The 72,089-nt window shown below is 46.3% G+C and overlaps 1 protein-coding gene and 1 pseudogene across 2 annotated transcripts; both read left to right on the top strand.

Annotated features, from left to right (window-relative positions):
* The first annotated feature begins 514 nt into the window (after positions 1 to 514).
* LOC123160002 (putative aldehyde oxidase-like protein) lies at positions 515 to 15,820 on the top strand. Of its 2 annotated transcripts, none has more exons than XM_044577807.1 (10): positions 515 to 785; positions 9,882 to 11,549; positions 11,674 to 11,933; positions 12,547 to 12,756; positions 13,028 to 13,246; positions 13,510 to 14,478; positions 14,579 to 14,674; positions 14,784 to 14,882; positions 15,075 to 15,264; positions 15,381 to 15,820. In XM_044577807.1, exons 1-10 carry the CDS (start codon positions 635 to 637, stop codon positions 15,596 to 15,598), a joined length of 4,080 nt encoding a protein of 1,359 aa, XP_044433742.1. In that variant the 5' UTR covers positions 515 to 634; the 3' UTR covers positions 15,599 to 15,820. The 2 variants fall into 2 exon arrangements, with proteins under 2 accessions (XP_044433742.1, XP_044433741.1); XM_044577806.1 differs by lacking the exon at positions 515 to 785 and adding an exon at positions 5,029 to 5,268.
* Positions 15,821 to 37,638: 21,818 nt separating this feature from the next.
* Positions 37,639 to 51,778, top strand: LOC123158495 (uncharacterized; annotated as a pseudogene).
* The last annotated feature ends 20,311 nt before the right edge of the window (positions 51,779 to 72,089 follow it).

Genomic DNA, 72,089 nt, shown 5'->3' on the forward strand with positions numbered 1-72,089 from the left:
CGATTACGAGGTGTCTATGGTGACTTCATCAATATTAAGATGTTGTCATGGCTCAAGTGCGGGGACACGTATATCCCTCGTGCCCGCTTTTTATTTCCGATTTTCAAAATTTTATATCTTTTAGACGAACTGAGGTGCCCCTGCGCATTTCCGATATGGTCATGGGAGGGATGTCGTCGTTTGCTTATTTCTTCAGTTTGAGAGGGATAACGGACAAAGGAAGAAACGGCTTGGAGGATAGCAGGTTGATCGGGAAGGGAGTTGGGATCATATCTCTTTCGCCTCAATTTATTACACGAACATGAAGGCAACAGAATATGTTGGAACATTTTCGTGTCTAGTTGACAGCATAGCTTGAGTAGTTACTTCGCAGTGCACGTGCGTGCACGTCCACGGACCTACCAGATCGCCGCCCATATCGTGGCTGTCCCCGTTTGGTGACGCTGGCCCGATCTCCTCCTCCGAGTCGCCGGGGCAGCTAGCACTCGCCGTCACGCAAGTAAAGACGCAACACAAAAGATGCCGACCAACACGTTCTCCATCACATATCCCAGTGCGCGTCGTCGTCCTTGCCAGCCAGGCTGAGTAGCTACTCAACAAACCATTTCTGGCGAGCTCGCCCGGCGAAGCGGCGATGGGGTCGACGAGGCTGGAGAAGGTGGTGTTCGCGCTCAACGGGCGGCGGTACGAGGTGGCCGGCGCCGACGTGCACCCCGGCACCACGCTGCTCGAGTTCATCCGCACCCGGACACCATTCACCGGAACCAAGCTCGGCTGCGGCGAAGGTACGTATGGTTGTGCTAGTACGCATGCAGTGCATTCCAAGCTCATGATCCACCATTCCCTTGCTGACTAGCTCTAGGAACCTACGTGAAGTGAAGCAGGTTCTTTCTTTTCTCTCTTTAGGGCAACATCGATTGAGTGGAGTATATTTTCTTCAGATAAAAAAGATTGACTGTAGTATATATACGTGCTGCCGATCATGATCGAGTGCACAATTCAGAGCTTCCGCCTGAGCTCAAACCCTTTGTCCTGCTGTCACCGTGCTATGGAAGTTTTGGGACGCGCGAAATGATCAAGTTTTCCGACAGCAAACACTGTACATCGATGGTGTTATAATAACTAATTTTCTCTTGGATTTCGCCCTACGGACAATTCGGGTAAAAACTGTTTTTCTTTCCTCGCGTTTGCACGACCTCTGATTCAAAGTTCAGGTGGGGAATCTCTCCCCATGGTGAAAGTTTCAAAAAAAAAAGGAAAGCGAGTACACACTAGAAGTATGCCTTGTGTAACGTTGACATGCGTTGTGGTCCGAGTGTACCTCATCATTTTCATGATCCTAAGATGTATGTTTATTTAATGTTTATATTTACGAGCACTGTCACCGTTGGCCTGAACTCCCAGTACAAGGAAATTAGTGTTTATAATCTGTTGGCGACCTGCCGATGGTCTCACACCGAGATCATTATGTCGGTGATTACTACTTCATGTCTGTTTCAGGATGATTAATTGTACAACATAATTTAGTTTGTACACTTTGAAATATGTTGGGCTCGCGATCCCATATTTAATTTGTTTTTTTAGGTAACCATCTTTAATTTGTCGGTCGTACTACCGAGAGAACATCCTTTCCAGATTCAACAAATGGTTGATTGAGCTGGCGCGTAGGTCGTGGCCCAAACTTTCATGACATCTAATGATCAGACGTTCTATTATTCTGCGTCATAATCTGGTATCCTCAATCTGGTCCACATAGCGCACTAAGCTAATATCACATACATATTCCAGATATTAGATAATTCAACAAGAGAAACAAATAGTCGGATCGCTATCCAAAATTAGTGGCAGCCTGTAAACTTAGAGACGGGTGTTTCCCTGTACGCCGGGCGTTTGGCTCTTCACCGAGAGCCAAACAACACTATTTTTTTTTTTTTTTTTGGCTTAGGCAGCTCTGCACGGTATATGGAGGCAACCTCTAAGCTCTTAGAGACAGGAAAATCATACACTGGATGCTCTAAGATTCTAGGAAATAATTACCATATCGCAAACTCTTACTAGTTTGTTTTCATGGTTTCATCTACTTATGTACCTGACATCTGATCAATATGTTTTTGGTAAAGCGGTCCCCTGACAGTTGGTTGCAAGTACTGTCACCGCAAATGGACATACATGGGGTAGGTGTCAAAAATCACTGCTTTGGCTATTTTCCGAACGGAGACAGACATGGCATGCGGTAGCTTTGCTGAGTATCGTGATTAGATTAGAAACATAGGTTAGACTAGAAAGAATTCTAACTTATCTTATACTCTAAGAATATCATGTACTCATATATATATGCCCATGAGGATTAAGTAATAATCAACAATTCCGCCATTCCCTCTCTATACCTTCGAACAATCCCTGTCTATCCTTTCTATTCTCTCTGTTCCTAAATATAAGTCATTTTACAGATTTCATTACAAACTACATGCGGATGTATACAGACATATTTCAGAGTATAGAATCACTCATTTTGCTTTGTATGTAGTTCATAGTGGAATCTCTAAAAAGACATACATTTAGAAACGGAGGGAGTAATAAGCTAGATACATCCCTTTTATCCATTTTAATGACAAGTATTTCCAAACGGAGGGAGTAGTTATTGATAGCTAAACGGAGAGATTAGTTCTTGCCAGACGTTTCCATTTTGAGTTGAACTGCACCATGTGGAAGGTTCTCTCATCTGTCCTTGTCACAGAGTCATAACCAACACTGTTTCATTTTCTCTTGAGCTAGGGGGCATTCGTTGTCCTCGTCCATGCATAGTGGGATAGCTATTAGAAGCAGTGGTTGATGGTTGGCAAGATAGCACCTCCCTATCTTAGTTGGGGACAATATTATATAATGGTACAGACAAATATTATATAGTTCAATCAAATAGTCTATTCTTGGTGTAGCTAATCCTGAATATAGGTTATAGATTACATCTATACAACGTAAAATTCACTACTACATGTACTAAGTTGTGTAGAAAGAATAGGGAGGTAGATTCGGCGATTTATTGTTTGAATCTTTTGGGCATAATAGGACTATACGATCTTCTTGGAGTACAAGACAAGATAGAATACTTTCTATTCTATTTACTGTTTTCAATCTAATCACGATACTCAACATCCCCCCACAGTCACAACGATAGCGACGCGGACGGTGAGACTAGAGGAGAATCCAAAGATAAGCTGATAGACATCCCCCCACAATCATAACAATCGATGCAACGCGAAAGTCGTCGCTGGAGTGAAAACCAATGAGGTTGCTCAAGTAAGGTTGTAGCCCTTTGTGCCGATACGCAGGTAGCTGAGAGCATAGGGTGGTGTAGCCGTGGTTGAGGTAGCCATGCGAGGGACGCCGTGGTCGGTTGAATCGGGTGACCGGTGTCGAGGTAGTCATCGTGGACCGGGAAGAAGAGCAGCGGCCCCGACATCCTGAGGAGGCGGCGGCGGCTAGGTCAAGAGCGCAGTGGCGGTGCTCGAAGTAGGCGAGAAAGAACCCGACAGCGTGATGAAGACTGGCACGGATAGTACCGTTCCCGTGTCTAGAAAGGCGGCGTGGTGCATACCACGCAGAAGTCGACATGCGTGGACGATGAAGTAGACCGCGTGTCACGCTATGACCTGAAGCGGCAGCGCGTGGGCAGGGGCTACGATAGGGAAGACCTAAGGGTGGTGGAAGAGACCGTATGACAGGCTTGCTATGTCCCGATGGGGCGACGCAACGGCATGGCAAGGGTCGGTGCAGCCACAGAGACGGCCTGAAGCTAGACAGCCTCAGGGCGGCGGTGAACCGCGTGCCGCGGAACTACAACCCGAAGGGGTGACATTGCGGCAATGCGCGGGTTGATGCAACCACGAAAACGATCTCGGGACGACGACATCAATACCGTGCCGCGGAGCTACGACCGAAAGAACGACACAACAACATCGCGGGTCGATGCAGCCATATAGAAAACTACAGAGCAGCGGCTTTGTGGCCCGACGAGATGACGCAACGACAACCCGTTGATCGATTGATGAATGAACGCGTTGTACTCGAAAACCGTCTTCACGATATCCTACGAAGCTCTGCGTAGATGGTTAATCTGACCGTAGACGCGATGAGCGAGACCCAAAAGATGTGAGCCCACGACAAGACACCCGCGATATGCGCCTACACGGCTAGACGTGGCATGAGGACCGCATCTGATGTCCGAGTAGTCGGACTTGCCAACAGCACTCAGCCGGCCGGAAACACATGCCATGCATTGCACGGGATGCATGCTTCAACAGCGGTGTGGACGCAAACCAACCTGTGGTTGGATGGTTTGAGGGACAATCATATTCTCAGCTCATCAGAGTTTAAGTCCTGGTGCTTGTATTATTACTGAATTTATTTCACGTAACAATGCAGTATTTATTGTACACTAACTCAATAAAACTAAAAAAAGACATTAAAAATGCCAGCATGAATTTTTGCGTAAAATTGATGATATATGATTTTGATGTGCAATACGTAGGGCATATTAAATTGTGCTTAAGCAAAACTGAATTTTTCTTCACGGACAGACAGACAAAGAAACTATGCAGACCCCACGCCGCGAGCCTTGCTTTGCTCCACGTCGACGAGGAATCTCCTTATTCAAATGGAGAGAGGATGAGAGGAAGAGACGAAGGCGGAATATGAGATGACGTTTTTCTTTTCTATTCTATGGAAAGCAGATAATGTATTCTAGTGGGAGTCAAGAAGATCGTATCTGTTGCCGCTTCCATTTGGACAACCGAGGAAGGACCGCTTGGAGGCATGAGCGGTTCCTTCACTCCAAGAAAAGAAAACAGCACTGCTTCGGCACCGCTCGCACCACCTACCGGATTGGGTCACCGCCATGCATGCCGCGCTGTCCGTCCCCGTCGGAGGCCACGCGGAGGCCTGCAGCTACCACTCGCCGTCACGTACGCAACTAGGCAGCCAGCATTCAAACTCACTCGCTATAGCTTAGCAGCTCGCCCGCCACCTTCTCCATCACACACACACACGCATCGCCGTGGACGCCCTTAGCTACTCATACATCTATCAACCATTTCGAGCCAGTCGACCGAGCGGCGGCGATGGGGTCGACGAGGCTGGAGAAGGTGGTGTTCGCGCTCAACGGGCGGCGGTACGAGGTGGCCGCCGGCGACGTGCACCCCGGCACCACGCTGCTCGAGTTCATCCGCACCCGGACGCCATTCACCGGCACCAAGCTCAGCTGCGGCGAAGGTGCGTACACACGCACGCTGCATTTCTCTTGCTAGCTCGCTCTCGATCCATACCATTCTCTTGCCAGCTTAGGAGCGTACGAACGCTGCTAGTTGCACCTGGCAAAGCAGAACAGCATCGCTCAAGCGTTGTACTGTCGGTCGTGTGTACTATGCTGGAAGAGTACGCACTTGAATTATGTCTTGTTTGATTTTGCGTCGACATGCATGCGTTGTGGTTAGAGCGTACATCATTAATTTTAGAGTACGGTCTATGCTTTATACTTCCTCCGTCCCAAAATAAATATCGCAGATTAAGTATAAAGTTGGGACAAATGGATTATTTAATTGTAAGCACGATCACATTTGTCATGAACTCAAATTACAAGGGAATTGGTGTTTCAGTCTGTTGGTGATCGGCCGATAGTCTGACACCGAGATCATTATGTCGGCGAGTATGTTTCCATGTCTATGTCGGCATGATCGTTAAACATAAATCAATTTTGTAAACTTCAAAATGTGTTGGACTAATGTGATCATAACTTTTAGTAGGTCGTGCTGCCTGTAACACATACCGCGTACAGATTTGAGGTACGCAATATGGTTGGTTGAGCTATAGTAGCTCGTAGCCCAAACTTTAGTTACTACATGTCTAATGATCTTTTATTCCGTGGTCCGCAAAATGGCACACTAAGCTTCAGAAGCAAATAGTTGAATCACTATTCAAAATTTAACTCCATGCATCTACTCTCATAATGTCACATACAAACAATTTTATGTCGGTGCTTTGGCACATCCAGCTGTGGTGTGCTCGGGTGTCGATCAAAGGTGCAAGGAAATATTAGTTACTCCCTCCGTCTCATAATGTAAGAGCGTTTTTTACATTAGTGTAATGTAAAAAAACCTTTTTTATATTATGGGAGGGAGGGAGTAATAAATTGCAAAATTTTAATTGTTCATGGTTTCACCATAGATGCAAATGATTCATCTAATAATGTGCCTTTTTTTTGAAACGGATGTAAGTGCTTCGCTGGGTCTCACCAAATAGGAAGAGTTTAAAAAATTACAAACTAGCCATCATATCGGCCATGAATCTCTGGTATACTCTGGCAGCATTATTAGAGCACTCATACCGGAGAAATGATGTACCTTAGGTACGTTGATTGCAAAAATGAAAAGGATTACCAACGGAAACCATAGACTTCGCATCAAGTGTCGGACTACCGGTCACTGTTAGCTAAGCCGGTTGATCGGTAGTTATGATCATATTTTGCAGTGACAGACTGACAATGATCCTCCTTGGCGTTTCCATTTTGGCTATCAGCTCACGTGTCTACTTTCCCATGTGGAACGTGCTTTCTCATCCGTCCTTGTCATAGAGTCATAACCAACACTGTTTCGTTTTATGCGAATACGCATTTGCTGTCAATCCTCCACAGTTGGATAGTTATTAGGTGGTTGGTGAATGGAAAGGGCGCGTCCCTTTCTCGTGGCATGCACGGATGATAATATACATTATAGACAACATGTACAACAATAACATCACCATCTATAAGTTTTTGTGTAGAAATCCTACGGATGCTTTGTAGATTTATAGTCCTCTTCCTCTCATTCTATCATTTCCCGACTTTCTTTCACATCACTAAAATTCCTATGCGGCAGTGCTTGCGTATGGCTGACTGAGCACTTCTGTACATGGCGTTAAACTGTAACTACTTGGTACCCTGCAAGGTTCGAAGGAACAACGCGAGGAGCTTTGCTACACCTATGTAGTGACTTAAGAAGGGAAGGCTTACGTAATTAGTTGGCAATTTTTTATTGGTTTTCATTGGGGCATGTGGCCGCCCTAAAATTCCGTGCAAATTTTTCTTTTCATTTCCATTCGTTTCTTTTCTTTATTTGTTTGCTTCTTTAGTAAAAAAATTGGGGTTTCAAACACTGTTCACATATTTGAAAAAAAGTATTAAATTTCAAAAATCCCTCCTAATTTTAAAAAAGTCAATAATTTAAGAAACATTTTGAAATTCAAAAGATGTTCCTTCTTCTTTGAAACCCACAAATTTGATTTTTTTGTGAATTTGAGAAAATGTTAAATTTTTTGATAAAATATTTTCAATTCATAAAAATGCTCATGGATTAAAAAAATGTTCACCGATTCAAAAAATTATTGCGAATTCACAAAAAAAATTCTAATTAAATTTCACTTGTTCAAAAGTTTCAAAACAATCTCATCAATTTGGCAAATGTAAAGAAATTCAATACAACCATCAATTTAAAATTTTTCTTTAATATTTTGAAAATGTTCACTAATTCAAAAAACCTTCTCAATTCAAAACAATATTCATGAATTTTTAAAATGTTCATGTATTTAAAAAATCATGAATTTGAAAATATTCATGAATTTTTAAAAAAATGTGCGTGATTTTCAAAGAAGTTCATGAAATAATATTGGACGCATATGTAGTGCATTCCTCACCTGTGGTCCACCATTCTCTTGCTGGCTAGCTCTAGGAACCTACGTGAAGCGCATGTTCTCTCTTCATGAAGCGCATGTTCTTTCTTTTCTTTCTCTTGAGGGCAACATCGCTCGAGTGTAGTACGCTATGTACTACCGATCATGAGTACAAGAGCTTCCACTTGAGCTCAAACCCTTTGTCCTGCTTCCGATGATGTAATAACTAATTTTCTCTCTGATTTCACCCTACGTCTAAAAACTGCCAAACTGAAGAACATGCCAGATTTTCCTTCCTCGATCGTCTTTGCGCGACCTTTGAAACGGAATTCAGGTGGGGACTTAAAAGGAAAGCGAGTACACACTAGAATTATGCCTTGTGTGACTTCGACATGCGTTGTGGTCCAAGTGTACATAATCATTTTCATGATCCAAAGGCATACTACGTTTATTTAATGTTTATGTTTACGAGCACGATCGCCATCGTCATGAACTCCCATACAAGGAAATTGGTGTCTGTAGGACTCGTTTGTTTAAACTTTTGCTTCTACTTTTGTAACCTTTTCACTTTGGCAGAAAGGCCACAAAAAGCTCTTAAATATGGGATTTTTGTTTTGTCTTTTGGCTTATGAATCTATATTGTTACATGATGGCATAAGCCAAAAGCCGAAGCAAAAAAAAAAAAACATGATCATTTTTTTTGGCAGGGCATTCCAGATACTGAGTAATTCAACCTGAGAAACAAATAGTCGGATCTTTATCCAAAATTTAACTATCGCATCGACTTAACATGATCATTTTGCTTGCAAAGAAAAAAAAGGCATGCGATAGCTTGCGGAACTGGTAGTTATTCATAGCTAAACGGATTTCTTGCTGGTGATCATTTTACGCATGGGCACGCGGTGGTGTTCCTTGGCGTTTCCATTTTGAGTCGAACTGCAACATGTGGAAGTGGAACGTGCTTTCTCATCTGTCCTTGTCACATAGTCATAACCAACGATGTTCCGTTTCCTGACGAGCAGATGAAACAGGAATGAATTCGTTGTCATCGTCCATGCATATATAGTGGGAGCATCCATTTTGTTTTTTCTCCTAGAGCATTAGGAATGTTTTCTACATGAAAATTTACAAATATGTACAATATTCAACAATGTTTGGTGCAAAAAAAGAATCAGATTTCTTTTACCATCTTTATCTGAATTCACCGTCGACGAGGGTTCATTTGAGCTGGGGACGGAAAATCCGTTTCACAAACTCTCTCTCTCACTCTCTCCTCTTTTCTTCATCCCATCCAGATTTTGTATACATGGATATTAATTTGGAAACTTGCTGGTGATGTTAATTTAGAAACCGACCAACTATAGGGATGTTTGGTAAAATCGCACGAATTTTGCAGAAAGCCCCTCATCGCCTGTGAGAGTACATACGGTAGCCAAATTCCCCAAATCGGCCCTCAAATCCCTATTTTTGCTTTGCCGCCACACGCCTTCCCCAATTCCGGCGGCATCTCCGGCGAGCCACCGTGTCGCCCCTTCCGTCTGCATCCCGTATCCTCTCTCCTCGCTCTCCAATCTCTTACCATTTCTCTGCCTCAAGACATGGCCGGAGGCGATCCAGAGGGTGAAGCGAGAGGAGGTGGCCTCACATGCCGCTGGCGCACCACATGTCCTGCGCGACAAGGGCGGTGAGGGTCTCTGAATCTCTGATACAGGGGGGAAACAATTTCTAGAGGATTTCTAGATATGCTTTGCTATGCATCCAATTTCTGTAGGTTTCACTTGTGAAAAAATAATTGATCGGTTTCTGATGTACTGAACTGAACATCCCTGGCAAGTGGATGTACTAACAGTGTATTTTACCCTTATGAAAATCTTGTTGAGAATCTCCTAGTATTTCACACTGCCAGTGGTTTGCGCACCGGCATTCATCGTCTACTTTTGCATCCCTATGATTCACTCCTGTCATTGTTTTGCTTACTTGGGAGTTCAGACTTTGAAATAAGAATCCAAACCAAATTGGGATTGATAAGTATCAGTAAATTTGGTTATATTTGTTCAATTTTCACATAAGGCCTGGTTCTTTCGGTTCGGCCAGTTCTCCAGATCAATGCTATGTTTATTTTGTCCAGAGAAGAGGCGGATATAGCATCCCATGAATAACTGTATCATTGTGCTCTATTGCAGGTGGATGTGGAGCTTGTGTAGTCCTTATAGCAACTTACAATCCAACAAAAGATGAGGTGACTGAATTCTCTGCAAGTTCATGCCTGACTCTGCTCTACAACATAAATCTCTGCTCAGTCATCACCACCGAAGGCCTGGGAAATACCAAAGATGGTTTCCATTCTATCCAGAAGAGGATGTCTGGGTTCCATGCTTCCCAGTGTGGCTTCTGCACTCCTGGCATGTGCATGTCTATTTTCACCTCTCTTGCCAATGCCGACAAATCCAACAAGCCTGAGCCACAAAAAGGGTTCTCAAAGCTGACGGTGTCTGAAGCAGAAAGGGCGTTCTCAGGCAACATGTGTAGATGTACCGGTTACCGGCCAATTGTCGACGCCTGCAAAAGTTTTGCTTCAGACGTCGACCTGGAGGATTTGGGCCTGAATATATTCTGGAAGAAAGGCGATAAGCACGCTGACGTTAGCAAGTTGCCAGCTTACACGCTTGGCGGCGGAGTCTGCACTTTCCCGGACTTCCTGAAATCCGAGATAAAATCTTCGCTTCATCATCTAAATGATGATTCGGATGTTATGGTCTCCAGGGAGGGTTGGTATCATCCTAAAAGCATTGAGCAATATTATGATTTGCTGAACTCTGGCTTGTTCAGTGACTGCACAGTTAAAGTGGTTGTCGCAAACACAAGTTCTGGTGTAAAGGGATACAAGGACCAGGATCTATATAACAAGTATATTGACATCGGTGACATTCCAGAGCTTTCAGCTATTTGGATGGAAGACAGTGGCATTGAAATTGGAGCAGCTACACCAATTTCTAAGACCATCGAGATACTTGAGCAAGAAGCCAGGTCTAAATCATGTCCAAATGGAAGTGTGGTTTTCAGAAAACTCGCCGACCACATGAGCAAGGTGGCCACACCTTTTGTCCGTAACACAGCAAGCATTGGTGGGAACATAATTCTAGCACAGAAATACCCTTTTCCCTCGGACATTGCGACCATACTTCTCGGTGCTGCTTCAACTGTTCGTCTTCAAGTTTATTCAGAAACACTAGAGGTTACTTTGGAAGAGTTTCTGGAGCAGCCTCCTAGTGATCCCAGTACATTGCTCCTGAGCATATTTATTCCACATTGGGCTTCAGATTCTCAGAAAGAAAGTAAGGTGATCTTCGAAACTTACCGAGCAGCGCCGCGCCCTCTTGGCAATGCTGTTTCATATATTAACTCTGCTATGCTGGGCCATGTCTCCCTGAATGAATCATCTGGTGATCTTGTGTTGAGTAACCTACACATGGCCTTTGGTGCCTATGGGACAAAACATGCTATTAGAGCAACAAAAGTTGAACAACACCTGAACGGAAAAGTTCTCACTCCATTTGTTGTGCTTGAAGCAGTTCGGTTACTTAGAGAAACAATTGTACCAATAGAAGGAACATCACATGCTGAATACAGAGTCAGTGTGGCTGTTGCATTCCTCTTCAGTTTCCTGTCTCCATTTGCTAAAGGAATCAAAGGGCCTGGAAAAACTCCGAGCATTGGTTCTGCTAGTTCTTTAGATACAGATGATCCCTGTAATCTTCCATTGTCTTCACGTCGAGAAACAATTTCCAGCGATGATCAGAAACCAGTTGGCGAGCCAATTAAAAAGTATGCAGTTGAGCTTCAAGCTTCTGGTATGTGTTTAATAAGCTTACATCATCAAAGTTATTAATGGGATCTAGAAGTTATATTCCTCTCCAAATTATCCTTCCTTTATGATTGTGTTTAGGCTTATAGAATTTCTTTTCTGTACTGCAGGGGAGGCAGTATATGTAGATGATATCCCTGCTCCAAAAAATTGCCTCTATGGAGAGTTTATTTACAGCACACAACCTCTTGCATATGTCAAGAATATCAAATTCAAGCCGTCTTTAGCAACAGAGAAGGTCCTCACGGTTGTTTCCGCGAAGGATATTCCAAGTGGAGGGCAAAATATTGGATCAAGCTTCATGTTTGGGGACGAACCACTTTTTGGTTCTCCTGTAGCTGAGTATGCTGGGCAAGCCCTTGGTGTCGTGGTACTTATCTTTTCATATTATCAATGTTTACTCAACAGTAAATTCTTGTGTAACAAAGTTAATTAATAAATGTGATTTTCTTCATTATTTCTCTCTGTAAACTAAGTTTGTTAATGTTAAGGAAGAAGTAACTTTCAATTAGGAGGTGCAAATCTGTTCACATTAAAATAATAAACCCTAATATCACACAATTTTCATCCAAAAGATATGTTGTATATGTACAATATGCTATATATGTACATCCAAATTTCATTTATAAAATACCCTAACAAATTCCATATTAGATTGGGTTAATTAAACGCTTACAGAAATTTTCTGCGGTGCGCTTGTATCTCCATTTCTTTCATAACAAAATTGCTTACCAAAATTCAACGCAAGTGGATATGCAAAATATATCTGTATTGATGTCACATTTTATCATAATATGATTGTGTTTAGCATAAACACAAAGATTAATATTTTTTAATTAAACTATTTAATAATTAGTGCAAAATTTCTCCTGGTTACAAGTAAGTATTAACTACGTTTTGCCCTGGTCACAAACTTATTACAATTAATTGTTATTGTGTATTTCTTCAATACTGGTATCATTAAAATGTGTACTTTACCTCAGATTGCAGAGACTCAGAGATATGCCAACTTGCCAGGCAAACATGTCGTTGTTGAATATGACACAAAAGATTTGAAGCCACCCATCTTAACTGTAGAACAGGCAGTACAGAACAATAGTTATTTCGAAGTTCCTCCTGGGAAGTATCCAAAACAAGTCGGTGATTTCTCGAAGGGCATGGCACAAGCTGATCACAAGATCCTCTCAACAGAAGTATGTTAATTCTACACACCGCGAGACCTTTTCATACTGACATCTCACCTGCATTGCTCAAAAGCAAATGGAAGTTTTTATACTCCCTCCGTCTAAAAATAAGTGACTCGACTTTATATTAACTTTGTATTAAAGCTAGTAAAAAGTTGAGTCACTTATTGTGGGACGGAGGGAGTACTTAACAACGCAAACGTTTAAATTTGATTTTCGATGGTCTCTGTTTTCAACACCACATGGCATGCATTAATATGTATGACTTCGATGATCGCAGGTGAAACTTGCCTCTCAGTACTACTTCTACATGGAAACACAAACAGCACTGGCGGTTCCAGATGAAGATAACACTATTGTGGTCTACAGTTCATCACAATACCCTGAGCTTGCACAGAATGTCATAGCGAGGTGCCTTGGCATTCCATTCAGCAATGTGCGTGTCATTACAAGAAGGGTTGGAGGAGGCTTTGGTGGGAAGGCATTCAGATCATTCACTGTAAGTAAGATCAAAAAATTTTGAACAGCAGTCCAACAGAGCCTGTGTGTTACAACTGAAACAATCTAACAATACTTTTTTATGAATATTGCATTTTATGAATAACTGCTATTTTTAGGTAGATTAGAGTTCTAGTGATAGCTTCTAACATAAGTTTGCCCATTTGAGCTTAATTTTACCATTCAATCAGCTTCCAAGAAAGCCGAAACATTGACCATTTTAGCTATTGCTACTCAGTGATCCAACAATATATGCTTTTGCAGGTAGCAACTGCAGCTGCACTTTGTGCCTTCAAGTTACGTCGTCCAGTGCGGATGTATCTCAACCGCAGTACTGACATGATCATGATCGGTGGTCGGCACCCCATAAAAGCATATTACACTGTTGGTTTCAAGTCCAATGGGAGAATCACAGCCTTGCACCTTGACATTCTCATCAACGCTGGGATTTCTCCAGATGCGAGCCCCCTAATGCCTGACACTATGATGTCAGGCCTGAAGAAATACAACTGGGGTGCTCTCTCGTTTGACATCAAGGTCTGTAAGACAAACACCACATCCAAGTCAGTAATGCGTGCTCCTGGAGATACGCAAGGCTCTTTTATTGCTGAAGCCATCATCGAGCATGTCGCTTCAGTGCTGTCGCTTGATGCTAATGTTGTCAGGCAGAAGAATTTCCACACCTATGACAGTCTTGTGTTGTTCTATCCAGAAAGCGCAGGTGAAGCATCGACGTACACATTGCATTCTATTTTCAATAGATTACTCACGACGTCAAGCTACCTGCATCGAGCTGAATCCATCAAGCATTTTAACAACCGCAACAAGTGGCGGAAGAGGGGTATCTCTTGTGCGCCCCTCATCTTCAAGGTGGCACCAAGGCCAGCTCCTGGAAGAGTTTCTGTGCTCAACGATGGTTCCATTGTGGTCGAGGTTGGAGGTGTTGAGGTTGGGCAGGGACTGTGGACCAAAGTACAGCAGATGACGGTTTTCGCGTTGGGACAGTTATGGCCTGATGGATCTGAATGCCTTCTTGATAGAGTGCGTCTTCTTCAGGCTGACACGCTGAACTTGATCCAAGGTGGACTCACTGCTGGCAGCACTTCGTCTGAATCTAGCTGTGCAGCAACCCTTGAGGCCTGTAACATGCTGGTTGACAGATTAAAGCCAGTCATGAAGAAGCTCAGGCAGCAATCCGCTGGCGCTGTTTCATGGGATGCTTTGATTGCTCAGGTTATTTTTTATTTTTCTCTGGATTTTTTGAACACATAAGAGTAAAATATTTGTGTGTGAATTTTTTTATCTTTATATGTGCTAACACTTTCCCAAATAGGCCATTACGGATAATGTTAATTTGTCCTCAAGTGCATACTGGGTACCTGCTCAAGAATCGAGCACCTATCTGAACTATGGAGCTGCTATAAGTGAGGTACAAAAATATTCTGCTAAATGTCAATCACACTAGCATAGTTCAATAGTTACTGGATGATATTGTGATAGTTTTCTGACTTCCAGTTCACTTTTTACTAAAAATCCAGGTAGAGATTGATGTTCTTACAGGAGCTATTACTTTACTACGGAGCGACCTTGTGTATGACTGTGGAAAGAGCTTGAACCCTGCAGTGGACTTGGGCCAGGTTTGAGATATTTTCCACTGCGCTATGCTCTTCTTTTATCACTTTGTAGTGAACACGGATATTATTTGATAATTCCTTACTCCGAAATAGAGCGAGTACATTACATTGCAACCCTGATCAGGGTTTTTCTTTATTATAGTGCACATGATGATATCGTATATTCATATCTGATCTCTACCATCCACCTTACAGATTGAAGGGTCCTTCATACAAGGAATTGGTTTCTTCATAAACGAAGAACATGAAACAAATGCCGATGGACTGGTTGTGAGTGACAGCACATGGGTCTACAAGATCCCGAGCGTGGACACCATCCCGAAGCAGTTCAACGCCGAGGTGCTCAACACTGGGTACCATAAGAACCGTGTTCTTTCGTCAAAAGGTATGTAGCAGGATTGCGCTTTCCCTGAACTAAAGCAATATGAATATAGTTTTACTATTTTGCCAGCTGAAAATTATCACTGGTTAAAAGTGATTTAACTAATCTGCCTCTGCCAGCCTCTGGGGAGCCCGCCGTGGTTCTCGCAGCGTCGGTCCATTGTGCGGTGAGAGAAGCCATCCGAGCGGCAAGGAAGGAGTTTGGAAGCTCAGAGCTCATTTTCCAGCTCGACGTCCCAGCTCCGATGACGCATGTGAAGGAAATGTGTGGTTTGGACATCGTGGATAAGTACTTGGAAAGCCTATCTGCACATCAGTCTCGAGCTGCGGCAGCGTGATACAAGAATGGGGTACTGTCAACCTGAAGGAGTGGTGTGGTTTGTTCGTGTTGCGTGGTAAATTGCAGACATGATGTTCGAAATATTTATAACATTCAGTGTTGTGCTTGCACACTTTTGTAATAATTCTGGGTTGAGATTTGCATTGATAATTCCTGATTGAGCTTGGAGGCAGGTTTGCATTTAAAATGCACGTTTATAAATAATAATACGTGTTTGTTATTTGCAATTTGTCTGAAAATAAAAATTGCGTCACTCAATTTGGGAAGAGAAGAAGATGGCGAGGCACAGTCCGATGTAGAGCTGGGGCGACGCCGAGCCAGGGAGGACATGGGTAGCTGTTGTGTCGCCGGTGTATGGGAGCGTTGAGGTCGTGGATTTACAGGAGCTACGGTTGTTCGATGGCGAGCGTTGCATGCTCTGGCCTTCGGGGCGGCCGGCGGATCCCAAGCGGGCTACAGTAGGGGTCGTCCTGGGAAGAAGACGAGCAGAAGTGATCTTGGTCGAGAGGATGTGTCAAAGCTCGAGGCTCAGACGAGCAGAGGTGAGCTCGGGGAAGAAGGTGGCGACGAAGGCACCGTGGAGGTGTCCGCCCAAGCCAGGACGACCCCGATATCGGCTAGAGTACTTTCGCCAAATCAGCCGTGGGAGCGCTTGTGAATTGGTGACGACACGATGGAGCTCAGGGACATGGAGGCAGAGGGAAAACTCATCGAAGATGTGAGGAGGCCACGATCGCGTCCAGAGAACGTGCATGTTGGTGCCATGGGTGCCAATGCCAATCTCGACCAGGAGGCAACGGTTTTCCCTATTTTCAAAGGCATGAGGTGCTGTAGTTGTAGAGCAAGGTGGTTTCTCTGGCGTGCTCAACAAGATAGAGGGGGTAAAATGGCTAGGGTATTGGCTTTGGGAGGGAGAGGGTGGTGGAGTGAAGGAGGAAAGAGGTGAAGAGAGGCGGGAAGCTCTCTGCGCGTCACACTGGTGAGGTGGAAGGCGACTTGATTGGTGGGTCCCATCGGTCAGTGGGGAAAGGAAAAGAGAAAAAGGAATAGGTAGGGGAAACCGGCTAGACCTGTGACCCTTCGGGTTGGCTCCTCTTCTAGTCCCTCTGTCGCAAAATATAAGAATGTTTTTGACACTAGTGTAGTGTCAAAAATGTTCTTATATTATGGGACAGGGGGAGTATTTCTTTTCTTCATTATTCATTCCTTGGATTTTAAAGGGCTAGTAAATCATTCGTTGGTTCAAAACTATAGGTCCCAATTTGTAAAAATTCACATGTTTCATTTATACTATTTCACTCTACTGTGATTTTCTTTTAAGATTTTACAAAAGTATTTGACTACCATTTAAATTCAATTTCGTTCTTCCCTAAATTTGGATTTGAATTGTAAGTGGATGAGATATGATTACAAAAGCCATGATAGTTTATTGGAGGTTAATGGTAATATATTATCCCGATATATCAATTTTCATTAAGGGAATCACCACCAAGCAATTAAATTACAGTTCTAACAATTTTTGAATTTGAACAGTTATCATTTGATTCAAATACCAAAACTAATCCAGTAAATTTGAGATCAATCCTAGGGATTGGTTATGAGATGTAGAACTCGGGAAAATATGAGGTCGTTAGTTGGATGCCATTTTCTTCTCAACATTGAGCAGATTTGGGTATATTGCAAAGTTAACTTAGAGGAATTTTTTCACCATGCAACTATATGATGAGTCATGTTATGAGGTGCATTCTGATACATGATGATTGCAAACTCTCTTACTACTCTCGATCAACAGGTTCACAGGATGGGTCATTGCAGTTCCCTCCCCCTCCAGCAACAAGGGGAGGGGTGGAGATTCGGTCGTCTATTTACTGTAGCAGAGAGAGGGGAGGAGAGCGCAAAAAGTAACTTTGGTGCGTGAGCTAGTGAGCCCTATATTTTGAATAGTGTTAAAACATTATTTTAAAGCTTGGAAAGATGTGCAGTGCATGCATTATTCACTATTAAAAGAAATGACCATTTTGTCAAAAAAGTTATAGCTCACATGTTCACTTACTTCATCGGCAAACTTTAAAATGTTTTTAGATAAACTATTTAAAGTAAGGTGCTCCAAGCATCCACTCTCGAGAGAGGATAGCGTAGCTCAGTTTGTCGAGTGGTAAAAAAACAGTCGAACCGATCTAGCACCTGCCGGCCTACCCCCATGGTCCTTGCCCTAAGAGCATCTGCGGTCAGGCGCCCTAAACCCGTCTCAAACGCCTGGGCAGGCTGATCGGTCACAAAAAATCGACCCATCCGGACGTCTCAAACGGGTCTCAAATAATTGGACGGACCAGCACCCCTCATATCTAGCCTAAAAATATAGGGCGGTTTGAGCGCATCCGCCACGTCGGCTCGGCCCAGCCTTGCCCACGCCTGTCCCATAAATATCCCCATCTGGAAAACCCTAGACCGCAGTGAATTTGAACTCCACTTCACTTCCCTCTCCGTCCACTCCACTTTCGATCCCCTCCGAACGCATCCAATGGCCGGTGACCAAAGCAGCGCTGCCTCCGGTGGGGACTCCGGCTCCGATGACGACTGGGCTAGCCTGTTGTGCGAAGCGGAACCCAATGATGTGGAGGAGGTCGCCCTCCGCATTGCATTGAAGCGTTCGATGGTCGACCAAGTAGGATCCGGCAGTGGCAGATCCACTTCGTCAACGCCCGGAGAGATGCGGTCCACTCGGCAAGGGGAAACGTCTGGCATGGGCGTGTCGGCACTCGGTGCTCCCTCCCCGATGGCATCAGGATTGGGTGGGTCGGCTCTCTCATCATCGTCCAGCTGGATGACCTCGGGTGGATCTACACGAATTTACAAACCAAGGAGATCATGAGAATTCTGTCAGAGAAGGCATGACCATCTGAATCAGTTGGCATAACATACCTTTGGAAGTGGCAGCGTCCATCGCATCAGCGTCATTTGTGCCTGACTTGCGGGCGTGCGGGTCCGCTGACGTCGTCGAGGTGTCGTTGCTGCGGAAGTCAGAGAACACTCAGTCAGCAAAACCAAACCAGCACAAAAATAAATAATGGATTTACTAGAGCACTCACGTCAAGACCACGTGCACCGCCACCTTGATCCGAGGCACCGCGACCTTTTGAGGCTTGGAGGGGATCTACTTGGACAACTTGAGTTGCTTCTCCGCCGAACTCTCAGCCTCGACACGAGCACACTTCGAGCTCTGAGTCGCCAGACCAGAGACAGTCGGCTGCTGAGCCGCACTCGCCTTCCCCTTGGGGTCATGCAGCGCCTTGGAGAAGGGTTCCTTGGGAGCCTCATAGGACGGAGAGTACTCTGCCTCCTCCCCCTCCTAGAGCTCTCCTCCTCATCATCACTCTTGTCATCTTCAGATTCCTCTGAGTACCCTTGCTCAGTGTCACTCGTCATGTCTTCGGGCGACCAGTCCACCACTGGGATCTTGGAAATCATCTCCGGGAAATCCTGAAGGGAAAATTCATCGCAACAACTAAAGTCAGATACACATGAAACGATGCACGCATGGACTGACCGAGCATCATGTACATACCTCTAGGGGTTGGAAGTCTTTGGAATATGGAGGCACCCGCCTAGTCCCCTCGAGTTGTCTCAGGCGCAGGTGATGGCCTTGATCTTGGCCCCCACGTTTGTCTCGACAAGCTCCTCAGGATGCACTTGGGTGGGATCACTCGCCCCCTCGTACATCCACATCGGATGGACCCGGGCCTGCAGCGGCTGGATCCACCGAGTGAGAAACACCTCCAGCAAGTCCATCTCGTTGACGCCAGCGTTCACAACACTAATGAGAGCAGTGGACAAGATGTCGACCTCCGCCTTCTCCTCCTTCGCCACAGAGAGTGATGGAGGAGCCCTCACTCTCTTCGAGGAGTACGGTGCGAGGCCTGACCGAGTGTTGGCGCTGGGGACATCCCTGTAGTAGAACCAGGTGCCCTGCCACCCCTTGACGGAGTCAGGGAAGCTCATCTTTGGGAAGGATCTCCCTCCGCGAACTTGGATGCCCAGACCCCCGCATAGCTGAGTGACGTTGGTCTTCTCACCAGTCCGCGAGTCTTTCTTGATGATCATCGACCGACAAGTGAAGATATACTTGAAGTCGCCCCAATGCGGCGGGCAACCCAAAAATTCTCGCAGAGACAGGCAAAGGCCAAGAGGTAGATAATGGCATTGGGAGGAAGATGATGAAGTTACGCGCCGAAATAATCAAGAAACGCCCGAAAGAAAGGATGGGGAGGCATGGAAAACCCCCACTCAACATGGGTGACGAGCAGAACGTGCTTGTCCTCCTGAGGCGCCGACTCAACCTTCCCCACACCCGGGCGACGCCATCGTTCATGCAGGATCAGACCCTCCTCCGCAAGCTCCTCCAGTCACCGGGCCGAGATGCGCGTCGGGATCCAGTCCCCCGCCGCGCCGCCGGCTGCCGCACCGGAGCCAGATGAGGAAGCCTTCCCCACCTTCTTCACTTTCTCCACCTTGGCCGTGGAATCCCTTGCCAGCGCTGCGCAGTCGAGAGGAGGAAAGAGGCAGAGGAGTCGGAGTGAGGAGAAGGGGATCTGAGGGCTGGACCTCTGTCTCCAGGTCTTTTATATCACCGGACAAAATCTCTAGCCGGATCCCTCACCACGAATCCCTGGATCGACGACCCGTGCGAAAGGGCTTTGCACAGGACAGGCGCAACACGTGGCGGGATCGTGCGCACAAATTGAGGAGCCACACCCCCACTTTCCCACTAACGCATGATGTTACCTTTTTATCGCGCGAACATGCAAATTGAAATCCCGAGATTTTTGGATGAATTAATCTGATTGATCGCCAACGATTCCTTTCCTAAAAGGACGCGTGTCAGTCCAACTGACTACCCTCCACGGAGACCCATGCACTCGGCCACGTTAAACACCCGACTGAAGTCTTCTTCGGGATCGTTATGTGACGAGCTTGACGCCCCTCTACGGGTTCACTTGACCCTCTCGGCAGGCTCCAAGGCGCATGCCTCGTAAACCTGGACTTGTAGGAGGCCTCCGCTAGTGTTCCCCTGGGATACGAAGTGGCATCTCTCCCGAGAGTCAGAACACGCGCCGGCGTCGCCACTCGAGTTGTGATGGCATGACCTCACTCGGGCCCCTAGTCTATCTCCTCCGAGAGACAAAACGAATGGCACCAGGTTTTTTCTCGACGATTGACAAGACCCGGTCATCTGGGTGAACCTAAAGTCCAGAATCCGTTGTGTTTTCGTCTACTCCCTCCGTCCGCGAATAAGTGCACCTCTAGCTTTTGTCCTATGTCAAAATTTTAAATTTTTGACCAATTATACAAAAGAGTAGTAACATATATGACATCAAATTGATATATTATGAAAGTAGTACAATTCAAATCGGACCTAGTGATACTAATTTAGTGTCATAAATGCTGCTACTTTTCCCTATAAAGTTGGTTAAAGTTTTGAAACTTTGACTTAAGAAAAAAGCTAGAAGTACACTTATTCATGAATGGATGGAGTAAGGAACAACAAATCATGGTTGGAAAACATATTCCGAGTGCCCTTGCAACACTCGGACTCAATCGAAGGATCGGTTTGTTTGTCCTACGAAATCCCAACCGATTCGGGGGTTAATGATGTGGACACCTATTACAGGTAGGGTCAAGGGCCCATCATTTGGGACCCACATAGGGCCCATCATCATCATAGGTAGTTCCCTGGACCATGACAGCATTCGGGTGAGTACATTAAGAAGTTTATTCAGACGGCTCTGCGGCACTCGAACGACCACACGTCACTCTGCTAATGGTCCACCACTCGGACGAAGAGGACAGGAGGGCGTCAAGGGAGCTGCAACGGTCGAGAAATTCTGTCATCCACTAAATAGAGTTATTGCTACCGTTATCTGTAACTGTTGTAGTAGAGGCTCATTACACTAGTAACTGTCTCATTCAACGACATTAATTGCCTTAGCAGCATGGGAAACATGGGGTTGCAGCGCATTTTATATAAGCCGCACCCCTCTCCATAGTCGGGCATGTTCAACCTGTGTAACCATATCCATCAAATCAAAGCAAGTCTCAGGGCACGAGACGTAGGGCTTTTACCATCACCGAGAGGGGGCTGAACTCATTAAACACCGAGTGTTACACCTATGCTGTAGCTAGTTTCTGCCCCTTATTCGTGCCCCTAGTCTCATTGTCAGGATCATAACCCCCGACAGGGCACGAGTGTGAAAGGCAAAATATAAGGCATGCCCAGACAATGCCCGCGGATGCGGCCGGGCGCGTCCGCGGGCGTTTGCGATTCGGATTTGCCCATCGCGGCTGTAGATGCTCTAAGGAGGAGGGCGGAGATGTTTTGGGTTTGCTAGGTGAGCCTCTCGCTACACATTCGATTGAGACGGGAGTTAGCATCGTGTCTCTTTCTCCTTGTATTTTTACATGAAATACGAACGCACGCAACACAGAAAATGCGGCACCTTTTCGTGCCTGGACAGCATTGCCGCGCCTTTCCGTAGCGTGCTGTCCCGGTCATGACACTGGCTTTGATCCTCTCCCGCAAGTTAATAGCCATCGATCAGCTACCATTCAAAGATCACGCGCGCAGCTGCCCATTCATTCAACTCCCAGGTAGCAGCTCGCCTCCATCGCCGCGCCGTGCACGTCGTCCTAGCTCGCCAGGCTGACTAGCTTAACTACTCATACACACATCCACCATTTCTAGCTAGCTAGCAGAAGCAGATACGAGGTGCCGACCGGCGGCCGGCAAGCGTTCAGGGAGATGAGGCTGGAGAGGGTGGTGTTCGCGCTGAACGGGCGGCGGTACAAGGTGGGCGCCGGCGACGTCCACCCTGGGACCACGCTGCTCGAGTTCATCCGCAGTTCTGCACCCAGACGCCATTCACCGGCACCAAGCTCGGCTGCGGCGACGCTCACTCGCTCGCTCGCTTGCTCTTGATCCATGATTCTCTTAGCTTTGCTAGCCAGCAAGCACTTGGAACCTACGTGTTGTTGGCGCCGAAATGGAACTACCGAAGCACGGCGATCACCGGAGACACGATCGGCAAGGAGGAAGGTGGACACAGAGTTTTTCCGGGTGCTCGAACACCCCCGCCGCACGAACGGCTTCACTGTTTATCACCTCGAGCACGAACTCGATCTCCTCAGCGACTGACACAGGGGGGAGAGGGTCTTATACCCGAGCCCACGGACATGCCCGTGCAGCTCCACGACTCGCTCGACTCCCAGTCGCCACGCCCCGCACGCCCTGGCTCGTGCGCGCCCATCGCGCTCTGACGCGATCGCCGCGGCCACTTCGCGTGCCCTACGCGGCCCACGCCCTGGTCCTACGCCAACAGACTCGCGCACATACGCGCTAACCCACGCACACACGCACACCTACACTTGGGAGCGCACGCACGCACCCAACCTTGCCCTGGCCCGAGTCCGACGCGCCCACCGCGCACGCTCGCGCGCACCGGCTCGCCAGACTCGCCACGGATTATTCCCAACATTCTCCCCCTAAGCCGTGGCTCAGAGGAGTCCGTCGTCCTCAACTCTGCCGTCCGCCAGCAGCGCCCGCTCCGCCGCCGGCGCCTTCCGCAGCTCACAGTCCCGCTTGAAATGGCCTCGTTCACCGCATTTGTAGCACCGGCCACGTTTATTGCCGCCGCTGCCTGATGCCACACTGCGCGTGTCATCGTCGTTGCCGTCCCGAGCTCCCCCTTGGCGCCGCTCCCGCGCCCGCCATTGCGCCGCCGTGTACAAGAGCTGACCGTCCTGGCGCTCGCCGCTGCTCTGCCGGCGGCGCCACACACGCTCGTCAAACGCGTGCAACCGCCCGAGCACCTCGTCGTAGGTGAGCTCCTCGAGCTCGCAGAATTGCTCGATACCGGCGACCACCGGGAAGAGACGGTCCGGCACCGTATCCATGAGCTTCTTCACCAGCTCGGTGTCGCTCAGCGTCTCTCCCAGGCCCACGAACCTCGCCGTCATCCCCGCCAACCTGCCGGCGTAGACATCCAGAGACTCGCCGTCCTCCATCCTCAGCCGGTCCAGCTCGCCGCGCAACGTCGCCCTTCTCGCCGCGTGCACCCGTTCGGCGCTGACGAAACACACTTTGAGGGAGTCCCATACCTCCCTCGCCGTGGGCTTCGCCGCCACCTGCAGCAAGACGTCCTCCAGCAGCCCCGACAGAAGCAGCGCCCTCGCCGTCTTGCACTTCTTCGCGATGACCGCCACGTCGTTCGCCGGCGCCACCGCCTCCCACAGCGTGTGGGCATCAAGGATTGCCTGCGCCTTGATCGCCCACACGGTGTAGTTCTCCGGCAAGAGCATCGGCATGTTCATCGACACCGATCCGCCCGCGCCGCCGCCACCGTATAGAACCAGCGCCATGAACTCCGGCGAGCTCCCTCACCGCGCCTCGTCGCCTCGCTCTGATACCAAATGTTGGCGCCGAAATGGAACTACCGAAGCACGGCGATCACCGGAGACACGATCGGCAAGGAGGAAGGTGGACACAGAGTTTTTCCGGGTGCTCGAACACCCCCGCCGCACGAACGGCTTCACTGTTTATCACCTCGAGCACGAACTCGATCTCCTCAGCGACTTACACAGGGGGGGAGAGGGTCTTATACCCGAGCCCACAGACATGCCCGTGCAGCTCCACGACTCGCCCGACTCCCACACGCCACGCCCCGCACGCCCTGGCTTGCGCGCGCCCATCGCGCTCTGACGCGATCGCCACGGCCACTTCGCGCGCCCTACGCGGCCCACGCCCTGGTCCTACGCCAACAGACTCGCGCACATACGCGCTAACCCACGCACACACGCACACCTACACTTGGGAGCGCACGCACGCACCCAACCTTGCCCTGGCCCGAGTCCGACGCGCCCACCGCGCATGCTCGCGCGCACCGGCTCGCCAGACTCGCCACGGATTATTCCCAACACGTGTGACTCCGGCAATTGCACTCGGTGAAGGGTAAAGCAGATGTGAAACCCTAGAATTATGTGTTGTATTGATCTGACCCTTGTGTAGGGTATATATAGGAGTACAAAAGGGGTAGAGACTTGGAGTACAAGACAACTTACATGTGGTTTAAAATAATTCTATCTCTATCTCTCCTTATCTCTAACTTAAACCCAATTATATTTCTAACATTCCCCCTCAGTCGTAGCGGAAGTGAAGCGGACGAGTACGACTGGATTTGAAGTCTTGCGCTTTCGTCGTCTTCTCCGCTGCGCTATCATCAGCTGCGTCTCTGATGGGTTGGCACCTAGGGCGGTGACTGCGTCCCTTTCTGGTGCCTTCATGCCTTCTCTATTCCCTCCTGCAGTCACAGCGGAAGTGGCGTGGACGCTAGTGACGACGCGGACGCTGTTGACTAGAGTTGTTGCCGATGAGTTGCTGTAGACGTAGCCGTGTGGTCGATGTCGAGGTAGCCGGTCAGGGTGATGTAGCCGTGGTCGGTGGTGTGGTCGTCCCGGATGATGAAGCCGCACAAAGACGGAGGCGGAAAAAAAATGTGCTATGACAGAGCTGCAGACGTGGACGATGCACCTTGCGGATGTCAGAGGGTGCCGTCGGTGATGAGTCTGCCGGTTTTGCCAAGACCGGAGGAAACCCATCGAGCACACGTCGGTTTGGCCAGAACCGTGTGGCCGTGTAGGGTCGTCACTGTAGTCACGCCATGTCGATGCAGTTGTACCGTCGTGGATGACGCGGTTGATACCGTCGTCGTGACGCGGTCATTGCCGTCGTCGTGGTCGCGTCTTGCAGAAAATCCTGTCAGAGGACGCTGGTGTCCATCTTGTGGACGACGCAACGGCGGTGTGTTGAAGAAGATGTTGGTGAAGACCACGTTGATGAAGACCTTGGCGATGAAGTGTCGGCGATGGCGTCGTAGTGGTGTGAAACCCTAGAATTATATGTTGTATTGATCTGACCCTTGTGTACGGTATATATAGGAGTACAAGAAGGGTAGAGACTTGAAGTACAAAACAAGTTACACGTGGTTTAAACTAATTCTATCTCTATCTCCTTATCCAATTATATTTCTAACAGCATATCCTTTCCTTCTTTTGTTGAGGGCGTCATGGTTCGAGTGCGGTGCTATCGGTCATGCGTACCATTGCTTTCTGTGATTTTTGGGTCGACATGCGTACGTTGTGGTCCAAGCGTACATCATTAATTTTAATGATCCAAGGACGATCACTGTCCTGACAACTCCCAGCACAAGGAAATTAGTGTTTTCCGTCTGTTGGAGACCGATAGTCTGACTCTGAGATCATTATGTCGATCTAGTATCATTCTGCGTATTGATCGCGATGTGTTATTATTTGGTCCACAAAATCACACACTTATCACAAACATGCACATATCAAAGACACTGGCTTATAATTTGGAACGGAGGAAGTGTGCTTCTTACGATTCTAATAGTGAAGATTCTACGATTTGCGGTCATACTATCAGAGCTTCGATCCGATTCAGAATCACGGTTTCACTACCTTGTGACATGCGTCAGTGCATCTGGATGTGCGGATGTGATGGGCACGATTAGATATGTAAAGGGTGGTCGGAAATACTTAACAAATTGCACACTGGTAGAAAACAGGGCATATGTTTGGGTCAGATAAGCCCATTAGTCCCGGTTCAGTCACGAACCGGGTCCCATGGACCCATTGGTCCCGGTTCGTGAGGCCAGGAGGCCTGCCGGGCCTCGTGGGGCATTGGCTCCGGTTCGTCTGGCACCTTTGGTTCCGGTTGGTTGGACGAACCGGGACCAATGGTCCTCGCTCTGGCCCATCATCATTGGTCCCAGTTGGTGGCTTGAACTGGGAGCAAAGGGTGGTCTTTAGTACCGGTTCAAGCCATGAATAGGGACCAATAATGTAACTATATATACCCCCTCGCCCGCGAGCAAAGCACTCCACTGCTCTGTTTTTCTCCTCAGCCGTTGGAGAGCTTTATGGTGCTTTAGCTCACCTTCTATGCACACAAGGTGTTCGATGGAATGCCCGAGTCACAATACTTAAACTTTCTCCTCTCCAACCTCGACCTCCAAGCTCTATTTTCTTCAATATTTGTCTAGGTTTAGCGGTCCGTCGCGTCCCATCCTCGTCTTCACCACCGTCGATCGCCCGCGCCGATCTCGTCGCCAGCACCACCGTGGTGAGCCTCTTATTCTTATCTTCTTTCTTAAAGGAAACAAATTCTTACTTGTATGTTTATATAGATACTTGTATAATTTTCTTAGTTTTATTATTGCTTCTTATTATTTAGTGCGATGGTTTTGGTATACGCCCCCGTCGGCCCTCGTCCTGTCTATGATTAAGATGTGGTATATATTATTTTTATAACTATTGGGTTCATTTATTGTTTATGCCAATTATGCCGACCAACATGACATAGATTTTATTTATCTAGGAGGTATGTGAACCGGAAATTCCAACCGACCCTATTGTCGAGAGGTTAAATTTAGTTGAAGAAGAAAACATTTTCTTGAAGAAAAAAATAAAAAAAATTGAGGAGAAGAAGATGATATTAGAGTTGCATGTTGTGGATGTCGTCGATGACACAAGATCAAGATGAATGCAATGCGCTTGAGGATTAGAAAGATTAGAAAATATGACATTCATATCGAGGCTTGGTATCATTATGCTGTTGGAACAATTGTTACCTTGGATGCGATTATGATCGCATTTGTTTTCGCATTGACATGTTTTACATAGTTTCAATGTATGGTTTAATTAATTAGATGCTCTGGAGAGCTATATGTTGTTCAACGAGAACTATGTATGTGCTTTGGTTTTAATGTGATGTGAACTTATATTAATTTGGTCACTTAATTATCTATCCATGATGTTCTGTAATGGTTTTTAACACACTTAATTATATATAATGCACACAGATGAACCGACAATGGATGTACGGTGACAGACACACCTCCGAGTACATTAAGGGCGTGCATGATTTTCTCGAAGTGGCTGAGGCAAACAAGCAGAATGGTTTTATGTGTTGTCCATGCCCTGTTTGTGAGAATACGAAGTCTTACTCTAACTGGAAAATCCTTCACATCCACCTGCTTGAGAAGGGTTTCATGCCACACTATAATGTTTGGACCAAGCATGGAGAAATACGGGTTATGATGGAAGACAACGAAGAAGAAAAGGACGATGACAACTATGTGCCCCCTGAATACGGTGATGCTGCAACGGGGGAAGCTGTTGAAGATCAAGAGGAACCAGACGATCTGCCCGATGATGATCTCCGCCAGGTCATTGTTGATGCAAGGAGTCAGTGCGAAAGTGAAAAGGAGAAGGTGAAGAGGATCACAAAAAAGCTTTGTACCCCAATTGCGAAGATGGCAACACAAAGCTCGGTACCGTACTGGAATTAATCCTTGCGGGGAGCAGAGTAGCAATCACAGCACCTGGCTCGTGACTCTATGTATCTATAACCTTCCTCCTTGGTTGTGCATGAAGCGGAAGTTCATTATGATGCCAGTTCTCATCCAAGGCCCTAAGCAACCCGGCAATGACATTGATGTGTACCTAAGGCCATTAGTTGAAGAACTTTTACGGGTGTGGATTGGAAACGGTGTACGTGCATGGGATGAGCACAAACAGGAGGAATTTGACCTGCATGTGTTGCTGTTTGTCACCATCAATGATTGGCCTACTCTCAGTAACCTTTCAGGACAGACAAACAAGGGATACCATGCATGCACACACTGTTTAGATGACACCCAAAGTATATAGCTGGACAAATGCAGGAAGAATCTTTACCTGGGGCATCGTCGATTCCTTTCGACCAACCATCAATGTCGAAAGAAAGGCAAGCACTTCAAAGGTGAGGCTGATCACCGGAAGAAGCCCGCCATGTGTACCGGTGATCACATACTTGCTATGGTTAATGATTTAAAAGTAATCTTCGGAAAGGGTACCGGCGAACTATCTGTTCCAAGTGACGCTGAGGGACACGCACCCATGTGGAAGAAGAAATCTATATTTTGGGACCTACCTTACTGGAAAGACCTAGAGGTCCGCTCTTCAATCGATGTGATGCATGTGACGAAGAACCTTTGCGTGAACCTGTTAGGCTTCTTGGGCATGTATGGGAATACAAAAGATACAGCGGAGGCACGGGAGGACCTGCAATGTTTGCACGAAAAAGACGGCATGCCTCCAAAGCAGTATGAAGATCCTGCCAGCTACGCTCTTACCAAATAAGAGAAGGAAATCTTCTTTGAATGTCTGCTCAGTATGAAGGTCCCGTCTAGCTATGAATATAAAGGGAATAATATATATGGTAGAGAAAAAGTTTCAGAACCTAAAGTCTCATGACTGCCACGTGATTATGACGCAACTGCTTCCGGTTGCATTGAGGGGACTTCTACCGGAAAACGTTTGATTAGCCATTGTGAAGCTATGTTCATTCCTCAGTGCAATCTCTCAGAAGGTGATCGATCCAGAAATCCTACCAAGGTTAAGGAATGATGTGGCGGAATGTCTTGTCAGTTTGGAGCTGGTGTTCCCACCATCCTTCTTCAATATCACGACGCATGTTCTAGTCCATCTAGTCGACGAGATTGTCATTCCGGGCCTTGTATTTCTACACAATATGTTCCGCTTTGAGAGGTTCATGGGAGTCCTAAAGAAATATGTCCGTAACCGCACTAGGCCAGAAGGAAGCATCCCCATGGGCCATCAAACAGAGGATATCATTGGGTTTTGTGTTGACTTCATTCCCGACCTTAAGAATATAGGTCTCCCTCAATCGCGGTCTGAGGGAAGACTGGGTGGAAAAGGCACGCTAGGAGGGGACTCAATAGTATGTAGGGACGGGCATTCTTGGTCTCAAGCACACTATACGGTTCTACAGAATTCTACCTTAGTGACCCCATATGTCGATGAACACAAGTACATTCTGCGCTCCAAACACCCGGACCAGTGTGAAGACTGGATTATATGTGTACACATCAGGAGTTTCAGCAGTTGGTTCCAAACACGTCTCAGGTGTGACAAAAATGTTTTTGATGACCTGTACTCGTTGGCGAAGGAACCATCTTCAACTGTAATGACCTACAAAGGGTACGAGATAAATGGGAATACATTTTACACGATCGCCCAAGATCAAAAGAGCACCAACCAAAACAGTGGTGTCCGCTTTGATGCAGCAACCAAGAGGGGAAAGGACACATATTATGGTTATATAGTGGACATATGGGAACTTGACTATGGAAATGATATTAAGGTCCCTTTGTTTAAGTGCTAATGGGTCAATCTGTCAGGAGGCGGGGTACAGGTAGACCCACATTACAGAATGACATCAGTGGATCTGAACAATCTGGGGTACACAGACGAGCTATTCGTCCTAACCAATGATGTGGCGCATGTTTTCTATGTGAAGGACATGTCTACCAAACCAAGAAAAAGAAAACATAAGGAAGCGGATACATCATACGACGAGTCAAAGCACGACATAGTTTTTTCAGGAAAAAGAGACATCATGGGATTGAAGGGCAAGACATACGTGTGTGTGAAGATTATCAAAAGTTTCATGAAATTTCTCCCTTCAAAGTCAAGGCTGACCCAAGCACCCTGTTAAATGATGAAGATTATCCATGGTTACGGCGCAATAAGCAAATAACACAAGCAAGAAAAAGTGAAGACTTTCTATCAACAACTATTATGATGATGCCTTTGATGTAGAATATCACTGCAGTTACATTTAAACAAATGAAATCCTTTTGTAACAGATGAGTTTTTGTCCGAAACCCTGATACTTCCAAAGAGATTGTCTGTTTTGTACACGAAGTGCATCCAGTTTTTGGCGTAACCCTCTCAACTTTTTAGCACATGCTATGTGGGTGAAATGATGATACCATGCCAACTTTCAACCTTTTCAGAGTTCATTTGAAATGCTTTCATAAACCTCTAGTATTATTGAAACTAAAATTATATAAAATTTATGCAACTAAAATTATCAAAGTATTTTCTATTCAAAACATTAAAAGCAAAAAGAATTTTCACAAAATAAATAAAAAATCAAAAAAGAAAAGAAAATAAATATGTAGAAACAAAATAAAATAAATAAGTAGAAATAAAATAAACTTTAATAAATAACTAGAAACAAAATAAAATTTAATAAAGTAAAATAAATAAACTTTAATAAAATAAATGAATAAAAAGAATTTTCATAAAATAAATAAAAAAGCAAAAAGAAAAGAAACTAAATAAGTAGAGACAAAATAAAATAAATAAGTAGAAACGAAATAAACTTTAATAAATAAGTAGAAACAAACTATATTTTAATAAAATAAAACAAATAAAGTTTAATAAAATAAATAAAAATAGCAACTGTAAGTAGAAACAAAATAAAATAAATAAAGCCAAATATACTTTAATAACCTACTAGGCCAGCACGGCCTGAATACGACTAGAAACCCAGGGCCAGGATTCAGGCCCGCAGAAGGCCCAATAGGCCCATAGGCAGCATAGTACGTGATTAGGCCGAGTAAGCCTGCATTTGAGAGGAGCTCGAGAGGGCAGCCATAGTGCGGCTTATAAACCACTCCGAGCCCCTCTCAACTAGCGAGGTGGGACTAATCATTTGGGCACGGACAACACAAGGTCGTTGATCCCGTTGGTAGCACCAACCGGGACTAAAGGGTGGCATTGGTCCCGGTTTGTGCTACCAACCGGGACCAAAGGCCCCTTTAGTCCAGGTTTGTGCTACCAACTGGGACCAAAGTCCTCTGCTTCCCGCCCTTTGGTTTGCTGAAAAGAGACCTTTGGTCCAGGTTCGTAGCACAGACCGGGACTAAAGGGGGGCATTGGTCCCGGTTTGTGCCACCAACTGGGACCAAAGCTCTGACTATATATACAACACTTGTCAAAAATTTCATTCAGTTCCTCATTCACCCCGCCGCCGACGCCGCCCTGCTCCTCGTCATTGTCGCCCACGCCCGTCGTCGCCGCCCCCGTTGCCGCCCGAGCCCCGCGCCGCCCCGACGCCGTGGCCGCACGCCACCCCGCGCCGTCGCCGTCACCTTCCCGCGCCGTCCCGCGTCTCTCCGACCTCGCCGTCCCAGTCACCACATGTTGCCCCAAGCCCGCCGTCCTCGAAGTGAGCCCCCCCGCCCCCTCTTTCCCACATGGTCCCATGGAGAGCAGAATTAAGGAGAGGAGAGAAGAAGGAGAGGTCAGGAAGGAGCTAGTGAATCTGATCCATGGAGAGGAAGGAGAGGAGAGTAATTTTTCTGGTTGTAAAAGAGTTAGGAAAATTTAGAATATGCTAAATATGTCAAAAATGTTTTTTTTGTTTATAGAAAGTTTTTTGTTCATATATAGAAAGTTTTTATATATGACTATGGATATATGAGCAATGATGATCCATGGATGTATGCATTGATATATATGAAAAATGATGTTTCATAGAATATTTACCAAGTATATATGTATTTTTGTTCATATATGTATTTTTTTCATAGCATTTTTTTCCATTTATATATGTATGTGGCTATAGATGGATATATATGAGAAATGATGATCCATGGATGTATGCATTTTTTTCCAATGATGATCCATAGATGGATGTATGTATGTATAGATGTATGTATGTGGATACATGGGGGTGGGGGGGGGGTTATATATACCCCATCTCCGAGGATCACCGAGCGGTCGAGGGTCAGGAACTAGGGTAGAGGGTTGAGGGTCAAGGGGTCGAGGGTTTGAGGGTTCTAGGGTCGAGGGTCGAAGGTTCGAGGGTTTAGGGTCGAGGGTTCGAGGGTCGTCGAGGGGCCGAGGGTTCGAGGGTCAAGGGTCGTCGAGGGTTCGATGGTTCGAGGGTTTGAGTGTTCTAGGGTCAAGGGTTCTAGGGTTTAGGGTTGATGGTTCAAGGGTTCGAGGGTCGTCGAGGGGCCGAGTAGTGTTCGAGGGTCGAGGGTCGTCGAGGGGCCGAGTAGAGTTCGAGGGTCGAGGGTCGTCGAGGGGTCGAGGATCACCGAGGGGTCGAGAGGTTGCCTAGTGTCAAAGTATTTAAGAAATCCATGGCCTCATCATTAGCCGGAAGTAACCGGGGCATGATGGTACCAAGTTCTCCAAAGTTATTTTGGAACGGAGTCCCGGATAGGATAATCTGCCTTTTGGTACAAATTTCAGCAAAGGCCTTCCAAATAGCGATATTCGGAAGGCTCTTGTTGTACTTTGTACCAAAAAGCGAATTATCCTATCTGGGATTCCGTTCCAGAATAACTTTGGAGAGCTTGTACCATCATGCATCTGTTACTTTCGCCTATTGATGAAGACATGGTTTTTTTCAATCCTTTGACACTAGACAAACGTGACATGAGGGGGTCGAGTGTCGAGAACTAGGGTAGAGAGGGTTGTGGATCGCCGAGCGGTCGAGGGTCCTGAACTAGCTAGGGTCGAGGGTCGAGGATCGCCGAGGGGTCGAGAGGTTGCCTAGTGTCAAAGTATTAAAGAAATCCATGGCTTCACGCTACAAGAAATATGTTAACTAGTGACCTTCTGTCAGTGACCCTGGAAGAATTGGTCATAGATCTATGACCATTCGAGACCAATTGGTCAAAAGCTATTCGAGGGGCTCCAAACTCTAAACCATTGCGACCATTTTATTCAGAAAGGTCGTAATTTCCTTACACGAAATGGTCATAAAGCAAACAACACTGGTCCGCTGCCTTATTTCTAGTTGTTAACGACCAATATAGATGGTCATAGCCTTGTAAATTGTGGTGCGTTGCAATGACTAGGCGCCATCTCATCAGTTTTGCCTATGTGTCATGTCCATGTGTCAATTTTTGCCCTTGGTTGTGAAGCAACCTATATTTCTGTTATTCCAAAAATTCGCAAAAAATTCTCATAAATTGTTTGGATCATATCTTCATCAAATATGTCAAAACCTTGCTTGCCTAGTTCAAAAATAATTGAACAATATTCAATTTCCTATTCTGTTCAAAGTAGCACTTTGTGAAGGAAGTGTTATTTATATATTCTTGATTTCCCTAAAAATTTGTGAAGACAGTCTTCTTAGTAACTGATCATCCTCAGCCAAAACTCACGCCCATTGGCCATGTGCATTTCCCGTACCGCTAATCAAACACTTGGCTGCTAATTCATGCTTGAGCATAGTTCGGTCTCCTCATGAGAATCTGATGTTATATTTTTCTTCGTAGCACCTACTTGGGGAGTGCCCAACCACTAGACTTTCCTAGTCCACCCAGAACGCATGGCAACACCACGGTCACGCGGTGACCACGCGGCGGGCATGCGAGTTTACGCGCTCTAGAGTTGGGGCCCTCGGCCACCGTCCAAACCTCGATGTATCACCTCCAAACCATGTATTTCTGATTAAATATGTACTTATGTAATTATAAATGATTTTTGAAAAAAATGAAGAGCAAACTATAAGGCAGCTGCAGTTCAAATTTGACCCGCTTCCAGCTAAATCGGCGGAAATTTGTCTTTTTAACGAGAGGTGGAGCAAAACTTTTGACACCCAACCATTTGGTCAATTGTACATTATATATGGCCTAATATTTTAGAAAATTAATTTGGTCCAATTTTGCAACAAATATATGGTAGGTCCTTCATAAAAAAACTCACTTTGGGAACTCTAAAAAATAGAAAATGAATTTTTTGTCCAAAGAAAATGAAAACTTCCTTAGGCAACATTGTTTTCCATTCCAAGATGCACCCATTTGCATGATATGAGGTCATTTAAGCAAACTATGTTATGAATGTGGCTATAAGATTGATCATTTGGCTTTAAAGCCTTGAATCTTTACACATGATAGCTCATTTCTGTGAACACTTTTTAAAATAATTACTGTATTACAAGTTTATTATTTTTTCTGGAAACTTGGTCACATATAATGACACAATGCGGAGGTTTTCCAATTTTTTGATTTTTTTTGATTTTTTTATGCCCGTTTCAAAATGCGGTCAAAACCGCAAGTATGACCGTTTCTAGCTAGTAGTTGAATCTTGGATTTTTTGGTGTTTCTCTGACCAAATAGATACTTATGTACCTATAAATGATTTTTGTAGAAAATAAAGAGCAAACTATAAGGCAGCTGCATTTCAAATTTGACCCGCTTCTAACTGAATCGGCGGAAATTTGTCTTTTTCACGAGAGGTGGATCAAAACTTTTGACACCCAACCATTTGGTCAATTGTGCATTATATATGGCCTAGTATTTTAAAAAATTGATTTGGTCCAATTTTGCAACAAATATATGGTAGGTCCTTCACAAAAAAACTCATTTTGGGAACTCGAAAAATGGAAAATAAATTTTTCGTCCAAAGAAAATGAAAACTTCCTTAGGCAACATTGTTTTTCATTCCAAGATGCACCCTTTTGCACGATATGAGGTCATTTGAACAAACTATGCCATGAATGTGGCCATAAGATTGATCATTTGGCTTGAAAACCATTGATCTCCACACATGATAGCTCGTTTCTGAGAACACTTTTTAAAAATAATTTCCATATTACAAGTTTATTATTTTTCCTGGAAACTTGGTCACATATAATGACACAATGCGAAGGGTTTCCAATTTTTTGATTTTTTTTGAATTCTTTATGCCAGTTTCAAAATGCTGTCAAAACGGCGGGCTTGACCATTCCTAGCTAGTGGTTGAATCTTGGAATTTTTTTGATGTTTCTCTGATTAAATAGATACTTTTGTACCTAGAAAAGATTTTTGGGAAAAATAAAGAGCAAACTATGAGCCAGCTGCAGTTCAAATTTAACCCGCTTCCACCTGAATCGGCAGAAATTTGTCTTTTTCATGAGAGGTGGATCAAAGCTTGTGACACCCAAACGTTTGGTCAATTGTGCATTAAATATGACCTAGTATTTTAGAAAATTGATTTGATCCAATTTTGCAACAAATATATGGTAGGTCCTTCACACAAAAACTCATTTTGGGCACTCGAAAAAATGGAAAATGAAATTTTTGTCCAAAGAAAATGAAAACTTCCTTAGGAAACATTCTTTGCCGTTCCAATATGCACCTTTGTGCATGATATGAGATCATTTGAACAAACTATTCCATGAATGTGGCCATAAGATTGATCATTTGGCTTGAAAGCCAGTGATCTCCACGCATGATAGCTCGTTTCTGAGAACACTTTTTAAAAATAATTTCCGTATTACAAGTTTATTATCTTTCCTGGAAACTTGGTCACATATAATGACACAATGCGAATGTTTTCCAATTTTTTGATTTTTTGATTTTTTATGCCCGTTTCAAAATGAGGTCAAAACGGCGGGCTTGACCGTTCCTAGCTAGTGGTTGAATCTTGGATTTTTTTGATGTTTGTCTGATTAAATAGATACTTTTGTACCTAGAAATTATTTTTGGGAAAAATAATGAGCAAACTATGAGGCAGCTGCACTTCAAATTTGACCCGCTTCCAACTGAATCGGCAGAAATTTATCTTTTTCACGAGAGGTGGATCAAAGCTTGTGACACCCAAACATTCGGTCAATTGTGCATTAAATATGACCTAGTATTTTAGAAAATTGATTTGGTCCAATTTTGCAACAAATATATTGTAGGTCCTTCACAAAAAAACTCACTTTGGGCAGTTGAAAAAATGGAAAATGAATTTTTTGTTCAAAGAAAAAGAAAACTTGCTTAGGCAACATTGTTTGCCATTCCAATATACACCTTTGTGCATGATATGAGATCATTTGAATAAACTATGCCATGAATGTGGCCATAAGATTGATCATTTGGCTTGAAAGCCATTGATCTCCACACATGATAGGTCGTTTCTGAGAACACTTTTTTAAAATAATTTCCTTATTACAAGTTTATTATTTTTCCTGGAAACTTAGTCACATATAATGACACAATACAAAGGTTTTCTAATTTTTTTTAATTTTTCATGCCCGTTTCAAAACGCGGTCAAAAGGCGGGCTTGGCCGTTCCTAGCTAGTGGTTGAATCTTGGAATTTTTTGATGTTTCTATGATTAAATAGATATTTATGTACCTAGAAATGATTTTTGGAAAAAATAAAGAGCAAACTATGAGGCAGCTGCAATTCAAATTTGACCCGCTCCGTACTGAATCGACAGGAATTTGTCTTTTTCATGGGAGGTGGGTCGAAACTTTTGACACCCAACCATTTGGTAAACTGTGCATTAAATTTGTCCTAATATTTTAGAAAAATGATTTGATACAATTTCACAAAAAATATGTGGTAGGTCCTTCATAAAAAAACATATTTTGGGCACTCGTAAAATGGAAAAGTGATTTTTCGTGCAAAGGAAATACAAACTCCCTTTGTTAATATTGTTTGCAAATCCAAGATGTAAACTTGTGCAAAATATGATATCATTTGAACAAATATTTGATAGGACTTTCACAAAAAACTCATTTTGAGCACTGAAAAATGGAATGCAATTTTTATCTTGAATCAATCACGACCAATTTATATGGTCATAAGGTCATCAAACGGTTTGCTGCGTTCTGATTGGTCCATGGGTGTATCACGCGGATCATGCATCAACCACCGTCGGATGGTTCCGGATCCAACGGCCCAAACCCACCCGAGCCAAAACCCTAGGCCTGTCCTCATGGACATTTTCCACCCACCCCCTGCCTCCATTCTTTCTCTCATTCCTCCACCAGCGAGCCCCTCTGCTCTCCCTCGCTCCGAACTGGAGAACTCCTCCGAGAGGTGGAGCCGCCACCCCAATCTCTCTCTCCGACTTAGATCTGCCGCCGCTTAGATCCCGATACCCATCCCCACTACCACCGTCAACGACCCTCACCTAGACCGGCCCCAGATCGAGCGGGCGCTCCAAAAGTAGCGACGGCCGTGCCAACGCCGACCTGGATCTTGATTTCTCACGCAGACCCGGCAAACCCACCCACCAAGCACACACAACCGTCGCGGGTGCCCGACTGCTCCCACCCCACCCCTCGCTCTGATCCTATATTGGCAAGGTTGTCGCGGGAGCCGGGAGCACGAGCGGAGCGATGGCCGACGCGGGGTCCTCGTTGGGCTCGTTGGGCGGCACCGTGGGGAGGGACTTCGGCGGGGAGGGGGCCAAGGCCAAGGCCAAGAAGCCTAAGGCCGCTTCGGCCACCGAGGAGGGGGAAGGTCTAAGGCCAAGAAGCCTGCAGCAGCGGCCGCGGCCGCGCCGGTGGCGGCGATGACGGAGGCAGAGGTGGAGGAGCTTTCCATGGCCATCGTGCGGTGGCTGGTCAAGGACAATCTGGCCCGGGCCACGTCCGGCGGTGAGGGGGTAGAGGGAGGGGCGGAGGTCATCGTCAACAAGGACGCCATGGCTGTCACAACCCTAGACTTTGCTTGTATTAGTTGCATTTGAGAGCATCTTGCATCTTGTCTAAATTTCTGAAACTTGAATTGAGGATTGTTGAAACCTCAGAAATCTAATTAAAAGAAGGGCAAGCACCCTTTAAATTGCATTCTATGAACCCAAAATGCCCTAAAAATAGTTTTGTGAATTTTGGCAAGAGTTATATACCAAACCAAAATTCTGGAACATTTTTAAGGAATTATTTGGTCTCTGAATTTAAATCAATAATCTATTTGAATTTGGTGTTATATTCATAATATATAATGAATATGTTTTCAAATGCTTTGAAATGTTTTATGTACTTTTGGAATAGTCGAGAGAGGTAACATAAAATATTTCAGAATGTTTTGGCACTGTTTGAAATTCTTTTGAATTTGAAAACAGTGGCAAAATTAAATGGAAAGGGAAACGTAACAGAAAAATTAAAAAGAGCAGAACTCACCTGGTCCACTTACCTGGTGGCCCAACAGGACCAGCCCAGCTAGGCCCAACCCACCTCTTCCTCTCTCCTAGTGTCTTCAACCTCCTGCCAGTGGGCAGGAGGGCGCGTGTGGCCGCGGCGCACGCGCACGCGCTCGGCCAACTCCTGCTTGCCGCCTCCGCTGGAGGCTCCTACAAGCGCCACACACCCCCCGGGCCCCTCTCTCTCTCCCCCGTCCTCACCCTCTCCCCTGGATCTCTCTCTCTCTCACTCACCCGAACGGGTTCGTCGCCGCTGACCATCACCACCGCGGCCACTAACATCCCCACGCCCAGCCAGTTAGTGCCCGATTTCCGCCTCCTCGCGCTAAACCTCTCCATCGAAGGAAGCGAGCCCGGACGGCCTCCATCGTCTCACGGTCTCCTTCTCCACCACCAGCTGCCGAGGATATTCACCATCGATTCGGCACCTTCGTCGCTTCCCCGAGATCGCTGACCATCTCAACGCGACCCATGTGAGCCTCCGGTCGATTCCCCTCTCCTCTCGTGTCGATTTCGCGCTGTAGCCATAGATGCACCGGAGCCGAGTTGTGCTCGCCGCCGACCATGGCATCGTCATGGCCAGAGCCTAAAGCTGTGGCTCCCACACGCGTCGTCGTTCTCCTTGCTGCACTAGGAGCCTGGCGAGCCCCTCGGAGAGCTTCTCCATGCCCTGTAGCGCCATTCCCGTCATAGCCGAACTCCAGCCACCGCCGCAAGCTCCATTCCGGCGAGCTCCGGCCACCCTAGCTCGAGCTGCTGCCACGCCTGCATGCGCGCGAAGCCCAACAACCCATAGCCGCAAACCGCGCCTGAAAGCATCCCCTGTAGCGCATTCCGTGGCGTTTTTATCGTCGGAGTTGGTCACCGCCGGCTGAACTCCGGTGAGGTCGACGTGGCCCCATCATTAGCAACTAATGACATTGCTAATTAACCCCTAGAGCCACTGACAGACAGGCCCCACCAGTTGAACTAAACAGCTAATGGAATTAGTTAGGGTTAATCTAACTCGACTGGACCCACGCGTCAGTTTTGACCACGCTGACGTGGCTGTTGACCAGGCCCACCTGTCTGTGATGCTAAACATCACTGAGTCACTGACCAGTGGACCCTATCGGCCAGGTTTGACCTGGTCAGCTGCAGTTGACATGCTGACGTCACAGTGACGCAATGCTGACGCAGTTAACCATTTTCAGGATTTAAAATAATTCAAAAAATTCCAGAAAATATCCAAAACATCAAAAATTCATATAAATTCAACCGTAACTCAGAATGAAATAATTTATATATGAAAAATGATTAACAAAATCCAACCTATCCATCTGTACCATTTTCATGCATGTTTGATCAAGTTAACTTCACTGTTTATGATGAAACATGAATAGGACAACTTTGATAATAGTTTTGGAGTTGGGATTTGATGTAGTTTTTAATTCCACTTCAATCAAAATGAATTGTTATTGCATTAGCCCAAATCACAGCATGTTGCCATGTCATGATCATGCATCATACTGTTGCATTGCATTGATTGTGTTCTTCCTTGTTTGCCGATGTTTGTCCCCTCTCGATAGACGTGGTTCCGACGATGAGTTCGATGACACCGATGAAGAGCTATACTATCTTCAGAAGTGCCAGGCAAGCAAAACCCCCTTGTTCATTCCGATATAAACCCACTCTCTCGCTCCTGCTCTGTTTTGCTGCATTAGGACAACAACGATTCAACTATTACATGTTGCGGTAGTTGAACCCCTTTCCTTTGCATGACCTGTCATTGCCACAGTAAATAGATGAAACCCACTAGCATGAGTAGGAGTTGTTTGAGCCCTGATGTGCCTACTCATTCATGCTTGTTTGTCATGCCTGCTACTGCTTAGAGTTGAGTCAGGCCTGATTCATCGGGGATGAATTGGAGGTGTGTGAACATGTCCTACTGTGTGTGAACACGATTTGGTAAAAGTAGCAGTCAGAGGCCATGTAGGAGTACATGGTGGGTTGTCTCACTGAAACCGTCATGAACTGAGTTCTGTGTTTGTGATCCAAGAACAGTTACTACCACACATTGGGCTCCGGGCACTCCAAGCTCTCCCGACTTATTAATCAACTTGATCTCTGTCCAGGAGTTGCAACTAGTTTTTGGTGTTTGTAGGTAGTGCTAGTAGTCTACCAAGTGGCACCCGGTACAGGTGGGCTTGGGACAGACTAGGCACAGTGGCTAGGTGTACCAAGTGGCACCCGGATGGTCGGATTGGGAACCCTGCACACATCGTTTGGGGCCGTGAGCGACACCCCGGCCGGATCTCCTTGCGGATGGAACCCGAATAGGCGATAAACCTGGACGAGAGACTTGAGTGGTTAGTCAGGTCGTGGCCGACACCCTTGCTGGGCTTCCGCTTGAAGGTTGCCGAGTACATGTCGTGTAAACAACGATAAGTGGTGAGAGCGTGTGTGAATAAGTACACCCCTGCAGGGTTAACATTATCTATTCAAATAGCCGTGTCCGCGGTAAAGGACTTCTGGGTTGCCTATACAGTTCATAGACAAGTGTAAATGGATACTCTAAAATACGCAAGATAAGCGTGAGTGCTATGGATGGCATTCTCGTAGGGACACGGGAGCGGATCCATAGTGGTGTATTGATATGGTGAATATGTGGACTCGTGTGTGCCACCTCAAAAGAGTTACTTGCAGTCGTAGTTCAGGATAGCCATCGAGTCAAAGCTGGCTTGCTGTAGTTAAACCCCACCACCCCTTTGTTGATAATGGTGCATATGTAGTTAGTTCTGATGTAAGTCTTGCTGGGTACATTTGTACTCACGTTGCTTAATTTATGTTTTTGCAGAGAGACTTCAGCCTCGCTAGTAGTTCCACGTGGACTTCGATGTTTAGCTTGTTACCTCAGCTACGATCTTGTGCCCTCGGCAGGATCTGGTAGATAGTTAAGCTTCTCAGCCTTTTTCATTTCTAGATGTCTGTACTCAGACATGTTAAACTTCCGCTTGTGCTTTGACTTGTATGCTCTGAATGTTGGGTCATGAGACCCATGTTTGTAATATGTCGCTCCTCGGAGCCTATTGAATAAAATACTTGAGTTGTAGAGTCATGTTGTGATGCCATGTTGTATTTGCACATATCGAGCATATTGTGTGTATGTTATTGAAATGCTTGGTATGTGTGGGATCTGACTATCTAGTTGTTTATCCTTGGTAGCCTCTCTTACCGGGAAATGTCTCCTGGTGCTTCCACTGAGACTTGGTAGCATGCTACTGCTCCGGAACACTTAGGTTGGCCGACATGTGTCCTTCTTCGTTCCTGTGTCTATCCCTTTGGGAAAATGTCACACGTTGTCTACCAGAGTCCTGTTAGCCTGCTACAGCCCGGTCTACCGGAGTCCTGCTAGCCCAGTTGCTACAGCCCGAATTCACTCGCTGATGACCGACACATTCGTTGCTGGGTCATATATATGCATGTCCCTATAAGTTAGTGCCACTTTGGGTTCACGACTAGCCATGTCAGCCCGGATTCTTGGTCATATGGATGCTAGCGACACTATCATATACGTGGGCCAAAAGGCGCAAACGGTACCGGGCTTGGTAAGGCGACACTCGTGGGAATACCGTGTGTGAGGCCGCAAAGTGATATGAGGTGTTACATGCTAGATCAGTGTGGCATAGGATCGGGGTCCTGACAGCTTTGGTATCAGAGCCTGACTGCCTGTAGGATTACCAAGCCAAACTGGTCGAATTTGAGTCTAGAAATTCTTTAGTTATATAAGGGAATTGATTGTGGGACGGAACGTAAGGCTCTTTTTACTCCTTTACCTTATGCCTTCTGATCTGAGTCATCCTATCTTTCCTACGGGGTTAAGGAACTAGGCTTTCTATTCTTTCTATTAGGATCACGTGTTTCTAATCTGTAGACTTATAGGATTGATAGATTAAGCCTCAGTTCAGTTTCTACTATCTTTGCGTGTTCATAATTGAACTCGGAACCTTCATATTGTGACGATCGAGTGGTTATGCCACCATTTTGTAGGATGTCTCAATCTTTTGAGCATTTACAGCCGTTATGATGTCCGAGTCATCCCAGGTTTCTAAATAGTCTAATGCATTTGCAAATCCCTTCTTCCCATTCCCGCCGTCCCTTTGGGCCAGATTAACCACACTAAGCAGTGTGTTTAGGTACTTCATCCTCGATGTATATGTTGGAGTTATTATTATGACCCTAGGTGTCTAGAGTATCATCTAGTAATCTAGCCGTGTTTTGTGTCCCAGTGTGATGATTCTGGCCATAATTCTCGAAAGCATCCCGTGATGCCACTTAGTAGTAGGTATTCTACTCCTGGGTTTTTGAACCCGAGATTCACCCTACCTACTTCATGTTGATAGTGTTTGCTAGCTCCTTAGGTTATTAGTAACCTTTGTGATAGTCCTCGAGGTTCATGGTATATCCTTCTTCCAAGTACCATGAACTGCTTATGGCAGAAGTTCTTTGATCCAAAAGATCACAACCACAGTGATCTCGATGAGTTATCCATTCTATATTGCAACTCTGCCAGTCCTACCTTCTCCGCATGGGTTATCTGGAAGAAATAAGTTGAGCTTTGCTCGAAATACTAATCCGTGCATCCACAGCTCAGAAAATTGTATGTTCCTTTGAGTTGTCCCTGTTCAGTTGTCTTTTAACCTTCGTCTATCAATTGATAGTCAAGGGTATGCGCGCACTCGTGCATCGATGCCTATTACTCTTGTGGTCTGTCCAGCCATTCTATTCCGGAATGACTAGGAGAAACAAACTACAGTACCTCATCCATATCCAGGATTAGGTCAAAGTAGTTGCATTCCACAGATCAAAATGCCAATTTAGCTTTTGTTTTGTTCTACGCTGGAGTATTACCCTCTTTATGTCAAGAAAGTCATAGGAATTGCACACCATCTTATGAATTCTTGGCGCAGTGATACTAATCGCCATCATTATTCATTCCTCGGTCCCCGTGTTGTTGAACCGGAATGCCGACGAGTGAACTATGATGTGTGAAATCAATACTCCTAGCAACCGTGTTCCTTGGTAGTTAATGGACAACAATCTCATTTTTAGCGTGATGGTTATTGAATGGTCATTCTAAGATTGATCGTGCTACTAGTCCATATTTTCTTGGTGCACTCTTCGATCAATGAGTTAGGATCGTGTCAATCCCTAGCTTATTTTCTCATATCGTCTTGCCCTGAAAAGCAAGATTGTTCTCGAGCTTAGTAACATATCGGTGGTTCGTGATTTTCTGAATATCTTCTTGGAAGTATCACCAGGTTGTCACCTGACCGCTATGTTGTGCTCGTGATCAAGTTGGGTTTCGAAACCACCCTTTCTCCAAGAATCCATGTTGGATAGCCTGAGCTAGTTGGTTAAGCTAAACAACAACTTGGAGAGTTGGAAGATAAAAGCTTGTCCGACTCAGTTCATTCCAAAGGGATATCCTTGTGCGTGTGTGTTGAAGAAAGATGATATCTTCATTGTTTGATCCTCGTGGTCAACTGTTGGATCTATTGTCTTACCCAAACCTTTGATTTGCTTATGGACTATCGTCAAGTCGAGTCAGAACCAACGATGTTCGTAATGTTGTCTTACTCATGGTTGTTTCCTCGGGCATACACCATTATATCTTTTGGGTTTGACCAATGCTATCACTTGGTCAAATAATTATGGAATTCCATCGTAATGGAAACCTTGATGAATTGTTGTTGAGCCCATTAGCAACATTTTTATCTTCTCCATGATTTTGTTGAACATTAAGCTAGTGTTGGAAACTTTTGAAGGCATCTCTTCATGCTAGCTCATGAAGCACATGTTCGGATGAAAGAAGTAACTTCCTCTAATTCACATGCATTTGATGTAAGTTGCTGCCGTGAATTCGATAAAGCTTGTTTTTGCTTCCTCTGGAATCATCCCAAATCGGTCATGCATACGTGCGAAGCATTCTGTGGTTTGGAGACTTGCAACCTCCATTCTATATGTATCCTTAGCACACCAAGCCACTGATTGATTTGTTCAAGGAGAAGGAGTTCCTTCATAAGAGATAATCCGAACTTATGTAAGGACCTCGATATCCTCGATGAGGGTTCCCCACCTGAACTCGGTAGTGTTTTATTATAAGACTACTACATGGCCATGCTTGTCTGGTATAGTGTGTTCACATGTATGTAGCAGAACCAACTCATGTTTTGGAGCTTGCTATCGTAGTTCATTTCCCGAGAATCTCTCAACGCCATCTCATCGGTTTGTGTTGAAAACTTTCATTTTTCTAGACTTGATGAGTTTGGAATGTCCTGACCCCAACCAGATCTGAATCTCAGGCAGATATGATGGTTGGAACAATTCCCAAGAACTATTATATTGGTCTCTCTGTAACCCGGTAAAGTGGAAGTCGTGGCCAACACACCCAGCCGGAAGACCTATTGTTGTAGTATCTTGATTGAGGAAGTTGGCCACCTCCCCATATGGATTTCGTAGGATTTACTCCAGTGTTACTCCTTATGGATTCTTGTGCTCCCGAAGTCCGACCTTTTACTTGATGTTCTAGATACCAAACCATATCTATGAATGGGTTACGCTAGCACATCAAGGAGAACATTATAAGAGGAGTGCTAAATGTCTCTCGGTCGATCATCGAGATCTGCTTCTTTGGCATTGCTAAGAAAAAAATCCGAGAAAGTGATGTCCTCCTTTGCATCTTCATCGTCCATCACTATTCATCATGGTAGTATGATGTGTTGCCAGGATCCTCAGCACGGATGTTGGTAAGACCCTGATGAATATGGAAATGCTCATGTTCTTGAGGGCATGCTCACACACTAAGTTATATCCTCGGTATCAATTGAAATGTGCCTTCCGTTTGCCGAGTTGTCTTATAACTCTAGTTTCCTTTCCAAACTGAGTATGCCATTCCTTCGAATTCCTTCAAACGATCAATTGTGATTTACCCTAGGCTGGTATAGAGAATTTCAATGATCTCTGTATCAAAAGTAATTGGTTTTACCACTTAAGGGAATAATTCTATGAGTCACCTCCCCTAAGGTGCCCCAATATGGAATCATGGCAATTATCTCCTCTCTACGTTGACAACCGTTCACCACCTTTCTAAGTGTGGAATTGTTGTCTACCTAGTGAACCTTCGTCATCTGTCTTACTCCATCCCTCTAGCTGTATGCTCTACGTCTCAGCTTGAGAGATGTTTCAATATCTCACTCCATGAGTTGATCCCGAGTTGTTCGATCTTCAAGGAGATCGATCCTTTTAGAGTTTCCCTTTCCTCTCGTTGTCATGTTGGTTGGAGTTCTCAGAGAAAGACATCGAGACAAAGATGGTAATCGAAACGACGTTCTTATGAAGTGCAACCTAGATCGTGAAGATTGTGTTAGTTTGCATACCCCCCTTCATCTTACCCTACATTTGAATCTCGGGAGGAGATTCTTGTTTAGTGGGGGTGAGTTGTCACAACCCAAGACTTTGCTTGTATTAGTTGCATTTGAGAGAATCTTGCATCTTGTCTAAATTTTTGAAACTTGAATTGAGGATTGTTGAAACCTCAGAAATCTAATTAAAAGAAGGGCAAGCACCCTTTAAATTGCAATCTATGAATCCAAAATGCCCTAAAAATAGTTTTGTGAATTTTGGCAAGAGTTATATACCAAACCAAAATTCTAGAACATTTTTAAGGAATTATTTGGTCTCTGAATTTAAATCAATAATCTATTTGAATTTGGGGTTATATTCATAATATATAATGAATATATTTTCAAATGCTTTGAAATGTTTTATGTACTTTTGGAATAGTCCAGAGAGGTAACATAAAATATTTCAGAATGTTCTAGCACTGTTTGAAATTCTTTTGAATCTAAAAACAGTGAGAAAATAAAATGGAAAGGGAAACAGAACAGAAAAATTAAAAAGAACAGAACTCACCTGGTCCACTCACCTGGTGGCCCAACAGGACCGGCCCAGCTAGGCCCCGCCCACCTCTTCCTCTCTCCTACTGTCTTCAACCTCCTGCCAGTGGGCAGGAGGGCGTGTGGCCACGGCGCGCGCGCACGCGCTCGGCCAGCTCCTGCTTGCCCCTGCCGCTGGAGGCTCCTACAAGCGCCACGCACCCCCCGAGCTCCTCTCTCTCTCCCCGTCCTCACCCTCTCCCCTGGATCTCTCTCTCTCACTCACCCGAACGGGTTCGTCGCCGCTGACCGTCACCACCGCGGCCACCAGCATCCCCACGTCCAACCAGTTAGTGCCCGAGCTCCGCCTCCTCGCGCTGAACCTCTCCACCGAAGGAAGCAAGCCCGGACGGCCTCCATCGTCTCACCGTCGCCTTCTCCACCACCGGATGCCGAGGATATTCACCGTCGATTCGCCATCGTCGTCGCTTCCCCGAGCTCGCTGGCCATCTCGACGCGACCCATGTGAGCCTCCGGTCGATTCCCCTCTCCCCCCGGATCGATTTCGCGCTGTAACCATAGATGCATCGGAGCCGAGTTGTGCTCGCCGCCGGCCATGGCACCGTCGTGGCCAGATCCTAAAGCTGTGGCTCCCACACGCGTCGTGGTTCTCCTTGCTTCACTAGGAACCTGGCGAGCCCCTCGGAGAGCTTCTCCATGCCCTGTAGCGCCATTCCCGTCTTAGCCGAAATCCGGCCACCGCCGCAAGCTCCATTCCGGCGAGCTCCGGCCACCCCAGCTCGAGCTGCTGCCACCCCTGGATGCGCGTGAAGCCCAGCAACCCATAGCCGCAAACTACATCTGAAACCATCCCCTGTAGCGCATTCCGTGGCGTTTCCGTCATCGGAGTTGGTCACCGCCTGCTGAACTCCGGTGAGGTCGACGTGGCCCCATCATTAGCAACTAATGACATTGCTAATTAACCCCTAGAGCCATTGACAGATGGGCCCAACCATTTTAACTAAACAGCTAATAGAATTAGTTAGGGTTAATCTAACTCGACTGGACCCACGCGTCAGTTTTGACCATGTTGACGTTGCCGTTGACCAGGCCCACCTGTCTGTGACGCTAAACATCACTGAGTCACTGACCAGTGGACCCCACCGGTCAGGTTTGACCTGGTCAACCACAGTTGACCTGCTGACGTCAGAGTGACGCAATGCTGACGCAGTTAACCATTTTCTAGATTTAAAATAATTCAGAAAATTCCAGAAAATATCCAAAACTTCAAAAATTCATATAAGTTCAACCATAACTCAGAATGAAATAATTTATATATGAAAAATGATCAAAAAAATCCAATCTATCCATATGTACCATATTCGTGCATGTTTCATCAAGTTAACTTCACTGTTTAGGATGAAACATGAATAGGACAACTTTGATAACATTTTTGGAGTTGGGATTTGATGTAGTTTCTAATTCCACTTCAATCAAAATGACTTGTTGTTGCATTAGCCCAAATCATAGCATATTTCCATGTCATGATCGTGCATCATATTGTTACATTGCATTGATTGTGTTCTTCCTTGTTTGCCGGTGTTTGTCCCCTCTCGATAGGCGTGGTTCCGACGATGAGTTCGATGACACCGATGAAGAGCTATACTATCTTCAGAAATGTCAGGCAAGCAAAACACCCTTGTTCATTCCGATATAAACCCACTCTCTCGCTCCTGCTCTCTTTTACTGCATTAGGACAACAACAATTCAACTGTTACATGCTGCGGTAGTTGAACCCCTTTCCTCTGCATGACCTGTCATTGCCACAGTAATTAGATGAAACCCACTAGCATGAGTAGGAGTTGTTTGAGCCCTGATGTGCCTACTCATTCATGCTTATTTGTCATGCCTGCTAGTGCTTAGAGTTGAGTCAGGTCTGATTCATCCGGTATGAATTAGAGGTGTGTGAACATGTTCTACTATGTGTGAGCTAAGTGTGTGAACATGATTTGGTAAAGGTAGCGGTGAGAGGACATGTAGGAGTACATGGTGGGTTGTCTCATTGAAACCGTCCTCTAGAACTGAGTTCTGTGTTTGTAATCCATGAACAGTTACTACCATACATTGGGCTCCGGGCTCTCCAAGCTCTCTCGACTTATTAATCAACTTGATCTTTGTCCAGGAGTTGCAACTAGTTTCTGGTGTTTGTAGGTAGTGCTAGTAGTCTACCAAGTGGCACCCGGTACAGGTGGGCTTGGGACAGACTAGGCACAGTGGCCCGGTGTGCCAAGTGGCACCCGGATGGTGGGCTTGGGAACCCTGCACACATCGTTTGGGGCCGTGAGCGATACCCCGGCCGGATCTCCTTGCGGATGGAACCCGAATAGGCGATAAACCTGGATGAGAGACTTGTGTGGTTAGTCAGGTCGTGGCCGACACCCTCGCTGGGCTTCCGCTTGAAGGTTGCCGAGTACATGTCGTGTAAACGGCGATAAGTGGTGAGAGCGTGTGTGAAGAAGTACACCCCTGCAGGGTTAACATTATCTATTCGAATAGCTGTGTCCATGGTAAAGGACTTCTGGGTTGCCTATATAGTTCATAGACAAGTGTAAGTGGATACTCTAAAATACACAAGATAAGCATGAGTGCTATGGATGGCGTTCTCGTAGGGAGACTGGAGCGGATCCATAGTGGTGTATTGATATGGTGAATATGTGTACTCATGTGCGCCACCTCAAAAGAGTTACATGCAGTCATAGTTCAGGATAGCCACCGAGTCAAAGCTGGCTTGCTGCAGTTAAACCCCACCACCCCTTTGTTGATAATGGTGCATATGTAGTTAGTTCTGATGTAAGTCTTGCTGGGTACATTTGTACTCACGTTGCTTAATTTATGTTTTTGCAGAGAGACTTCAGTCTCGCTAGTAGTTCCATGTGGACTTCGACGTTTAGCTTGTTACCTCTGCTACGATCTTGTGCCCTCGGCAGGATCTAGTAGATAGTTAGGCTTCTCAGCCTTTTTCATTTCTAGATGTTTGTACTCAGACATGTTAAGCTTCCGCTTGTGCTTTGACTTGTATGCTCTGAATGTTGGGTCATGAGACCCATGTTTGTAATATATCGCTCCTCGGAGCCTATTGAATAAAATACTTGAGTTGTAGAGTCATGTTGTGATGCCATGTTGTAGTTGCACATATCGAGCATATTGTGTGTATGTTATTGAAATGCTTGGTATGTGTGGGATCTGACTATCTAGTTGTTTATCCTTGGTAGCCTCTCTTACCGGGAAATGTCTCCTAGTGCTTCCACTGAGCCTTGGTAGCATGCTACTCCTCCGGAACACTTAGGTTGGCCGGCATGTGTCCTTCTTCATTTCTGTGTCTGTCCCTTCGGGGAAATGTCACACAGTGTCTACCAGAGTCCTGTTAGCCTGGTATAGCCCGGTCTACCGGAGTCCTGCTGGCCCAGTTGCTACAGCCCGGATTCACTCGCTGATGATCGACACGTTTGTTGCTGGGTAATGTATGCCTGTCCCTGTAAGTTAGTGCCACTTTGGGTTCACGACTAGCCATGTCAGTCAGGGTTCTTTGTCATATGGATGCTAGAGACACTATCATATACGTGTGCCAAAAGGCGCAAATGGTCCCGGGCTTGGTAAGGCGACACCCGTGGGAATACCGTGCGTGAGGCCGCAAAGTGATATGAGGTGTTACATGCTAGATCGGTGTGGCATAGGATCGGAGTCCTGACAATGGCCGCCTTCGCGGAGGGCGCCCACATCTTCATCCACCATCTCTCCGCCACGTGCATGTCACTCCTCCCTAGCCTCCATTTCTTCTTTCCCCTGAATCTTGCTCTGGTTGATTCATGCCAGCAATCCTGATTGGTTTGTTTTGGTGGGTTCAATTACCTGTCGATGGATTCAATTTACTAGGTGGATCCAACTGATGAATTTGATGCTTGTCTGAAATGTTTTTGGTGTTTTGGGGGTAGGCAGCGGTAGTAGTTAATTTCTTGGCATCAGGTTAGCACTGGTTCAGAATCTGCCACTGGAGGGCACACCCATGGAATGCAGGAGGAACCGATAGTTTCAGCATAGCATTAGGCTTCTCTGTCCCTGTGTTGTGATGCTTTTGGGATGATGATAGTGATATGGGTGTTATCTTATTTGCAGGGCAAATGATGTGTGCTAGGACGGGAAGAGGCAGACGATCAACGCCGAGGATGTCTTCAAGGCGCTCGATGAGATCGAGTTCCCCGAGTTTGTGGAGCCCCTGAGGACTGCACTGGAAGGTCAATGTTGTAGCAGCATGAGCTATTCACAATAAAGTCAGTGTTATTTAATAGCATTAGCAATCAGAAGCTTTCTCAAATAGCACTTGCTGGATTCTGAGCTTGTAGAGTAGGTTTAGACACATGTGGTGTATGCATCGGTAATCCATAATCTGTGTCAGAAAACAAACATCAGTTTAGGCTGAGAGTTTCTGAACACATGAAAAGCTTAACATATTTCATGATGCGTTCAAACGATGATTCAAAGACACACGTGAAAATGAAAAAACTGGGATGTATGTATAGCTGCTGATCTCTTTTGTTTCCCCAAAAACATATATAGCCTTGGTTTCTTCCTATATATAGAATACAATTTTCAGTTACTGGAGAAACTTTATAAAATGTTTTGTGTGCTGTTCACCTACAATTTTGTTTAACTGTTCATGATTAAAATTCAGTGGCTCCTCTTCTTTATACACGTGAATGTGTAGTTCACCTACAATTTTGTGTGTTGCTCACAAATGAGTTTTTTATCTCCCCAAATAGGCCGCAGAAATGGATCTTGTTGGGTGCTAATTCTAGTTATTTTATATGAAGAGACACTTACCTTGCAGCCATCTAATATGCAATGGTAATAATATGTGATGCCTGATTTTTTTAGTTGTATATGCCATTCGTGCATGAATTCCTGTTCTTATGTACCAACTCCCTAATCATGTTTTGTGTTTTCAGTTCGCTATCTTAGGAGAACCTGGTGTGTATATGGGGAAGCAAAGCAACAACCCACAACTCGGACTTGCGACTCCAAATGAAGGCACCACGATGCACCATGCTGCTCCCTTGGAAGGCCAGCTGAGCGGCGTGCCAGCGAAGGCAGTGAACGAGCTGCTGCCATCAGGCACCGCCGGCAACCTGAGCAGGTACTACTGGTCGGCGCCGCTCCACTTCATCGCGTCCCCGACAATGTCTGCAGCTACTACTATGACAATACGTAGCAAATAACCAACACTCTATTTTGTTGGTATGAAACTGACTGTAGCATAATGGTCTGTGTGTTGTCTCAGGGGACTACAAGGACGAGGAGGGCGTCAAGCGCTGCTGCGTCGCCGGCGCCATCGACAACAACACCTCCCAGCTCCTCACCTAGGGATCATCATCGCCATCGCCATCTTCTAAATCTTCCGGCCAACGTAATGCTCAGGTACATCATACGAACTTCAGCACATCTCTTCTGGTTGACTGAATTAGTACTAAAGATGCCATGTTTTTCTGCATGGAATACTGCAAATAGCCTGATGGAAGCGCTCTTGTTCCTATCAAACTTCATGGGCGACATCCACAAGGTAGTACTCCTGCCAAACCCCAATTGCCTGATTTTTGCAAGTGTTTCTGTTCCGGGTTGCAACTTAAGCTGACGCTTCTTGTTTATGTAGCCACTGCATGTGGAGTCCTCCGAAAAAGAAGGGAACACCATCAACGTCAACTGGTATAGAAGGAAATCTGTACTCCACCATGTAAAAATGGCTAACTCTGGACCTATTCGCCCCACTGTGCAACGCTACACTGTCAAGTACAACATGAATGCCAGAGCTGGTAGATGATTTACACTTGAGGAGCCCAAGGTGATCTCCATCTTTGAATTACCCATGTAGGATGTTGTATCATCGGAGTGATCATTTGGTATTCATCCTGGCATGTACTTATAAAATAATATGTTGCTTTACAAGATAATAGAATCAACTTGATTACATGCCTTGTATGTTGAATTAATATCTGCATGCCATATCTGCGTATTTTTTTGCAGGTTCGTGAAGAGGGACAATCTGGTTTTGTGAAGGAAGGGGCCAGCCATGGAGAAGATTGTGCGGGCATCATATTGTCCATGGTAGCCTAGGAGCGACACCACCTCAGGTTCGTCACTTGCTCCTTCCCTTCTATTCTCTTCTTCTTCTCTATCTCCACATATGATCCATCCATGCAAATTTTTGCAGGTTGCACTGATCTAGTTGTGTGAAGGGGAACAAGCAAGGCCAATTACTGCTGCTGCTGTGCTCCCCTTGAGCGATCTGGTGAAGGACAAGTTGGTCCATAGGTCCTCCTCCCCTGCTATCTCTCTCTAGATAGGTTCAGTTTTCTTTTATTCTCATTCTAGTCTAAGCATTTGCAGATTCCAGTAAGTGTCTATGTATGTGGATCAAAAGTCGGAACATTCTAGTTTCGCCTCATTCTAATATGCATTTGCCATGTGTGTGGTTATATACACTTGTTTATGTTGTGTCTATGCTGTTGTGATACATGATAGCATTGTCTGGTGTAACAATTTGTTATTAATGGAAATGTTAAGAAATCATGGAATTTCTGTCCGTGGAGAATGCTTCATATGCAGTCTGAATTTTTTGTCAACTAATTTACTTTTAAGCCACTGTACAAATTTTCTGTTTCAGCGCGAGCCTTGTAATTGTATCTCTGAAGTTTCTAACATAATTGTTGTAGGCTACAAGATATATCTCTGTTGGTTCATCTTACTGTAGAATATGCCCCTATTCATTCATTTATGTGTATTGCAATTTGCCTCTGGTGACATGTGAGAAGCACTCATCTATATGTTTATATTTTGTACAAATTTTCTGTTTTGGTGTGAGCCTTGTAATTGTATCTCTGTGGTTTCTAACATGATTGTTGTAGGCTACAAGATATATCTCTGTTGGTTCATCTTGCTGTAGAATATGGCCCTGTTCATTCATTTATGTGTATTGCTGTTTGCCTCTAGTGACATGTGAGAAGCACTCATCTATATGTTCATATTTTGAGCAGCTGGGTAGAACTACAGTTGCAAAATCATCCAGCCAAATTTTGGGAGGATGGCATAAAAGATTACATAACCCATGCTTTTGAAATCATAGTAAGCTTCACAAGCTTGTAAGGTGCTTTATGTTTTCAAGCGACTTTACATCAAGTTACTCTTTCTCAACATAAATTCTAGACTATATAGCTCTTTATTGTTCTCTCCACTTATTTGTACAGCCAAGGATGCTTACTTAACTGTATAGCTCTTTATTGTTCTTTTCCAGGTATTCTATTTATGCTCCATCCTAAAATCTATTGTGCACTGCCAAGTCCATGAGGTGAAGCACTCACTACTTGACCATTTCTTTACTGAACTAAGAGCAATAGAGGCAAGATATTCAATACAAGCTGAAGTCCTTTCAATTCTTGATTTCTAGCATACACATGCAACCTGATTGGTGATGTTACTGTAGGTTCAGTGCTTACTATACTTTGATGTGTTGCATGTTACCTTCATTTCTGTCTATGCCTTCTCTAGTGTTTTGCGAGCTAACTAGTCTAATGGGCGTTTTGAAATATGAAGATGCATGTAAGCACTATTGCTGGCAATCTGGCATATCATATCAGCCTTATCCCTTGTTCTGTCACTAGCATACACTACAGTTTTAGATAAAAGGGGGGCATATCATTTGCTCTATAAAATGGATTGTTTATTAATTTATTTGGACTTGCACACATTAGGAAGAAAGGATCGCCTATCTGGGTGTCCAAATGATAGTAAAACCTAGGCTGTTGCACAGTTCTAAAATTTATTGGTAGCATAAATTACCCATATTGAGACTGAACATGTGGCTTTTCTTCTCATCTACAGGAGGGTTATATGCTGATTTTTTTGAAGAAGCTGGAAGTCCAAGTCAACGACTTGCTTTATATGTTTGTTGTAATGCCAAATTTTCTAGGAATTTAGATGTATTGTTGATCTTGCTGAGAATTTGGTGTATATTTGCTTGCTGAACTTATTATTCAAATGCTAGGATATATGTACAAATCCTTGGAATATTATTCTATGCTTACTTGAAATTTATTCTTGGATTGAAAGTGGTCAAAAAGACAATATATTGGTATTGAATTTGGGTTGGTTCTATGTTTGTGCTGTAAATTGTATTTGAAATAAAGAGGCATGGCCCAAATTAAAAACTGTCTGAAATGTCTATTGGACCAAATGAAAAATTGGTCGAAATGGCTACAACACCAAAAGAATTGAATAGCAAAGAGGCCAAGGCCCAAAAATTAAATGCAGAGGCCCAAATTTAAAATGGACCGCAAAAAGCCCAAAGCAGCTGACCAAAATTGGCAGGAATTTTTTTTATAAATGGGCTGAATTAATGGGCTTGGCCCATATAGACACCGATCTGGACCGAGCTGATTCTAAGTAACGACCTTTTCAATTGGTCAAAAATTTGCCACGTCATATTTCCACGTCGGATCTTACGTGGCTTGGGCAGACAGCTAGTGACCAAAACAAAAGGTCATTGGTTCAACGAGCTTTTGTTTTGGTCATAAACGTCTAGGACCTTATCAAGAAGAATGTCATTAATTCCAGTTTACGACCGCCAGCTTTTGACCTTTTGTTTTTCTTCACAAAAAGGTCACAAATGGAAAACAACGATCATTCAGTGACCTATAGTGGTGGTCACAAGTTGACATATTTGTTATAGTGTAATCATTAGCCGGAAGTAACCAGGGCATGATGGTAGGAAGTTCTCCAAACTTATTTTGGAACGGAGTCCCGGATAGTATAATCCGCCTTTTGGTACAAATTTCAGCAAAGGCCTTCCAAATAGCGATATTCAAAAGGCTCTTGCTGAACTTTGTACCAAAAAGCGAATTATCCTATTTGGGACTCCATTCCAGAACAACTTTGTAGAGCTTTGTGCCATCATGCGCCTGTTAATTTCGCCTAATGATGAAGACATGGTTTTGTTGAATCCTTTGACACCAGACAAACGTCGGACAATCATGAGAGAGGCGGTCGATATACTTGATAACTTCGACATGAGGGGGGTTGATATACCCCCTCCTCGATAACACTTTTTTCTATTTATATGTCATCGTTGTCGATATACCCCCTCCCTGATAACTTTGATATATCCATCTCTCATGTTTGTATATTAATTGCCATGTTGTAATATTTGCAGAAACTATGGATCATCAAAGAGACTTCGATCAAGAAGAGATATTGGGGGCCATAATCCGCGACGGAGGTGATGTAGTCTTGTCATTTCTCAATGACATCGAAGAAGGTCTACAAGGAGAGGAAGCAGGCTGCGGTGATCAAACAATGGAGGATGGTCATGATCGTGATGGTGGCTCCAGTGACCGTGATGACGGCTTCGGTGACCGAACGGAGTCGGGATCAGCTGTTGCAAAGTCCGGCGAGGTATATATATATATATATTAATTAAGCCTATGCTGACTAGCTAAATGATGCATTAATTGTTTTGGTATGTACATATATTAACTTTTATTTCTTCTTTTATATAGCCCTCCGGATCAAGTAATACTTCAGTAAAGAAACGAGGCCCGAAGAAAAAGTTGCGCCCCGATGAAAGGTTCACGATCACAGATATTGCGCGCGATGGCCAACCGATTAAACCCCTCCAGACCAAGGAAGCATTTTCTGCTCAGTGCAGGGTTCTTGTTAGGGACATGATCCCGATCAGCATTGAGCTATGGAATGAGCCTAAGTAGGATGAGCTTCAAGTTACTTTTGTCGAAGATAGACAGAAAGAAGATCTTTGGAAAGCGCTGAATGTAAATTTCACCCTACCGGAAGAGGAGGACCCGGAGAATCGAGTTATAGAGCCATTGGTCAAGTCCTGTGCTCTCAAGAAGATGGAAAATCTATTCAGGAGGTGGAAGAATGAGTTGAAAACAACATATGTCGACCAAGACAAGACTCCAGAATTCACCGGCCGATTTGAGAAGATAAGAGATCACTGGCCCGCATTTGTGGCCAACAAGACATGAGAGAGGAGTAAGAAGATATCAGCGTCTAACAAGATAAATGCTGCAAAGAAGGAGCATCACCATCGCATGGGGTCAGGTGGCTACCTCAAATCCCGAGCATTGTGGGACAAGGCTGAGCAGGACCTGATTGCGAAAGGGGTCGAACCAGAGACATTGCACTGGCTAGACCGTTGTAGCTAGGACTTGGTTCTTCAGGGATGGTGGAACATTGGACCCTGAAAAAGGGAAGTGCTGCTAGACGGACAAGCAACATGCAACACCCGTCACAAAGCTTCAGAAAGAAATGAACAAAGTGCGGGAAGGGAAGTTTGTTCCCGACAGAGGGAACGACGAGCTCACAAGGGCCCTCGGGAATCCTGAGCACCCTGGACGAACACGAGGCACGCCAGGGTCCGTTGCGTGGAAGTTTGGGTTTCCCGACCCAGGCGGTTACAAAACCCAAGAGAGGAGGAGGAAAGTGGAGCAAAGCGAACTACAGGATCTTAAGGCAAGGGTAAGAAAGCTAGAGGAACGAGATGTTGAGAACCAGCAGCTGCGAGATCCTGTCCAAGAAGCTACACCAGAAGCTACCCCGCCATCTCAGCGGAGAAGTAGCGTGGCTTCCACCGAGGTCGTTCAGTAGCCTGACTTGACGGGTCCAAGCTACCCCATGGATTTTATCACGGATTCACACTAGTGCCACCTTATGACGCAATGGCTTCAGCTCAAAGTAAAGGTGGTTGTCGGCTTTGTGTTCACCCCTTCACCCGGAGCAACTTTTCACTACAGTCCGATTCCACAAGGCTATGCTGTTGTGATGGTGGACGAAATAACGGAGGGATTTGAGGAGCTCCAGCTTGACCACCCTATAGGTGATGGGGATACGCAGCTGGGTCTTGCTATGCATACTCCATGTCTATGGCAGAAGGAGCACATCAAGCTTCTGAACTTCACGTCTCCTGCTAGTCAGCTAGGCACTCCACCTGCTCCGCCTCCTCCGGCGTGTCCGAGCAGCCTGCCTCCTCCTTCGCCACATCATAAGCGACGGTGGAACACAGACGCCGCCGCTCCGGCTGCTCAGGCGCGTCGTAGAAGTCCGCCGCCGGCTGCTCCGCCTCTTCAGCAATGAAAGAAGACAGCCGCAACCGCTTCGGCTGCCCCAGTGTCTAGCAGTACAACTCGACAAAGGCTAGCAGAACAAAGAAAAGGGTATAAAATTCCCAGCTCGGCGAACAAGCGAAGCAATGTCCCCCCCGCTCAATGTGTCTAGAGATATCGTTGCTAATCTTCCGGGGATGTTGCCGGTACCAATCCTAGATATTACATGAACGACGATGATGCAAATTTGTTTGAAACAATGGAGGTGGACACATTCAGATTCGAGCACAGGAAGCCTCTCGTCATACCTAGTACTTCCCTAACAATGATGATGCGAAGATTCCATGATTGGTACATGGACATCTGCAGGAAGTCTGGGAAAAATACTTTGTCGCTGAGAGTTAAAGAGGAGCACGACCTCGTTGGAATTGATGTGTTGTTAGTTTCATATGAGGAGTTCTTCCATTTTTTCAATCAAAAGGCCCTCGATAAAACAATCATCACTTGCTACTTTCTGTAAGTACTACTTCTCTGTAATTAATTAAGTCTCTATATATAGCTCAGCTCTTTCATTGCATGTATATATAATTATCCTCACTATATTATGCAGATTGAAGATCACCGAATTGAAGAAAAGACAAGTAGGTGATATTGGGTTCATTAACATAAATCTCATGGATGAATGGAGTGTTAAACATTCTACCAGAGAAACCGAGACCAACTTTCTTGCATCGTTACTTCGAAATCAAAACAAAGCTACAATACTCTTTCCTTACAAATACAAGTGAGTGTTACTATCTTGTGTATATCCGGTTTCCCTTATTACTCGAGGTTATAGTAATGTAATTGATGAGCTATGCATGCGTGCACAGTTTCCACTTTATTCTGCTAGAGATTAAGCTTGAGCACGGATTGGTAACCGTCATATACTCCAAACGAAAAGATCCGGAGGAGTATGCGACCGTGACTAAAATGCTCGAGAAGTAAGTTCAATCGATCATTATCGCACCATATCGGCAATTTTGTTCATTTCCAGATATCAAGTAATTGTTTTCTATGTCTGGCAGGGTTTGGAAAAAGTTCACCGCACAAGCTCAGGGACTGCCGGCGCAACTGCAATTTGACCACCCGAAAGTAAGTACTAGCTACTAGCTAGTTCTGTGCATCTCCCATTTATTCTAGCTAGTTTCATCAATACCATTTAGCATGCTTGCTTATCAGTTTGATTGACCTCTATTTCTTGTAAAGTGGTTGTGGCAGGAACGTGGGAATGATTTGGTGGATACTACATTTGCGAGTTCATCCACCACACCACCTGTGAGCGGGGCTACTCTAAACAACAATATGAAGTGCGTAAGCAATAATATTCGCAATTTTATTTTGTTACCATCATTTGTGTTCAGTTTCATTCATATATATGTATTGACCCCCTTCTTGAAATTAGATGTGGCAGATGCGGGATGAACTCCTACCACAAGATCGCATACGAGCAATTCAAGAGGAATTGGCGGGATTCTTTCTTGACCACGTCATCGACAATCACGGAGAATACCGTGTGGAAGTTGAGTTCAGATGTCAGGGGATGTAAGTATATGTAGCTAGTAGCGTCAGACAGATATACGAAAACCTGTTGTTCGACCAATCTATCGTAGAAGGAGAGGTCCACCACTTCTCTCTGTGTATATGTTGATGACGATCCTATGTACTTAATGGTTTCCTTCATTTGCTTACTAGCTAGCTAGTATGTCGACTCCTCTCTATACGTAGCGTCGACCAAGCACAGAGATAAGATAGGACACTCCTCTCTATTAGCTAGCTAGCACAATATATGAAAACCCTAAATTAACACTACAAAACCCACAAAACCCCCAACCCCCTCCCTCCCTTCAGAAAAAAAACAAAAAACCAAGCCACTGAACTGCTGACGCATGGAAACCTTTTGGTCCCGGTTGGTGGCACCAACCCGGACAAAAGGTCCCCCTGCCTGGGCAAGCCGCAGTGGCCACGTGGAGCCCCATCTGTCCCGGTTCCTGAAAGAACCAGGACTAAAGGTATAGGGCTTTAGTTACGACCCTTTAGTCCCGGTTCAGGAACTGGGACAAATGGCCCTCACGAACCGGCACGCATGGCCCTTTTTCTACTAGTGGCAATTTGTATTTCGTATTTCCTGATTTCTCTACGTGATTAATCTAATTATGAACAACCTTACATGGAGTATAAATACAGAATGTAGACTTGGCATACTTGCGTGTCGGCATACGACAGGGATATGGAGCAAGTGTTCAACGCAATTTAAGAGCTGAAAGCTAGCACGGAAGGCCCTGGCACCTGAGCTAGCTAGCTTAGCACACACAACATCACCTCAAAAGAACAAGCAGACTTGACAGGGCGTGTGTAGTGGCGAAATGTTAGTCACTGATAGCTAAGCAGATCGACCAAGATTGGTTGTGATCATACTTGAAGTGCACTAACAGTGATCTTCCTTGATTTCCATTTTGGACGACACACACTTAAACCAGCTCACATTCTTACCGCTCGGTCTACACCATACTACTACTTTGCTTTTTCTTGTGTCCGTGTAACAGGGTCAGAGCCAACAACCACTGTTTTTCATCCTTCTCGTCGTCATTGTCCTTCACTCTGGGATCGTACTGGTTACTGGGTGGTTGATCCATGGTTGCGCATTCCTTTCTTAACTGATATCATCTGGAATATCCAAAGGGGGAGAGGAGATCGTCGGTAGGGACTTCCTACCTTGTATAGTGACGTGGCGTGGAGCGCCGTGAAGGGCATCACTACCGTGCGTGCTATGTTCCGGCACAACATATGTCGTCGGTGGTTGTTTGAATTCGGATCATAACACGTAGTAGGTGACTATAACTTGCAAGATCGGATATAGAACATAGATATAATGGTGATAACATAAATGGTTCAGATCTGAAATCATGACACCCGGGCCCAAAGTGACAAGCATTAAGCATGGCAAAGTCATAGCAATATCAACCTCAGAACATAATGGATACTAGGGATCAAACCATAACAAAACTAACTCGATTACATGATGAATCTCATCCAACTCATCACCAACCAGCGAGCCTATGAAAGAATTACTCACTCCCGGTGGGGAGCATCACGGAATTGGCGATGGAGAAGGGTTGATGATGACGAAGAACGAAGACCCCCCCTCTTCGGAGCCTCAAACGGACTCCAGATCTGGCCTCCCGTTGAAGAACAGGAGGTTGCGGCCGCTCCATCTCATTAAATGCAATAATTTCTTCTTCCTAATTTTTCTCTCTAAATATGTGATTTTATAGTATCATGGTTGAGGCCCGCGGGGCCACCAGGTGGGGACAACCCACCTGGGCGTGCCTGGGGGGGGCGCCCTGGTGGGTTGTGCCCACCCAGGTGCCCCCCTCTGGTGGTTCTTGGCTCCAGAAATTCTCTTTTATTATATAAAAAATCCTTGCAAAGTTTCGTTCCAATCCGAGAACTTTTACTTCTACACAAAAACAACACCATGGTAGTTCTGCTAAAAACAGAGTCAGTCCGGGTTAGTTTCATTCAAATCATGCAAATTAGAGTCCAAAACAACAGGAAAAGCATTAGAAAAAGTAGATACGCCGGAGACGTATCAACTCCCCCAACCTTAAACCTTTGCTTGTCCTCGATCAATTCAGTTGATAAACTGAAAGTGAAAAAGAAAAACTTTTACGAACTCTTTTGGTCTTGTTTACATAAATAAGCTTAAGTAGCACCCAGGTTTTCAGCCAAGATTATAACTAGCCACGTTGATGATAAATCTTAAAAATTATATTAACTCATATCAATGACATAATCAACTAGCGAGCAATAATAAGATATCTCATACAACAACACTTTGTCAAAACAACCATGATATAATATGACAATAGTGGTATCTGGCTATCCCTTTTAGAGACCGCAAAACATAAAAGCAGAGCACCCCCAAAGTTCAAGCAACGACTAGACATTGTAATTCATGGTAGAAAAGATCCAGTCATGATGCACCCAACATTAGCTACACACAATGCATGAGGATGACAATAGTGCTCTCAGGTTCTGGCACTTATTTGAGAAGGTGATGACACAACATAAAAGTAAATAGATAGTCCCTTCACAGTGGGAAGCAGTGATTTGCAGCGGTGCCAGAGCTCTTGTTTTAAAACAGAGGTAAATAAAATTATGAGAAATGCACCCTTCTTGTTTACTTCGCGACCATTAGTTATCGGTATCTTCCATGCTAAACACATTACTGTCGGTTCACAAGCGATAAAAGTAAAGGTTTACTCCCCCTCCATCAACAATCACATTCTACGGCTTGTCCAAAATAACGGATACCGTCCATACCAACAACAGTCCTGGGGAGTTTTATTTAATTAATTGCAATTTGAATTCGGGACTAGGAATCTGAAAGAAATATGTTCTAGAGGCAATAATAAAGTTGTTATTTTATATTTCCTTATTTCATGATAAATGTTTATTATTCATGCTATAATTGTATTAACCGGAAACTTGATACATGTGTGGATACATAGACAAAACACCGTGTCCCTAGTAAGCCTCTACTAGACTAGGTCGTTACTCAATTATGGTTAAGTTTCCTAACCATAGACATGTGTTCTCATTTTATGAACGAGATCACATCATTAGGAGAATGACGTGGTGGACAAGATGTTGGGGAACATAGTAATTCAAAAAATGTCCTATGATCATGCAAGATCTATCTAGGAGATGCATAGCAATGATACGGGAGAGTGTGTCCATGTACCCTCGTAGACCAAAAGCGGAAGCTTTTAGTAACACGGTTGTTGTAGTCAAACGTCTTCACGATCCAACCAATCCATGTACCGAACGTACGGCACCTCCGTGTTCAGCACATGTTCAGCATGATGCGTCCCTCGAGCTCTTGATCCAGTTGAGGATGAGAAAGAGTTCCATCAGCACAACGGCGTGGTGACGGTGTTTATGATGTTACCGGCGCAGGGCTTCGCGTAAGCACTACGATGATATGACTGAGGTGTTAAACTGTGGAGGGGGCACCACACATGGCTAAGATAATAACTGTTGTGCTTTGGGGTGCCCCCTACCCCCGTATATAATCGAGGAGGGAGGAGGAGGCTGGCCAAGGAGGGGCGCGCCTATAGGGGGAGTCCAACTAGGATCCCCAATCCTAGTTGGAGTACCCTCTTCCTTTTCCAAGAGGGGGAGAGAGGGAAAGAGGTGGAGGAGAAAGAGGAAAGGGGGGCTGCACCCCCTCCCCTAGTCCAATTCGTTTTGGGCTAGGGGGCGCGCGCCTACACCTGGCAGCTGCCTCCTCTCTTCCACTAGGGCCCATGAAGGCCCATTAATCCCCCCGGGGGTTCTGGTAACCTCCCAGTACTCCGAAAAATGCCTGAACCTATCCGAAACCTTTCCAGTGTCCGAACATAGCCTTCCAATATATCAATATTTATGTCTCGATCATTTTGAGACTCCTCGTCACGTTCGTGATCTCATCCGGGACTCCGAACAAACTTCGGTCATCAAAAATACATAACTCATAATACAAATCGTCATCGAACGTTAAGCATGCGGACCCTACGGGTTCAAAAACTATGTAGACATGATCGAGACACATCTCCAATAAATAACCAATAGTGGAACCTGGATAGTCATATTGGCTCCTACATATTGTACGAAGATCTTCATCGGCCAAACTGCATAACAACATACGTTGTTCCCTTTGTCATCGGTATGTTACTTGCCCGAGATTCGATCGTCGGTATCATCATACCTATTTGAATCTTGTTACCGGCAAGTCTCTTTACTCGTTCCATAATGATTCAACCCGCAACTAACTCATTAATCACATTGCTTCCAAGGTTTATAGTGATGAGCATTACCGAGAGGGCCCAGAGATACCTCTCTGATACACAGAGTGACAAATCCTAATCTTGATCTATGCCAGCCCAACAAACACCTTCGGAGACACCTGTAGTGCATCTTTATAATCACCCAGTTACCTTGTGACGTTTGATAGCACACAAGGTGTTCCTCCGGTATTCGGGAGTAGCATAATCTCATAGTCTGAGGAACATGTAGAAGTCATGAAGAAAGCAGTAGCAATGAAACGGTAACGATCATAATGCTAAGCTAACGGATGGGTCTTGTCCATCACATCATTCTCCTAATGATGTGATCCCGTTCATCAAATGACAACACATGTCTATGGTTAGGAAACATAACCATCTTTGATTATGAGCTAGTCAAGTAGAGGCATACTAGGGACACTATGTTTTGTCTATGTATTCACACATGTACTCAGTTTCCGGTTAATACAATTCTAGCATGAATAATAAACATTTATCATGATATAAGGAAATATAAATAAAAACTTTATTATTGCCTCGAGGGCATATTTCCTTCACAAGACCCATCCATTAGCATAGCATATTGATCGTAAAGTTTTATTGCTATTGTTTTCCTCATGTCAAATACATATTCCTTTGACTATGAGATTATGCAACTCCCGGATACCGTAGGAATACCTTATGTGCTATCAAACGTCACAACGTAACTGGGTTAATATAAAGATGCTCTACAGGCATCTCTGAAGGTGTTTGTTTGGTTGGCATATATCGAGATTAGGATTTGTCACTCAGAGTATCGGAGAGGTATCTCTGGGCCCTCTCGGTAATACACATCATTAGAAGCCTTGCAAGCAAAATGACTAATGAGTTAGTTGCAAGATGATGTATTACAGATTGAAGAGACTTGTCGGTAACGAGATTGAACTATGTATGAAGATACCGACGATCGAATCTCGGGCAAGTAACATACCAATGGACAAAGAGAATTGCGTATGTTGTCATAAGGTTCGACCGATTAAGATCTTCTTAGAATATGTAGGAGCCAATATGCGCATCCAGGTTCCGCTATTGGTTATTGACCGGAGAGGTGTCTCGGTCATGTCTAGATAGTTCTTGAACTCGTAGGGTCTGCACGCTTAACGTTCATTGACGATATAATATTATATGAGTTATCTATGTTGGTGACCGAATGTTGTTCGGAGTCCCGGATGAGATCACGGACATAACAAGGAGATCCAGAATGATCCGCAGGTAAATATTGATATATTGGATAATACTTTGGTCTTCGGAAGGGTTACGGAGTTAACCGGAAGGGGTTCCGGGTGTTTCCCTAAATGTTTGGGTAGGAGAACACTTTATTTGGGCCATAGGGGAAAGCCCACAAGGTTTTTGGAAAGTGCAAAAGGAAGTTTTGAAGAGACAAGAGGCTAGACGGAAGGAACCATGGCGTCTAGGGGTAGACACCGGGAACCCTGGTGCCTAGTCCTGGAGTCCGAGAAGGACTCTTGCCTTTCGTGAAAAACCCGACTTTGAGGAGGCTTTTACTCAGAGTTTCGACCCCAAGCTCAACATATAAATAGAGGGGTAGGGCAAGCACAAAGACATATCAAGAATCACCAAGCCGTGTGCCGGCAACCCCGTCCCCTATAGTTTATCCTCCGTCATAGTTTCCATTGTGCTTGGCGAAGCCCTGTGGATATTGTTCTTCACCAACACCGTCACCACACCGTCGTGGTGCTTGAACTCATCTACTACTGCACCCGTCTTTCTAGATCAAGAAGGTGAGGACGTCATCGAGATGAACGTGTGCTGAATGCGGTACTCGATCGGGATTGATCATGAAGGTGTATGACTACATCAACCGCGTTAATCAATGCTTCCTCTTAGCGATCTTCAAGGGTATGAAGATGATCGCCCCCTCTCGTAGCTATGCATCTCCATGGATAGATCTTGCGTGTGCATAGGAATTTTTTGAAATTGCATGCTACATTACCAATAGTGGTATCTGTCGGTAGAAAATGACACCTATGGGATCACTGGAATCCCTTCTACGGTTGCGGGGCACGGAATCATGATAAGAGCGGGACTAGTGGATGGCACAAACGGGATTTACCCAGGTTCGGGCCGCAAAGATGCGTAAAACCCTACGATCCTACTTTGGTGGCTGTATTAGTGTTCTTGAGCTCTCGAACTAGCTTCGGGTGCTGCGAGGTTCAAAAGAGATGAATCCCCTCTTAGTACGCCATGGGACTCCTTTTATAGGCAAAAGGAGCTGCCACAGTGGCACACAGGAGGTGGAAAGTGCTACAGTGTTGCGAGGTTATCGCTATTATTACAGGACAAGACACATTAAATGCGGGGCTTACGTGTCCTTCACTTTATTGGGGAACGGGGATGAAGCCCGTCCCGTCCGTCGCTGCCCCTCCTCGCTTCGACACGCGCCCCGGCCAGCAACGCATGCAACGCCATGTAGGTAGGCAGGCAGCTCAGGTGGCGTGGTGGTGGAGTCTCCACGAACGGTGGTAGGAACTTGGCGGGTGCGGGCCTGGCAGTGGCCTTGCCGGAGCGCTTGGCGATGGTCTTGCCGGGGGGCCCAGCAAGGGTCTTGTCGTGGCGCGCTGGCTTCCCCGCGAGGATCTTGCCGGGGGGGCCTATGGGTTCCTTCGGTGAGGATGGTTGCCTTCCTATCCTCTTTTGATCTTGATTGCTCTTTTTCTTCACAAAGATCTGCATGCCACCACGGAGGTGCCTCCCGAACCCTATCCCAACGCGACTGCTCAGCATTGGTGCGCTCGAAGGTGGCTCGCTCGGTAGGTGGGGACGAGCTGCCCCTGCAAGGATTCTGCCGGGGCTGCCAAGGCCGCCCTCGGCAAGGGTCCTTGCCGGGGCAACCTACATTGCCCGTGCGACCTTTGAGGTCTTGGTTCTTTGTTGTTTGCTTTGCTTGTCCCTGTGGCTTTGGCTTTTCTCCGGCTTCCCTCTCCCGCCTTGCTCATGCGTGGTCATGGCAGGTGGCTCTGACTGCCCGTGCACAAGTAAAGGGGTCAAAAGCTAGGCCCCTACTTTTGTACACCGACAGGAGCCCCCGGGCCTGGGTCACACATAAGCGCAACACGTTGTTGGGCCAAGCCCAGAACTGTGCGCGGGTAGTCGAGGCGGATTTTACCGCGGCCACTGTTCCGCCCGCTGCGCTTCCCCACGACCCGTGTCGAACACGTGATGTGGGGGTCGTCCGCATGCGTGACATGGGAGGCATGCGTGGGATGGCGACCGCACGCATGTGTCGCATCGCAGTTAAGAGGCGGTCCGCGTCTTCCCCATAAAAAAGGATAACCGCGGGCGCGCTGCTCACTTGTCCCCTTTCCTGCACCTCCCTCCATCTTGAAACCGCCGCCTCCCTTCTTCTTCCTCGAGCTGCCTTCTTCTGCTCATCGCTGACGCACTTCCGCCATCCCCTTCTTTTTGCGACCACAATGGCGCCCAAATCCTACAAGGGAAAGGGGGCGGCCAAGGACGCCGGCACGGCGGAGCCGTCGGAAAGCGAGCTCGTGGCGCGACGGGCGCAGTTCGCCCTGTTTCCCTCGACGGCCGACGTGCCCATGCTCCGAGAGTACTACAAGACCCTGTGGGGTGTGAAGACGGGGGGAGATACGACAGGGCATCCGGCCACACGTGTCGTCCCTGCCAGCGCCGGGCCCTCCCGAAATCGGTACCCTTTCTTCGTTGATTACTTCTCCTACGGGCTCTGTCCCCCTTTCTCTGATTTCTTCAAGGATATGATGTACACCTTCGGCTTCTGCCTCCTGGACTTCACTCCAAATGCCGTGGCGTGTATGGCCCTTTTCGCACACCTTTGCGAGGGTTTCGTCGGGGTGCATCCCAGCACGGCGCTCTTCGCCACTATTTCTCCCCTTGGATCCAAAAGGGAGGCGCCATCACCGGCAGTGTCACATGGATTCCAAGGGCCAAAGGAGCATATCCGAACGGCGTCATGAAGGAGAGGTGGGAAGAGTGGCGGGGCTGGTGGTGCTATATCGAGGAAGAGAAACCACCGGTGTTCTGTGAGGTCCGTCAGGTGGCGCCAGTCTGTGGAAAGGACTGGGGCGACGTCGATGTCAATGATGAGAAGCTCATGATCGCCACCACCAGGATCCTCAGGCTTACCCGGGACGGGCTCACCCTCGAGATGATCGGAGTAGACTTCATCCGCCGCCAGATTGCCCCTCTGCATGACAAGGGGAGGCCGGCCTGTCTTTTCGTGAATGCTGCTGATATCATGCGGCTCCGCCCCGGCCTCGACCATAATTTGACAGTGCCGAGGCATGCTCATCTATGCCAGTGAATCTTCCAGCTCGAGGTTAATGAAGAGGGCGAGGTGGAGCGGTCCGGCAAGGTGGCAAGCGCTTTCGTGAAGGTCGGCAAGGTGGACAAGGAGCCCATTTTCAAGTTGCCGACGGGGGTGGTCCCGCTCAGGAACAACTCTCGTCGGTCGGATATCATCGCCATGATGCCGCTCTTTAATGAGCATGGCCTCGACCCAAGCTGGGTCGAGCCGGACGAGCTCAGGGTGCAGGAGTTCTTCGACACCTTGCACGAGGCATATGTCACTGACGAGCCGCGGATTGTTCAGGACACTTATCAGGTGGAGTTGGACTATATCGCCCGCAGGTTGCGGGAGGCAAGGCTTGCCGAGGAGTCGACAATGCTTGCCGTGGAGGCCGGTAGCGCCGGCGGCACGGTGGACAGTGCTGCAGCGGAAGTGGAGGAGGATGAGCTCTCCCGGTGGGCGGCGGCCACTAGGGAGGCCAGTGGCGCCGGCGCCGGGGCCCCCCTTGTCGAGGACGTCATCGATGGGACTTCGGAGGAAGATGAGGAGGAGGAGATTGCAGCCTCCGTCCCTTCGGCCACCGGGAGGGGACGAGTTCTGCGGCGGGCTGCCTCCGGCGAGCCGGTTCGCCCTGGCCGGGCTGCGCAGCTGCGGCTAGCGTAGGGAGCGGCGACGCGCCAGACGAGGGCCACGGTGATGAAGAAGGCGGCAGAGGCCGAGGCAGCGAGGTCGAAGACACCTGCTTCCTCATCGTCCAGGCGTGCCCAGATGCCACCGCCCTCCCCGCCGCTGGTAGATGTTGGCGCGGGGATTGCCTTCGACATCGGGCCCCTCAGCCCGGACAGATACTCTGGGTCACCCAGCTCGGCAAGGAAAAGGAAGGCACCGGAGGAGGAGGAGGAGGAGGAGGAAGGAAATGACGAGTAAGCCTATCCTTTCCTCCCTCATTCTTCGCACATCCCCCGACGGTGTCACTCACTTGCCTTCATTTTGCAGGGATGTGGAGACGCTGGCCCAGAGGACGAAGAGAGCCTGGATGTCGGCGAGTAGCCCACCCACGGCAGGCACCTCCGGCACACCTTTAGTGGTGTTGAGCAGCCCGGACAGCAGCCCCCGGCCCAGCACCCAGCATGAGTCCATCACCCGCCCTCCATCAGCATGCGTTATGCGTGACGCTTCAGTGCTAACCATACCATGGATGAAGGAGAGGAGCAGCACCAAGGGGAGCCATGAAGGGCTTCTCCTATCGTGCCTCCTCCGTCGACCACACCGCCCCGAGGGGCGTCCCCGGCAAGGGCACTGTCGGTGTCAAGACCGGCGGATCTCGGGTAGGGGGTCCCGAAATGTGCGTCTAGGCGGATGGTAACAGGAGACAAGGGACATGATGTTTTTACCCAGGTTCAGGCCCTCTCGATGGAGGTAAAACCCTACTCCTGCTTGATTAATATTGATGATATGGGTAGTACAAGAGTTGATCTACCACGAGATCAGAGAGGCTAAACCCTAGAAGCTAGTCTATGGTATGATTGTTGTTCATCCTATGGACTAAAACTCTACGGTTTACATAGACACCGGAGAGGGCTAGAGTTACACAGAGTCGGTTACAATGGGAGGAGATCTTCATATCGTATCGCCAAGCTTGCCTTCCACGCCAAGGAAAGTCCTATCCGGACACAGGACGAAGTCTTCAATCTTGTATCTTCATAGTCCGGGAGTCCGGCCAAAGGTCATAGTCCGTCCATCCGGACACCCCCTAATCCAGGACTCCCTCAGTAGCCCCTGAACCAGGCTTCAATGACAACGAGTCCGGTGCGCAAATTTGTCTTCGGCATTGCAAGGCGGGTCCTCCTCCGAATACGTCATAGAAGATGTTGAACACAAGGATAGTGTCCGGCTCTGCAAAATAAGTTCCACATACCACTGTAGAGAGAATAATATCCGCACAAATCTAATCTGCTGACGTATTCCATAGCGTGACATCATGCCACAGCCAAGCCTTTATTCTAATCGTTGTACTATCCCACCTCAGCGTGTTTATCAAGGCGGTTTCCTTGGCACATCTTGTCAAAGCAGAGATCGTGTCCCCTTATTTCGGGATTCTCATCAATACGGGTATGGGCAACCCAACCGCGCCATTATTCGCGGCGCTTGGGAGATAAGCGAGTTTTATTAGGCTGGTGGGGGCTCATAGTTTCGGCCGCCCATATAAGGGGATAAGGATCCACCCTTTCCATCTACGCCTTCTTCCTCCTTTGCTTATCCATTCCTGCGAACTCGAGCTCCAGCGCCCAAGTCTGCACTTCCCACCTCAACCTTCTCCAATAGTGTCCGGAGAGGGAGGTAGATGGATGGCCTCCACTGTCACGGAGGGGCACATCAAAAAGTTGAGGAAAGTCGGATACTTGTCTAACGACATCGCGCACCGGCTCCCAGATGAGGGGCAACTCATCCCCATCCCTAGGCCCCATGAGAGGGTGGTGTTTCTCACCTATTTTCTCCGCGGACTGGGCTTCCCACTTCACCCATTTGTCGGGGGCTCATGTTCTACTACAACCTGGATTTCCATGATCTGGCCCTGAACTTCATCCTCAACATCTCGGCGTTTATCGTCGTGTGCGAGGCCTTCCTCCGCATCAAGCCTCACTTTGGCCTATGGCTGAAGATCTTCAGCATCAAGCCGAAGGTCGTGGGCGGCCGGCAAGCGGAGTGCGGAGGCGCCATGGTGGGCAAGATGCCCAATGTCACATGGCTCGAGGGCTCCTTCGTGGAAACCATCAAAGGGTGGCAATCGGGGTGGTTCTACTTCACCGAGCCGCGTGACCCTGAGTGGGTAGCGGCCCCCGAATTCCAATCTGGCATCCCCACACGGCTCACATCTTGGAAAGAGACAGGCGTGTTGTGGGGTAATCCGGAAGAGGTGACCGGACTCCAAACCCGCGTCCAAGACCTGGTGAACAAGAAGGTTAAACTTGTCAACGTAGTCTAGGACATGCTCTTCCGCCAGATCCTCCCGTGTCAACGACGGGCCTTCAACTTGTGGGAGTTCGACCTGGCCCAGCACTAGACTTTGTCCCGGATCTTCGACACAAACCACGAGGACGCCTGGAAGGTGCTATTCAAGAGCTCCGAGGTCTCCCCTCCCGTCACCGAGGATCGCAGATTCTGTGCCAAGCGCCAAGCCACCGAAGTAAGCTTGTTTTTATCCTTTACAGGACAATTGATTTTCATAGTTTGGCTCTATGTAGGATCTAAACTCCCGCTCCTTTGATAGGACTGGAAGAGGATGTCCGAACAGTTTGACTGTCCGGCCCCTTTGCCCGAAGGCCCAACAGATGCACGCTTGACAAAGCTGCTGGTTTCGGCACCCCATGTGGTGCCGGAGAAGAAGGCCAAAAAGAAGGCCACGGGGACTAGAAAGAGTTCTCGACGCCTGGTGGTGTCGGAATCATCGCCTGACGACCTCGAGGCACCCTCCGCCTCCGGAAACGAGGAGGAGGATGAAGAAGCATCTCCCCCTCCAGCGGGGGGAGGAAAGAAAAGGAAGGCCGCCCCAACTGGGGAGGCCGGAGGGTCCAAGAAGGGGAAGACCCTTCTTCCGGACTACGCCTCCGACGCCAACGATGGCGGAGAGGAATGGCCATCCAGGGCGAAGCCCCTGGCAAAATCGTAAGTATCCGGATACCAGAATAACTTATGGCGCTCCTCTATTGTATAGTACCTTTTGACGCCGAATTCAATCATGCAGTCCGCCCAAGGCGCAGCTCGGTGATTCGTCGAGTGGCTCCCAAGATTCGTCGGATGTGAATACCGCTTCACTCCCGACGGTCTCCTCCCCTCGCCCTACGGACGATGCCGAGGTGGAGTCCCAAAAGGGACTAAACCAGGAGGAGGTGATCCTGGAGGCGCTGCAAGGCGACCTCCCGGACTCCAGGCCCAAATGGGATTACGCCCCAGAGGGATCTAAGTCCGGCCCTGGGCCGGACACTGCTCCGGAACCTTCAATAGTTCCGGAGTCCGGCAGGCGGCCCCTTCGCAAGAAGGGCAAGCCTACGACGCCGGCAGCCTCCGTCCAACCGGATGCGCCGGACAATTTGCTGGAGGTGCTTAACGGCGCCTCCATCGACGAGGAGCACCGCACTGTTATGAGTGCGGTGATTCAGAAGGTTCAGTCTGCCAAGAGCGGGCTGACAGAAGCCTGTACCAGCCTTCTAACAGGCTTTGAGGTATGTATTTAAAACATATAAATTTTTTACCACATAGACAGTAGCCCCTGATGCTCAGTTTGGTGTTCGGAAAGAAAAGCCGGACTGAGGATCTAAAAAAGATATACGCAGGAGTCTAACATAAATATGTCAATATGGGAATGTAGG

The sequence above is a fragment of the Triticum aestivum genome, chromosome 7B (assembly GCF_018294505.1).
Source record: "Triticum aestivum cultivar Chinese Spring chromosome 7B, IWGSC CS RefSeq v2.1, whole genome shotgun sequence".
Taxonomy (NCBI): Eukaryota; Viridiplantae; Streptophyta; class Magnoliopsida; order Poales; family Poaceae; genus Triticum; species Triticum aestivum.

What these genes read in the sequence shown, in the direction of transcription:
- LOC123160002 (XM_044577807.1), top strand. Translation starts at nt 635, where the DNA reads ATGGGGTCGACGAGGCTGGAGAAGGTGGTGTTCGCGCTCAACGGGCGG. An exon ending in CAAGCTCGGCTGCGGCGAAG is followed by an intron (nt 786 to 9,881) that starts GTACGTATGGTT and finishes GCTCTATTGCAG; the next exon opens with GTGGATGTGGAGCTTGTGTA. An exon ending in GGCAAGCCCTTGGTGTCGTG is followed by an intron (nt 11,934 to 12,546) that starts GTACTTATCTTT and finishes ACTTTACCTCAG; the next exon opens with ATTGCAGAGACTCAGAGATA.